The 72,089-nt window shown below is 38.8% G+C and overlaps 2 protein-coding genes across 3 annotated transcripts in view; both read left to right on the plus strand.

The window, feature by feature from the left end:
* Window positions 1-2,511, plus strand: part of NDUFAF4 (NADH:ubiquinone oxidoreductase complex assembly factor 4) — a 4,605-nt gene extending 2,094 nt beyond the window's left edge. Inside the window, exon 3 of the mRNA XM_083857790.1 lies at window positions 853-2,511. Within this exon, the coding sequence (XP_083713916.1) occupies window positions 853-1,167 (315 nt within the window). The 3' untranslated portion in view covers window positions 1,168-2,511. The remainder of the gene's footprint in view (window positions 1-852) is intronic.
* A 25,097-nt stretch (window positions 2,512-27,608) lies between these two features.
* Window positions 27,609-55,176, plus strand: GPR63 (G protein-coupled receptor 63). 2 transcript variants are annotated; one of them, XM_083857725.1, is made up of 5 exons: window positions 27,609-27,663; window positions 42,869-42,954; window positions 46,023-46,108; window positions 46,667-46,744; window positions 49,778-55,176. In XM_083857725.1, exon 5 carries the CDS (start codon window positions 49,920-49,922, stop codon window positions 51,177-51,179), a length of 1,260 nt encoding a protein of 419 aa, XP_083713851.1. In that variant the 5' UTR covers window positions 27,609-27,663; window positions 42,869-42,954; window positions 46,023-46,108; window positions 46,667-46,744; window positions 49,778-49,919; the 3' UTR covers window positions 51,180-55,176. The 2 variants fall into 2 exon arrangements, with proteins under 2 accessions (XP_083713851.1, XP_083713850.1); XM_083857724.1 differs by lacking the exon at window positions 46,023-46,108.
* Window positions 55,177-72,089: the final 16,913 nt, after the last annotated feature.

Genomic DNA, 72,089 nt, shown 5'->3' on the forward strand with positions numbered 1-72,089 from the left:
AAGAATTAAAAATTCATTCATTATCCAAGCACAGCTTTTGCAAAAAGTAGAAGATATGGAGTACAGGCCAGGCATTCCTTGTAGCTCAGAAACAGACACATCAGTTTTCTCAGCATGTGAGTTAATACAGAGTGTCTGTGTAATAATCAGTGGTTGTAGGCTCTGATTACTATATAAATACTTCCAAATTTAAGAAAGGTTTAATTGTGTCTTTTTTTTGTTTCAGTGTCATTCACTGATTAAATATTAATAAAAGGAAATATGAGGAAGTGAAAGCTGTTTTGGAGATTATTTGGAAATATGAAGGGACCTTAGAGAAGAGACTCTGTGTGTCTACATGTTGCAGTAGTCACGGCAGTTAAACTCTATATGATACTGCAAAATTGCAGGAATGCTTGTTCTCCAGACAGAGCAAAAGAAAGAATCTCTTCTAGTAACAAAACTAAAATTTGAAAACAAAAGGAAGGGGAAAGAGACTACATGAAGAAGTTTTCCATTGGTATCTGAAGCATACTGATTTGTTGTATGATTTTTTTTTGTCCCTTCCAGTGAAAAATATTAGGTTATCTGGATTTACATTTGCCTAGCAGAATCTGTAGTTTGCCTTGTATGAAGGGCTGCCAAGCCAATACAGCACTTAGAGTGCAGTGAATAGGAGCTTTTCATCATTTGGTTGGGAGTTGACAATCTATGTAGAATGCCTGTGGAAGAAGCTAGGCTGGCTAAGCTTTTAAAAAATAATGAGGAAAGCTAACAGGAAATGCCATATTTAGGAAAGCAGTTTAGCTGTTACAGTATGCATAGTGAACAGAACTGCTGTTGAGCTCTTTTTGTTTTCCTTCCCTCAATTAGGTAAAAGATGGAGGTGGTGAACGTCTTCCAAGTAAACATGAGGAAAAGAGACTTACTAAATTAGGCCACTTGGAAGCTCTAGATGTTAAGAAGGTTCCCAAAGGCAAAATTTCCCTTGTGGAGGCGCTGACACTTCTTAATAATCATAAACTTCAACCTCAAATATGGACTGCAGAGAAAATAGCAGCAGAATACAGTCTGGAACTGAAGGAGGTCAACTCCCTTCTGGAATTCTTCATTCCTTTCACTGTGTTGGAATTTCCTAGAGATACCAAAAAATCCATAACAAGCCAAAACCAAAAAAAGTTAACATAAAAATACTTGCCAAAACCTTTTGTGATCTCACTTGTGTCTTCATTTTACTCTCAAATATACTCCATTTCTGAAAATTCAGTTGATAATATGTCATCCAGCAAGGCTGCTTCCTCATGCCAGTGAGATGTATTCAAGCAATTCCATTCTACATTGGATGGCTTCAGTGAAATGCAGCAACTACAAAACAAACTACAGTTTATAAACCAGATTATGACTAATTCATGATATGTCAGCATGTCACACAGTTCTGATTATTCCATTTGAATGTTATGAGTTCAGGTAAAGCATTTTCCCTTAAAAGATTGCCTTTCTCAGCAGAGACTTTCTGGCCTGCAGCTGAAGAGGTGCTCTGTGGATGTTGGCTCTGTAATTTCATGTTGCACTGTTTTTTCAAGGACTTGCTGTCAAGGTGTGTGTATATAACAAACAGCTGTATTTCTTTTGTGTAAGAATGGAATGGTATTCATACTTCATAAAGAAGGTTAACCACAAGGGCATTTGGAAAATTCAGCTGTGTCAAACATAAAATAAAAAGAAAGTGAAAAGCAAGACCTCTTTCTGGTGCTGGAACAGTAATGGCTCGTGTTAACTCCTCTTCTACTCTATTCTGATTTAGCTTAAATACCTGCACCTCTCCAGGTGCTGTTAGTCAGGGAATTTGTAGAGTGATATCTTCTGGCATAAGTCTCTTGCAGCAGCCCATGGCATCTGCTGTATGAGGAACAATGCTTCATATTAATAGGTGGCAAAGACAGGCAACTGGATGTACTAATTGGACCCACTAGTAGGACTTCTGTGAATGTTTGCCCATCCTGTTACAACAGTCCTTTTTCCCTGTGGAAGCCTTGTGGGCTAGATCAGGTCGTGATTACTCACAGCGTAAATCTACACAGATGACACAAGGGGACATGAACTGTGAGGTAGTGGTGGATTTTAACCCAAATACTGTGACTATTCATGTCTCTGTAAGTAAGAAGTTTTGCACTGATGGTTAATCCTGTACTGAAATGTGATCAGATAAGCTGGGCAGATGGGGCAGCAGATAATCAGAATTGATATTTAAAAATGCATTACGGTTGCCTTCCTTCAAAAAACAAACCTAGAATCTTTAGTTTTATGCCTCTCACCAAAGGTGAATTTAAAGGGTAGAAGTCAGTGCCAGGCTTACAGTGTAACTTTGTTTTCAAGAACCTTTCTGCCAAGTATTTGATTTGGAGTCTGGTAAATGTCTTACTAAGCTGATGATCAGCTTTTTAATTTCACAGCAAGATTCCTTCACCTCTGAGTTGGAACACAGTATCTCCACCACAGTTTGCCACACTGTATTTGAAGGTTATGTTTGATTCATTTCTGAACTACGTAACACTGTAGGATAATGGAAGATGACACTATGCATTGCATAAAAATTCAAAATTGTTAGTCTTTGGATGTGTGGCTTGTCCTTTGTCCTCTAATACACGGAGGTACAGAGCTGCACTCTGAAACTAATGCACCTGAGTTATGTACCGCATTAAGATTGCTTTGCTTTGCACAAAATACCGTTTTATATAATGTTGTAACAGAAATACTTAATTGTTTGAGTACTGTTCATCCTAATGTAATATTTAAGGTAACATTCCAAAACCAGCTCTGGAATGCGTTTGGTATAGACACTGTTGATATTGAAGATGCTGCAATTTCCTTTAAAATTACTTTTAATTATGGTTTGAAGTTGATTAAAAACACACTACAACCAGCAGGAGACAACAGTTAAACCATGCCCTTTGACCACCTTGATATGTATCTTAGCATTTTTTGTCTGCCTTCATGAAAAGTCTTGTGATGTGGCTGCACCATGACAGTGCTTTGTTTCACTACACTGTACACTTCTGTGTTGCTTACACCCTCCGGCACGCATGTATTTTGGGATGTTTGGTGTCATAATGTTCAGTGCCTCAGCCATACCTTCAGAACAAAATCCTATCCAAATTGTGATGATTCTAAAGCTGTTCCTTGTTTCTGTGAAGCAAGGATCTTTTCCTCAATATATTATCCACAGTGGGAAAGCAGATGTCCCACTGCAGAGTTGGTGTAGGGATCCATCTCCCTGCAAGCAGGTGAACTTGCAGCTCAGAAGGCTTCTCGGGAGCAGGGTAGTTCTCTGGCAAAGTGTGTTCACCCCAGGGAAATTAGATGCAATGCAATTTGTCAGCATAGATTTTTCTGCTGGTCACCTGCCCCACCTGCTGAGCAGCATCAAAACAGCATTACAAAGGTATTGCCAGTGGTACAGGATCATGTAAAAATTTGTACCATTATCTATCCAAATTATCTGAGGTCTGATTGTTCAGATTTCACTGTGTCTTCCGACATGGACCATGTCAGTTGCCCAAAGCTCACAAGAGCCAGGAGCATGGATCTTTTCCTCTGGTGGGAAAGCCTGTTCCTGATCAGACTCTCCAAAGCAACCATCATGTCCCATGTAGGATAATGACCACAGCATGTGTGTGTGCCTACAGTGTTCCAGTGAGTTTGAAGGTAGTGCTGTCTTTAGGGTTGATATCTGGAAGAAGACCATTGTCACTGTTACATCTTTTCTAGAACTACTTATATCCTTTCTTCCAATTTCAAGGGACATTTTACTCATCAGTTATCTTGCCTGGTTGCTAGTTTCTAATTGGAAGAAGAATGGTATTTTGTTTACATTTGAAATATGGCTTTGTCTGTGTCCCTTTATGTCTATATCCCTTTCTTGTTTGGCTGTCTGCTTAAGAAAAAGGTATGCTTCAAGTAACTGTTTTAAAGAGGTAATTAAGGGGAATTTGTGGGAACCTGCAGTTCAGTTTTCAGGTACTTGTATGTGAAGAATTTTTCATGTCCCATTGCCATGCATATGGTGAAACAAATTTACCTCAGGTGGATTTGGCCACCAGATAGAAACATTACATTTGGTAGGGAACAACCTGTCTCACTCAGACTGCTTTGTTATTGTGGAATTAATGTACAATGTGTAGCAGTATTAGCTTTTTGAGCCTGAAAGGGATTTGTTTCATTTCTAGTGTGGCACATGGTTGACAAATTTCTTATATGTGACATTATTATACCAGTTCTTCAAAAGTCACTGAATAAATCCCAGGCCACTTTGGGCACTGATACAGAGTGAATACACAGGAGCAGGCTGAGCCTCATTTGAAAATGAGGCTTACATTCCTGGTGAGACATAAAATTTAAATTTTTTCAGGAGAGTTCCAGCATGTATACTGGAATTCCTGGCTTGAATTTTTTTAAAGAAAATTTCTTTAGGGGGAGTCTAGTGGCTAACTTACCCAGGTTTTCTTGGACATATTCCTGTTTCTCTAGTCTTGTTCTATCCCCCTTGTTCTATCTTGTGTCTATTCCCAGCCTTTTGCAGCCAGTCTTTGTTGCTATGAAAACTTCATGCAGTTGCATTCTTGCTCTGTTCTAGATCACATACAAATGTTGGTTGTATCCTGCTCTTTCAGTAAGAACTATTTTATTTCTGCAGAGTTCTCTTGCTTTCTAAGACTAGCACATCTGCTGAGTAAAGATGAGAAGACTGACCACATTTTGCACCGCAGAACTTACGAATAGGACACATTTTCAAAAGCAATTTAGCTTTCACATCTTCAAAAGCTACTCTTCAGGGATATGTGAACCCAAATACTCTGTCTCACCATGTATGTATTAATTGTAGCTTGGTTCCTGCTTGGTCCCTGATGGTAAGATAGCAAGACTGGAGCTCTGAGGCAGGATTGAGTTTTAACTCTGTTGCCAATGCAGTTTAGTCAGGGGGACCCTTCAGTACAAAATGTGATTTTTCTGTAGCCTCCCAGCACAGGGAACTTGTCTTTTAAGCTGCCTTTTTTTGCTCAAGGAGAAAATTATACATATTTAACTTACAAAATTGAATGCTTTATTTCTGTATTGGAAAATCAAAGCTCAAGTAGTCATACAACAGGATCAAAATGCAAAAGTTAAAAAAGGTGCTGTCTCACTTTGTTACATGTGAGCATCATGCTTGCATATTTGAGATTGCATGAAGCTTCACATTTCACAACTCTTTCTGAAGCCCCTCTCTATACAGAAGTTTCCTGGCTCTTAATCAGATGGTGCCAGTGTTGAACTGACAGGGCAGGTATGACCAGAGCAGGTAAGCTTCAGGTGAAAACATATTTTGGTACTTGAGACTGTAGCAAGTTGTACACCAACTGATGTGCTATTTGCAGTCAAAACACCCTTTTGGTGCCTGTTTTTAAGTCTGTTTCCAGCAGTCTACAAGTCTAATGAATTCTGTTAACCTTTCACAATTTAGGTACTATGTTGTTATTAGAGCTAAGTATTTTCCGCTGAAAAAAGCCACAAATCCCATGGATTAAATTCTCTTAGAAACTTAAGATTAGTTTTATTAGTCTGAAACAGAGACTTAGATGTACACAGGAGTGTAAGTAACAGCAGCCCATCATGTTTCATGCTGGAGGGAGAGCACTGTGGTGCTCTTGTGCCTCTGCAGGGTGGAGTGGGGTTTGATGTGTCTGCCACTGAAAAAAGAATTTAAAAAAATAACTCGGCCAAGGTGGTGGTTCTGTGAATGTTGTGCAAAATCTCCTTTCAGTGTGAGTTACTTCAACTGCAAAGGCTGTTTTAGGTGAGATGTTTTGTCTTCCTGAGAGGAATAGTGCTGCATTACCCTGGAGGGAAGCAACTAGGGCCAGACACACCCCACAGTTGTCGCCTATAATGCATAATGTCTTGTAAGCATGAGGTCACTGTTTTTAGTAAGCTGAGAGAAGTGATGGTGTGGTTGCATGAATCTTTGCTTTTTCAGAAGTCATTCAGTGGCACTGAATTTCGTTCTGAAATGAACCCTGGAAGCTGGGATCACACAGGGACTGAAGAATTCCACTACTGATGAGCTGCATATGGTGCTGGTGAAAACTACAGTTAGTCCTGCCAGGGCTGCCAGAACTGGAAGCCTGAGTGTAAAGTCACAGCTGGAAGCTCTGCTTACAATTATTGGGGTCTGGAGAAAGGAAGACACACAGCACTGGTAACCTAGGTGCACTGTGAGTGCAGAGCTGGTTATAACTGCCTGTGTTGGCAGAGAAAAAAAAAAACAAAAAAAAAACTGGAGTCTTTGAGATGTTTTCTCTGACCTAAAGTATGCCCTTTTGTTAATTGCACAGGGCTTTGCTCCAAAAAAATCAACACAGTTCATGACTGGTCAGCAACCTGTTGAGTATGAAGTAGAGACAGAGCAATGAAGTAGAGGCAGAGCACAGTAAGCCTGGATGGTCAGATCCTTGTTGCCATATGTATGGGAGTTGTGCATCGCATGTCACCCTTCGTTGCCCTCTGTCCCAGTCCCTGGGGTTCACAGCACTGCACTGTAGTTTAAAGGATGCCACAGGCTCGATGGTTAGGTGTCCCCTTGTAAAGTGGGGTTGTGGATTTGCATCCCCTTTAAGGTCAAGCAGAAATTAAATGTGACGTAGAGCCTATCTTATCAGTCTCCATACCCCCTAAAAGCTTGAACCTATGTATCTCAGTTGCATAATTCCTCTACACCAGGAATCTTCTTCGTGAGAACCAAGTGTAGCATGGCTCAAATCCCTCTTGGTGGGTTCCACGTGGGGCAGTGGTAGGGGCTACAGCCTGGTGGGCAGGGGAAGGGGCTCACTGCTGCTCAGGGAGCAAAGCCACCTTTGTTCCTTACCACCCCACCCCGTTCCCAGTGTTACAGCCCTCTACAGCCCACCTCCTCTCTTTGCTACCTTAGGCAATTGTCAGACCACCTTATGAACCACTTTAATTCACTAACACAGCAGAGAACAGATGAAAAGATACTTTTAAAACTGAGAAGAAGAAAGTGTTTAGCATTGTCAGCATCAGTGGCTATCCTTTGGCTGGAGCCACCATATATTCAGCTTACTTGAATTATCGGACATGTCTACAGGGGGAAACAAGTTATTTAAATTGGGTATTTTTTCTTGCACAAAATTTAGGGGCAAAAAGATGAACATGCAGATGTACCAAAATGCTACTATGAATTTTCTGAAATGCATTATCCCCAGGTTATTTATTTGAAAAGCACACATTTTAAACCTTTAAACCTTTTTTTTTTTTTTTTACAAAATAATGAGGCTCTTTTTTTCCCTTGGTCAATCTCAAAAATAAATGCTAAGACTTGTGTTAAAAAAAATTTGTCCCATTCTAGTTACTACCATTCCTGCCCTTACCTAAATCCAGTCTTCCTCATACCCCTCTACTTTGTTGACAATTATCATCTGTCAGGTTTCTAGTCTTGTTTCCTAAATAGGCAATTAATTGTGTACATTGAGTGAGGGTGATTTACTGTCTACCTAAAGCTACAGTGAAACTGGAATAAATAGAAAGCAAGTACATTCAATAGCAATGAATCAGTGTAAAACAGACTACTGAAGATGTCTGCAGGAAGAAAAAATGCCAGACTCATGGCTTTGCTTCTCTGCAGAGGAGGAAAGTGGAAATAAATTTCATACTGTGTTCTGCCTTTCTCAATTAGCTGTCACCAGTTAAAGATTTCCTTTGTGGGAACAAATTCACAGTTGTCATCACTTAACAAAGATAAATTCTATCATCTCACTTCGGCACATGCAATTCTTCAATATTAAACCCTTTTTATATTGCAAAGTTTTCATTAATGTAGCAGTTTGAGAAATGGAGCCATTTTTCTTGTGACTCTCTTAATAGGTTTGACATTTAATCATGGCTTCTTAACCCTTTTGAAATAAATGTACTGTTGAGTACATTTTGAATAAAAATTGCTTGAATTTTACCATGGACACATAGCTATGATTAAAAGCAGAGAAGATGCTACTAAAAGCAAGTCTGTTCTTTCAAGAAATAGCATAAATATGCTTGTGATGCATAAGGTCCATGACCCTATACATACATACATAATTCTCTAGCCTTCAGAAAGCAGTGAAATCGCAATGTTTTGGAGATACACTAAGGAAAAAAATATAGTTTTAGTGACAGAGAAGTATGAGAAACCCTTTTTAGATTTTTAGGCTCAAAAATTTGTGCTATCATTCTGCTGCTGTGGAACTTGTTACGGGATTCTGCCCTTGCTACAACACTGCACTCTAGCATAATGTGTTTAATGTTGCCAAAAAAGTGTAATTAGTTCTCAATCAAGAACAAAAGCTGAACTAAGTGTAAGCCATGCTTACTGAAATCCTCTTGAGTTTGCTGGAACTTAAAACATCCTTTGTGAAAAATAAACTGCTTCCCCTGTCTTAGCTGCTCAATACTTTTGAAAATGAAAGATGAAAACCTAAATGTAGTTAAAGTCAAAATTCAGGACGTATTAATATAAATTACACAGAGCTCTTGATGTGCTACTACTCCTTTCTGTCTTGAATTTGACACAGGCTCTGTGACAATTTCCCTTGTTTTTAGTTTTTAACAACATGAAATGCCTTTTCTAAAATAATCTTTTGTCCTTGGTGAAGTGACAGCATCTCCTTTGCCTTCTCCTGCACAGATTATCTTGGCTTTCTGAATGAGAGGGAAATGGTAGATGAATATTCAAATGTCAGGTTGAAGAATGTGTCATGAAGGATTTTCAAATGTTATGTCCTTTCTACACCTGGCACTAGACATGGATACGCTGCCATTTTCCAGTCTTCATCAAAGGTTTGTTTCAAACGGAAGACAACTTGAATCTGAACTAACTTCACATTCTGTTGGTTTCCAAGCTATTTTCATGGTAAGAAAAAATGGTTACTTAAGAGATAAAAATCCAGCATGCATTCCCATTGGTCAAACTGTTTCTGGAGTTGCAGAGTGGTTATCTAAAGATGCAGCTGAAAAAATGTGGCTTAAAGATGAGAAAACAGCTTATCTGTTGTATCCCTTCACTAGATACATTAGACAAAAATAGAGTTTCAGGCTGTGGAGGAGATGTAGGCAGATGGTCTTGTTGCTGAAACCTTGCAAATAACCCCTCTCTTAAAATCAAACTTTTCCCCAAAGCCCTGGCAAATCTATATATGCTGCAGGTGGCCAAAGATTTTTTTATAAGAACATCGTTAAATTTATGCAGGGACATCTCAAGAGACCTGTTTGCATCATTTGGGAAGGTGACTTCCCAGGATCAACTACTAAATGTGAACTATGAGAACAAGAATAATATTTGTTTTCTCTGTGTTTTGCAAGGATGTTTCACTCCATAGCTCTTGGGTAAGTCATTACACAAAACGTTACTTGATTTACTGCTGTATTTTTCTCTGTTTTACTTTTAGAAATAATATTACCTATTTTTTTTCTGAGGTCTGCAAGCAGCAGAGTAGGAATAAATAATTATAGGTATGAGACCTATAAGTATTAATTATAGGTATGAGAGGAATATATAATAATATATAATCATATATAATATAGACTTTTCCTAGGCATGCTTTTTTACATATGCATCTCTTTCCATGCTACAAAAATATTTCTATTTCACCTTTTAATTTTGCTTGTAAAGCTGCAGATCATTAGCAGCATCTATAAGGTCTGTAATATTTTCAAAGCTTGTTCTTGTTCCATCAAAGGAATACAAAGGCGACAGGAATAAGGAGCACTGGGGTCTTACTGACCTGCAGGACCTAGATGACAATTTTAACCATGACTGGGCAGCTTCCAAGTCAACTGCAGGTAACCACTTGGAGACTTGGGATCTAATGGCAGGAGGAATGATCTTGGAAGAAAAACTGAGCATTTCATTTGGGCACGAGGCAGACCACTTGCTACCTCAAAACATTGGGCACTGTGTTCTAAACATTTTTGAATTCACAGAATCACAGAATAATTTAGATTGTAAGGGAATAATTATTTTGTGCAGTCAAGGTTTGAATACTTCCAAGGCTGTAGATTCTACAACATGGGCAACCCATTCTAGTGCTTAACTGTCTTTGTGGGAAAAGTAATTTCTTTACAGCTGGGTAAAATTTCCTGTTGCAACTTGTGACTGTTGCCCATTGTCGTTCTGCTAGAAGACTGGAAGACGGAAGAGTGGCTCCATATTGCTTATGCCTGGCCAAATATCTTTCAGTATCACCAGAACATTAAAAATTATAGGAAAGAAATTTAGTTCCATTCTACTGTGCTTTAGTCCTTTGCTGGGAATGTCATCCTTCCAATTCCTGTTTCTACTGGGAGCTAACTCAACCACCTCATCTGTAAAATACGAATAGAGGAAAAAGGCACTATAATATAGCTTAAAAGACAAAGAAATCATTCAACAGAGTATAAACACACAATTTAAGGATTATTCTTGTAATAGTAACACCATCACTCTTCCTGTCAGCTTGTGTGTTTTCTCTATATATACTTAGTACCAGGCAACACATTTGTCTCTGGAAAGCAGAAGCCAGGGCTGTGGGTGGGTGAACAGGGAAATGACCAAAAAGCTGGGCAAAACTTATCTCTGTTTTTTCTCTGTGGTTTACCAATGGAAATAATATTGCCTTATTTTATTTAATGAACAGTAATGTAGAAAAGTTATACATAAGCTCACAGCTGCTCCTCTTCTCTTAGCAACTCCTCTGTAGCAACATTTTCTGGTAATAAGGTTACAGGATCCACATTACAGTCTGAACACTTTCTGAAAATAGTTTCCATTTATTATATGCTTAAAAGATCCACAGTTGTTATTCTAAGGCATCAAACTTAATGAAATATTTGGAAACAAATCTGTTACAGACTGTTGTGATGCCTTGATTCTATGTTTAAATGGTGTGGATAGGCACAAGTGAGGTGACATTTTACTTTCAAGTTCTCCCACATCTTCATAATGGCACCACACAAAAATATTCCACAATTTCTTAATGCCTCGGGTCTACATCAGACACATGAAGAAATGTGGTTGCTATTTTTTTGATCATTGCCTTAGGAGCATACACCAAATTGTTGTCATATCACTTAAATCACTCCAGGCAGACTCTCTGATAGTCCTGTGACATATATGCAGTTGTCTTTCTGGCAGGTGCTTAAGTTCAAATCAAAGGTAAAAGAAAGCCAAAAAATTCTGACCTGCCACAAAACGACTGTGGGAGAACTGGAGAAGTCCAGCTTGTGCCAGTGCAGAGGTGCACCATTATCCTCATCAAGTGAATGGAATGAGCTAGACTCTCCATTCCTGATCATGCAGCTTAGGTATGAGTTATTTACATAAATGGTCAGGTTTCCACCAAAAGAAATTATGCATGTGATCAAAAATATGTACAATTAGGTCTTCAGATTAACATTAAGGTGTCTATAAATTTCTCAGAGATAAGACTAGTTCAGATTCTGTTGTTGAGGGATTTTTCTGGATGATAGAAAAAAATATTGAGATATACTCTTCTGTGAAAGTGTGAAGTAGCACCCTGTGAAGATTTCTGATCAGTAAAAGGCACAATAATGTTTAAATCGTGTGCTATTGATCTGACTATTTGAGAACACAAAGTACAGATTATATTAATAAAGTCAGTTAGTCTAACACCCTAGAGTCTTTCTTTTAACACATGGTGATACAGCATATGGTTATGAAATACTCTACATCTTGAGTCAGTAAATGTCAGTGAACTTTAGAAAGAGAAAAAAGATATGTTGCTTACAGACAAATATGATTCATTTCTGCACAACAGAGAAAGACATATACACAAAAAACCCCACATGGTGTTATCAGTCTTGTATTAGATTTTGAGAGCAGTCAAGCTTACTCTAGTATGCTAAGCCACATTTGGAAAGACATAATATTCCTGTTCTTTTTTACAAGCTCCCAAGAGAGAGATTGTAAAATCTCTGGATCATCAATTTGTGCTGTGTCATATGCTGGCACTGGTGTGTGGGTTGGTTAGATCCCAGCTAAGTATAAAGGCATTTCACCTGCCTGTACTGAGGAAAATATGTGTATATGCAATGAAAAAGAAGTGTGGCCAGCAAGTAAAGGGAGGACTCCTCTACTCCAATCTAGAGAGACTCCAGCCTGGGATCCTCAGCAGATGAAGGACATGGACCTGTTAGAATGGGTCCAGAGAAGGACTGTGAAGATTATCAGAGGACTGGAGCACCTCTCCTAAGGAATACGTGCTGAGAGAGTTGGGGTTGGAGAGGCCTGGAGAGGGCTCTGGGCAAACCTTATAGGTGCCTTTTGGTACTTAATGAGGGCCTGTATAAAAGAAAGGCATAGACTTTTTACACAGGCAGATAGTGATAAAACAAGACAGAATGGCTTTAAATTAAAAGAGGGTTGATGCAGATTAGAAATAAGGATTTTTTTTTTTTTTTTTTTTTTTTTTTTTTTTTTTTTTTTTTTTTTTTAAATGACGTGAGGAGTATAAACCCTGGAACTAATTGCTCAGAGAGGTTGTGGCTGCCACATCCCTGGAAACACTGAAGGACAGTTTGGATGGGGCTCTGAGCAACCAGATCTAGTTGAAGATGTCCCTGCTCATTGTGGAGGGGTTGGACTAAATGACCTTTAAAGGTCCCTTCCAACCCAAACTATTCTGTGATTCTGTAAAGGTTAGCCTATTTCACATGTACCATCACCAACAAGAAAGTAGCAATACTTTCTCTCTTTTCACTCTTTATTATAAATAAACTGGATCTCCATCCAGATTTACCATATAGGTAGATATCAAAGATTTATGTAACAATTTTTAGTGTTTAGAAAATATTTAAGCATCACTGTGGAGTAAAATTTGCATTATTCCAATTTTTCATGTCAATGTGATTTGTAAGGTAGCCAACATATGCTAGTTAGAGAATTTCCCTAACTAATTTTTGTCAGTGTGCTGCCCTAACATGACTTTAAATGTACAGCTTAATGTATTAAATGTATTTGGATTGCTTAAACTTCCATTGTAAAATGGGGAGTAATATGCTATTAACAGCAGTTGTTTACAAGATGCACATATTCTAATTAAAATGAACATCCAACATGTTGAGCAAGGATGAGTCATACCTCACAACAGCTCTACAGGGAAGAGATCTGAGTTGTGTATTCTTCTAAAGCAATAGCCAAAAAATTAAATTACTTTCTTTTGTGTGAAATGCATTTTCTGCTGCTTACTGAATGCCTAAAGGATCAATGAACATGAAAGATTGAAGCCTGGGATACTGCATAGGACAAGGGTGGCAGCTGTAATGGAGGGCTAGAGGGAGCTATTTGAAAACCCAACCTTTTTGCTGCTAAGCACAAAACCTACTCTAGGTGCATTTTTATCACTCAGGAGCAAGGTACCAGCATTATGGCACCCTAGGTTACCATGGTTTCTGGTCAGCCACAGCGCCCTCTTGGAAAAGAAACAACTTCAGGTTTATATTCATTACGTATAACTCTTAGGTATTTTAATACCAAAATTACAGTTCAAATTATCTTAAAACCAGAATTACAACTTAACCTATCTACGGACAGATCAACATGATTTCGTGTTTGAACACAATACATACTTTCCCAGACCCAAATCATCTCCTCTCACCCCAGCAAGGTTTGAGAATAACCACACTCACAGAGACGCACCAGACCTTCTTAACATCACAGGTTTTGATGAGCCCTGATAGTGAATGCGTTTCACAATCCATCTGGCACCACCAACACCACGGTACCATCATGTCACTAGTGGGCAGTGATGGACCTAAGAGCTGGAGGAGGCTGCTGGGAACCTCTGGCAGCACCAGTGCTGCTGCTGCTCCTGCCCCTCTGCCAGGAAGGAATGCTCTGCTGCTCTGATGGTTGCAGCGAAGAAAACAGATGCACATCTGAGAGCAGAGCCCTCTCAAAGGGAGTAGTTGCTTGTTGCCTCATGAAAGAATGAAGGTGTTTTGAACAGAGTATTTATTGTAAAGGTGACAGGCTAGGTCAACAGCTTCTGATCTTTGCACATTTCAACAGCTCCAGAAAGCGCAATGTGCACTGACCTGCTCTCTAGCAAGACATCTCGCTGTCTCTAACTACATTTAAATCATACAACTTTAATTGTGATACTTCCCTAGGAGGCTGTACAGTAATTTAGTTTGGGTGATACAGCATACATGCAAAAAGAAAATTATGAAAGGGTGTAATTCTTTCTGATAGTGCTATCAGAACAATAGCTTATGTTCTCATTTTGCTCTGTTTTCACCTTTTCCATGCAGCTATGGTATTCTGAGTGAGATATGATGAACAATGGCAGCAGAAGCTGGTCTTTAGGTAGCAAATTGCATGCCAATGACATCTGAAGTATGCTAAGACAGGATAATCTCATTTTCAAATGTGGCTGTAGAAACAACCAAGAATGAAATAATTCTTAATACAAAAACTAGTTTCAGTAAGCTTCAGAGCCAGATCACAATCACTAAGCAAACTCTTTTGGTTTTCTAACCCATCATCATTTTGACTCCTACAGATCATTAAATACTTACATAATGAGGCTCCACTTGCTACTAGAAAAGTGCAAGGAAAGATACTCCCTACCCCAACTGTCCTTCTTTCCCCTGCCTCTGTAGCTGATTAGAGCTGTGGTAAATCTGTAGTAAATAACCACTGGAAAATGTTGACAAGTTAATTGGGCTCATAACTGCGAAGGCAATGAGACATTTCTGCAACTGTTTAGATCAGCTTTGTCAGATGTAAGTCAGTTACAAAGGCGACACATTTAATTGTATGAAGAGCACATGGAGAATAAATCAACTTTCAGGCTTGAATTACAGTGCAGGAGGGATAATTACCAGAGCAGAACATGTACTTAGAAACAAAAACCTTTTGTAGAACACAAACACCTGGAACAGAATTACACCGAAAATTAATGTTGAGTATCCCAAAAAAAAAAAAAAAAAAAAAAAAAAAAAAAAAAAAAAAAAAAAAAAAAAAGAATAGGAATATTGAATAAAACCATTTCACTATTTTTACTATGCAAATTCTCAGTGGGGATGGAAAAGGGCAGCTTTGAGCAGACTTCCAAAACTTATTGTGATGATGCTAATGGTTCACCAGGCATCCATATTTTCCTCAAAGTCAATGCACAATTGTGGAGCTGCTTGTATCTTACTTGCTCCACAGTTCCCATATGCCTGGTAGGTTGATTTCATGCATGTGCAGTCTGGAAGGTTTGCTTCAGTTAGAAATATATACATAAATCAGAGCCACTTATAATGGTTAAAAGTATATAAAAAGCCTGTGATGAGGTTTGAGATCTGGGCTGACAGAATTGAGTTCTTTTAAGCAACTGACCTGTACCAAATTTTGCCAATTTTGTATTGAACTAACTACAAACTGGCAATTTATTCTTCTTGCTACATATATTATCAGATATTAAAAATCTGTACCTGGTTTAATATAAGGGTACCAGGGCTGCCCACTGGCTAGCTATGCCCTGTGGTGATATGATGGAGTTCTTGGCAGGTCCAGAATTTCTGGCAGGAGCATGCTAGCAGGGGTGGAATAAAGAGAGTGGACTCTTGCTTGAGTTCCCAGGCTTTATTGGTGTTCCAGCTGGACCTCGTGGCAACAGACAAGCTCCTGGCTTTGGGTCCCCCTTTTTACCTGGCTGGGTGGTCCTTCAGAATGGGGAACCCAGAACCAACAGCAAACAAGGGAGGGTGTTCCCCAGAACAGGGGAACTTAACAGAACAAAAGAAAAAGATGTTGCCCCCTCACTCGAACCGAATCCTAGGGCTTTTAGATTCGAATCTTCCAGATCTAATAAGGTGATTGACAGTGTCCCTCAGGGAGGAGACCATCAGAGGGTAAGGGTAAGGGGTACCAGGAACAAACCATCTCCAAACAAATATAAAACATAACAAAAACCGTACAAAACTTCAGAAAACTCAATCACACACCACTACAGTTTAAAACCTAGCAATAGTATATACTGTGCTAATTAAAATGTGTATGACATTTCTATCTAGGTAAAATAAACTCAGGCAGGTGATGTGATGAATAAAGTTTTTCAAAATTTTATCTGTTACAAAACTTGGTGTCTTTGTTCAGCATACCAATGACTGTTCCCATTAATTGAGGGCACTTTGGAACAAAGGACCTACATCTGAAAATAAGCAACATCTTCACTTTGGAGTCACTTAATCTATATGAGTTTGTCGGAATGCAAAGTGAGGCTATAAAACTATCTAAGTCATTTCTCATTACAACAAATGGCTACAAAGAGGTAGGAATTACAATATTGTTCAGTCCCAAGCATAGTAAAGTCTTTTGTCCCAGTTGTCAAGAATTGTATTACTGCCCTCAAGCATCAAAGAATTTTAAAAGAAGCATGGGGTTCCTAGGGTTTATTTGGCTTACAATTACAGAACTTTGCTGCAGGTTTATAATATTTTTCCTATAATCATAAGGCTTAGAAACTTCCATTTAAAAAAGGATGGAAATAAATCTTTTCATCCAATACCAGGATGAAGGATTTAAAACTTCCTGAGTAAAAAAAAAAAAAGTAGTTTTTCTCTTTGAGAAAAAAAATCCGTGCGAATTACATTATCTAATTACATGATTATCTATGATATCTTAATCAAATACTGAAGATTGATTTGGAGGAATGCTTTTTCCACACAGGCATTTTCTTCAGCATTTGTTTCTTATTATTTTCTGAGAAGAAGAAAATGGACTGCAGCTTATATATTTTGCCTACAGATGGAATTATCCAGACATCCAGAAATCACACTGCTGATCCAAAATACAGTGTATTATTGTTGATAATTACAATTTTTCTACTCAAGAAGAGATTGCTTTTTAGAGAAGCATGAAATATTCCCATAAATCATCTGTATACTACTTTGGATTTGCCACTAAATAAATGTATTATATAAATCTGCAGTGTTGATGTTGTTGTTTGTTAGGAAAAAGCCTCAATAGGTTACTGAAGGAGTTTTTTGTTTAAGCTAGCTGATCTTTATTTATTCTGAATTATTCCAGAAGAAATAATTCTTAATTTCCTTAATTTCCCATTTCTTTGAAATATGGAAGAAGCTTAGGGAAAAAAATAAGGAACACATTCTTGATCAAGTAATTGTGAGAAACAATCTTGCATAATCCTTATAAAATTGCCACAGTGAATTAGTACCTTCATGTTTCATGACTGAGATCTACCTCTAGACTGACTGACTGTGGTAAACCATTACCAATTTGTTGCCTCTTCTTTAACCAATGTTTATGGTATGGAAAACCAACCCCATTCCCCATGGAGATACTTGCAAACTGTGGTTCATTAATACAACAATGTAATCTCTATAGTACCTATACAAGGAAATGCACACAGTGTTAGTCTAGCAACTGTTGAAGGACAGAAAATATCTTCAGAACTAAAATGGTCAGGAAAATGACAAGCTTACTCAAACTATCAACTATTCCAATGTAGATGTTCACATCAGCTCTAGCATGAATTCTGCCCTTTTTCATTCTGTTGAGGAAAAACACCCTGGGGGGCTATAGAAGTCTTTGTTTTCACACCCTGCAGACTCTGTTCTGAGACCTGCTGTATCTTTTAAGCACATTGATGTTATCATGTCAAGCTGTGACTGAAACATTTTCTATTAAGGCTGGAGCTAACACTATGATACAATAGATATTTTCCATTTCTAGTTTCCCTGTGTGTCCCTGTAGGCTGGAACTTTGCAACAAGGGCACTAAAATGGCTAAGAGGCTTTGAGGAATGTGTAGCAACAGTGCACTGCAAGTCCTGCAAACCAGTCCTTCTTTTAATATATAATTAAATTGTGGAACTCATTGCCATGAGATGTTATGGAGGTCAAAAGCATAAGTAGATCTGAAACAAAGTAGAAAAACATTCAAAAAATCAACACTGAAGTAAAAGTTCTTGTGTAGTTAAGAAACACAGCAGTTGGGATGTAACTCCTAGGAAGAACAAATGGTTTAGGAAGTTCATAAGTCACTCACTGCTGGAAAGCATATGTTATCATTTGGTACATGTTTCTTCTTACTTACTTGCCTTCTGTAAAGATCTACTGACGTTCATTGGTCAAGGTGTCAAACACCCACTGAGCAGCATTTCAGCACTTGCAAGGACTAGCAGCATAGTACGGAATCATCCAAACAGGCCAAGAAATCAAGGCAGCATGGAAGCAAGCACAAGTCTGTATTGCCCATTGATTTTTTTCCTTCCATCCATCTATCAGGCATTTTTCAGTGCACAACAGGAAAGTATCTCAGAATGCATATATCTGGAAGCACAGCATTTTCAACCTGTCCAAAAATGTTACAAGTCTGCTTGGTTCTCTCCGAGAAGGAGAGAACAATGGTTCTCTCTGCAAGAAGACTGTAATTCAGATTGAAGCAGAAAGAACTGGTTGCATGGATACAGCTACTGAGCTGTGTCAGTCACCACAGAAATGGCAGAAGCTGTTGCTGTCCTTTCATTCTGAATTCACTTGCCTCTGGAGCTCAGTGGTGGGATGGCCTTTGTGGGCATGCCTAATCTACTTCTGCACAAAGTCAGCTAGCATCACTTAACCTATTGTTAATGTATTTTGAGCTAATCTTGGCTGACCTTTTGCTGAAGAAAATAAGAAAACACTTGTATGAGCCTTTCTGCTAGCCCTACTCTGATGGCAGTGCCCTCCAGCAGAAAAACAGTCATGTCTAAAATGTCCACTGATGATTTCACAAAAGTTATGTTAAATAACTCCGCAGCTCAGGAAGAGCTCACTGTCTGCACAGCCAAGGTGTAGTGGAGAAGAAGGTGGATTTTTTCCTTTTAATCCCTAAATTAGAAATGCAGCTACGCCCCATATAAGGAGTAGGATGCTTAAACTGTGGGATTCAGGATTGGGGTTTTTATTTTTTTGGTTCTGCACAAGAAACAAAGACTGCAGGCTGTGTTACAGTCTTGTGATTAAGCTGGCAGAGCTAGAAATCACATATGTCATCTCTGTACTGAAAGATCATCCCGCCAAGACTTCTGCTGAAAAACTGTTCCAGAACCTGATTCTTCTGATTACTAGAAATGTTCTAAATTTCAACCTTAAATTTATTCATAGCTCTTCTCCCTCTTTGGTGATTACCATCTCACTGCCTGTGTACTTATAGGCATCAATCATAATATTAGCAAGGACTTTATGTAGAGCAATCTGGAGAAATATGCTTCAGCAAACATGATCTGAAAGAGAAAAAAGGATGGCTTTATCAAGTTTTTTGGTTAAAACACAATTTTGCTCTAATCATCTCCCTGCATAAGGAAAAAAAATCAGATCTGGTGTCAGCTGGTCTACTTGAAGACAAAAATGGAGAGGGCATGCTGATCATTAGGAAAAGGTTCATTCTTCAAACTTGTTTACTTTTAATAGCACAGAGTTGCTTTAAAAGGACATAATTAATATTTGTTAGTTTCATTTTAACAATCCTTTCTTCCTCAGTAATCAGCATTCATAAGAATAGAACAGTGTGAAAATATTAATTTTTAAATAGGTATTTTATGTATTCTTTGGATATTTTACAACACTTATGCCCTAAAAAACCTCAAAAGACAGCACCTTCTTTTATTTGCTATAAAATGGGATTTAAAATGTCTGGATTTTTAAAATACAAAACTAAAACAGCAAGGAACCTTATAAAAGAATCGTCTGCTGTCTGTGAAACTGCCTTTATAGGTGTCTTACTTTGTTACTTTATATGAATACTGAATTGACAAGAGCGAATGTGCCAAGAAAAATGTAATATGTAAAATGTCTGATTTTGAGAAAGCAGTTACTTCTTTAAGGCAAATACATTTAAAAAAAAATTCTTTCCTCAGTCTGTATTTCTTTGTTTGAAATCTAGTGCAAGGCCTTCAAGTCAAAGAGTGCATATGAGGGAGATCTCCACACACACACACATGAACAGCTCAATGTCATAATGTCTTTGATAAAAACCTCCTAGCTGTTCACTTTTGGAACTTATGCATCTAAAAATTGGAAATTGAATTTAAAAAAAGAACCAAAATCTTTGAAGACTTCACTGATGCTTAAGGAACACCCTTTCCTCTCCTTTTTCCATGCTCAGGATGGAGATCACCAGCCCCAAAATAAGCAGCTAGATTTTCAATCTTAAGTCTCAGGTTCTGATCCAATTTGCTCTCTCTGCTGTCTTCCTAGCTAGGATCTACAGTTTTTTCACCTCATCTACCTTATAACAAAGATAGGTTTGAGTTTATTTAAATAAGATTTCCACTTCACTCCAGGTAGAGCTGTTCCTTTGGAAGACTTACAGCACTGAGATCAATAGACATATTCATGCATTATACCAAAAATGGTAAAAGTAAATGTTCACAGGACCTAAAAAGAAATTTGTCTTAATATCTGGAATAGAACATAAAAAAGTAAGGAAGATACAAAGACATGTATAACTTCTGAAATTATTAAAGAGATTAAAGGGAGAGGCAAGGAGATCAAACTCAAAAATTTTCAACTGGGAGAAGGCAGTGGTGAGACTTGTTCAAGCTTTATGAAATCATGAAGGTGGCTGTAAGGATGAATATTTTTCATCAAATTTCAGAATTTGGCTCATTTGGTGGAATTAAATAAAAACAGATAAAAAGCACACATTACTTTACAGTAGCTAGTGTAAATTTCTGGACCTGCTGCCAAAAGAGATTGGGGAAGCAGATTCCAGCAACAGGTTCAGATAGGAATTGGATAAGTTCAGGTACAACAAGTCCAAAAAAAGGACAGTGAAAGGACTAGGCAAGGATTTACCTTTATAAGAGCCACAGAAGCTAGGGAAGTACAAAAAAAAGAGTTTGAAGAAGGTGGCCAAGGTTGTGTGCACTCTGTAAATAGTTTCTCCTACTGCTGCTGTTTCTATTTAGAAAAACAGAATTTTGTATTAGCAAAACCTTGAAGACCCCCAAGGGAGGGAGAGGAAAACAAGGACGAAAAATAGACAAAAACAACAGACAACAGAAAGGGAAGAGTTACTGCACTGAAAATACGGAGCTAGGGAACTGGAGGAGGGTATGTAGCAGAGAAACCCTGACACCATACATCACTTCTTGAAGGAGCAGGTGAATGCTGCCCACGGATGCTCTGCCAGGAGATGTGGGAGGATGATGAAATGAATATAAACAGGTTCCACAGTCACTAGGATCCCTCCATCCAGCTTCCTTCTTCTGGTAACATGAACAACCAGCAGGGTCTGGAAGCTGTTGATGAAGAGATCCTGCAACTTGAAAGGGTCTTGGTTAGGGAGTGTATAAATAAAAAGTGCAGAGGGAAAAGCACAGCTGGAACTTCAATGAGCATTTCTGGAGGAGAGATGGCATTTGATTTACACTCAAAATACCTGATGTGTGCTAGGGACTCTTGCCACCCTTTGAGAAAAAAAAAAAGATCCACAGTCCAACTCAGTGTGGCATTTGCCCCATTCATGGATGTTCTGAGGACATTTTCTTTCTCTCTGAGGGATGTGAACTGTAAAGGCCTCCACAGGTGGAAATCACTCTTGAGTTACTAGTGCTGTTCAAAAAGTGGTATGGCATACTTAGGACAAAGGGAACTTACAAAGAATTTGAAAGCACAGCTAACCCCAGGTGCAATTAAAATATGGTAGTAACTATTTTAAAGAGAGAACTAAAAATATGGTAGTAACTATTTTAAAGAGAGCAACATCTCTGTAAAATTAATACATTTTCATTAAATTGACTGAATAGAAAGTTTTGTTTTAAAGTACTATTTTGTGTTAATTCTTTGCTGAAGTTACTTACCGGTTCAGAGAGGAGAATATACACAGGTATTTCCCAGTGGTAAATAGTATACCTTACTTAATGTAATGCTCTCTTTCAATAACAATGTGTTTTTCACCATTATTTCATTTAACTAGAGGATCCGTGAAGCATTTGTTATTGGCTTTCAGTTCAAAAACCTCTTTTATTATAGAGATAACTTCATAAAATTAAGTTCATAAGGCACTGATTTTGGTCCTGAATAAAAAGAAATGAAAATGTTTCTAATAAATATCATCTATGTTGTCCATCTTCCCTTCTAGCATCTTCTAAAAGTCAAATTTGCTGATGAATGAATGGCAACAATTATAACATGATGCACAGAATTAGATTACCAAATTTGTGCCATCACAAAAGAAAGATGCTTGTGGCAGAAGTCCTACTTTGTTACTCTTTTTTTAGAGTGTAGTTGAACAAAGAACTGGACATGCTCAGACACTACATTGCAGATAGTTTCCTTCACAAAGACATTGGAAAACCATTCCAGCCAGTTTCACTAGACTGTAATACAAGGATCCCAAAGGATTTGCTGAAAAGATTGCTAATTTCAATTCCTATGTTATCAGTAAAAGTAACTGTTTTGAAACAGAGATACCAATATGCATCACAGAGATCCTACTGAAAATTATATCAAGTAAATGAAATAGATATAAATCTAGGATGAAAGTGACACAATAGAAAATTTCCCAAAACAGGCACAGATGGGACTGGAACGGGGGAAAGACTACACTTCTTTTATTACACTCTAATCATGGAAGCATGGGAAACACTGAACCAGGAAGAGGGGAGGGCAGAGAGTGGGGAAAGAAGCTTATAGTTTCTCTCTAGGAAATCCAGGAAATATTTTTTGCCCCTGGTTCCTGGATGATAGAACAAAAGGAAACAAATTAAAAAGAGTCTGTCAGTTTCAGTAACACTGGACATAGCCTCCCTGTCCAGCATACTAACTACAAGAAGTTTAGTGGCTCTATTATAGGAGAGTTCAAATGAAGAGAAGTGTAGCGAGTCTCATTCCTTTCTTAAAGCTGGGATATGGGATGAAGATACATCATTCTCAGAATTGAGCTTTAAGAGCAAAATATCACATTGGAGACTATTCTGTGCCATGTCCTCCACTTACCCAAGCTCCTTAAATTATTATAATTACTGAAGGATTTCAGTTGCAGCCCAGCCACTACAGGATCTTGTAGACTGGAAATTGAAAGCTGAATTTTCTCAAAACATTTTTTTCATGCTGATGTGGATGGTGTATAGATGCAATAGAGCTTTGGTTTATCTTGCTTCAAAGGCAAACAGTAGCAACTGAAGCAGCAAATGGCCTTTGAGAGGCAGGTGAATTTGTGAGCTCTGTTGACCATCTTTTCATCTTTGTTGTAAGAAATAAAAGAGGAATTACTTCAATAGCAGTCAGATAGCCATAAGAGGACAAGAGACACTGAACGTGTGGCAATACCTGAAGTTGTATACTAAACTATCTCATGTTTGCTTGCCAATGAGAAAAAAATTGCTGACATGCTTTCTCTTTTCCTCTCAGAGTGAAAACAAGACAGAAAACAAAGTAACGAAGCTGTGAGGAAATGATTAGTTGATATGTGCTCTACTGCAAACACACCCCTAGAGGATTTCATTTTTCTAGAGAAAAGGTGTGAAAGCGTTTTCATGCTACATTTCAAACTCAGCTCCAATTCACCAGCCTTCTGCACCAATTCTCAGGTCAGTGTCATAAATTTCCATTTCAAAATAGCAGTCTGTTTTTCCATTATAATCCTTACTCACCCAGTCTTTCTTCCTTTGCTTCAGTTACTGTGGTAAGCAGAACAAAATACTTGTGTAACTTCAAGCACATGAATAATCCACCAAGGTCAGACCTCAGTACTGTCTCCTCCTTACACTATACCAACATTATCATGGCTTCAAATTCATTCTATTACAAAGAAAAAAGCGTGCAAAAAGGATGATAAGGGTGTTTTTATGTTGCATATAGCAGAAACTACATTTTGAAGTCTCTTTTCTCCTGGGCACAGAGTTCAGAGGCAGCCTTGAAACTCAAGACTCTGTTGGGATTGTATACAACTCTCTGCTTAATAAAATAAATGCAAATACAAAGTCTCTTAACTTTTGTTCTGTTCTGCATGTTTTCTTGCTACTGTTAGAAAAAAACCCAAACCAAACTGCATTGTTCTATCATCCATATTGATTGCTTTGAAAAAGTAGACTTAATTTTGGGGACTCTTCCCTGTTACCTCTGTCCCAACATTACTCTTGGCCTGTTCAGTAAGAAAAACCAATAAATCTGTGAGGCTCAACTGGAGTAGATAGATACCCAAGACCAGTAATGTCCTCATTTCCTCTCACACAATACTAATGGTTTCACAAAAAAGTCTGGTCATTTGCTCCAAGTTTTTACCTACAATATTGAAAAGCATAATCAGAAAGAGTCTAAATAATGTCAAAATATCGTGTAGGTTTCTTTCAACTAAGGACTGTTTCAAAAATTCTGACAGTTGCCCACAAAGTGAATTAACATAAACACTATGTTACTTTCATTGTAACAATTTAATGTAATCAGTGTAGTGATGGAGTAGTGAGTCATTGCTTTAGGAAAATGATCAAGGAGTCTGGAAAAGGCTAACAAACGCTGTAGTCAGTGAAGATTGCCTGCCTTTAGTATACATCAGGAATTAATAAGACCTTTCTCCACTATTAGAATAGTAGACAGAGACACTCCACTTTCAAAGCCTTGTTTGCACTGAGGCATTAGATCAATTCTACCTTACCAGACAGCTCAGTCCCGAGCAGTAAAGCACACCAGCCTTTAGCAAATTGTTGTCCAACCCCCTCCCTGGTAAATAAACAGAAAAGACCAGTGCTTCATTCAGCACTGCTGTTCCAGACCACATCCAGACCACATGCACAGACATTACTGCTACTGCAAGAGAGGGGAGAGTTATGGGGGAAAAAATAAAGATGGAAAGAATGGAAGAGAAAGAAAGAGAAAGAAAGAAAAAGAAAGAGAAAGAAAGAGAAAGAAAGACTTCTTTGGGTCTGAATGACTAAGCTTTTCTACAGTCTTTTTTCAATAAAACCTTTTTACTTCCGCCCAAGGAACAGTTAGAATAACTGGCCCTTTGTATTTTCAGTTATTCATTAAAGTTAAATGGCTTTATCTTCAAGCTTGTCCTAGGGCAACTATTATAAGGTTAACCTTTTTATAGCAGTGAATTCAGATAAGCTTCTCAATTTTCTCTGAATCTGGTTAGACACAAATATGAATGACTATGCCTATGCTGTTGCTGTGGTTCACAGTTGTTGCCTCAATACCTATTTTGATTTCCCAAAGCAGCACTGAACATCAAGGGGAAAAAGGTCACAAGCCATGAAAGACAGTTTCAGAAAGACAGAAAGACATGAGTGAATCTCATCACTTCTTTTCCTTTTTTTTTTTTTTTTTTTTTTTTTTTTTTTTTTTGGTAAGACCATGATCCTCAATACACTGTCCAGATAAAACTGGATTATTGTACTTAATACAGGGGTAACAAAAAACCACCAAAACCACACAGACCAAACCCCAAACCCAGTAAGCTCCCTACAGAGCAATCTTGCTTAGCAGAGCCTTTGCCCCAGACACATATTCCCAATGGATCACCATCCCCAAATCTCTCTCAAATCTGGAGTGCTCCCTGGCAACCTCACCTAGAAAGCAGATTTTCTTCTTTAGTTTTGCTTTTTCAAATTAGGATCTTCAAATGCTTTCCTAAAGTTCCTTTCCAAAACAAGATGTGAAACTCATATCTAAAACCAAGGGACATTTACACAAATCCACTGGGTACAATTAGGCAAATTAAGACTTAAGCAACTTCATGTATCCATTGCTATATGTAGTTCTTTGCTTTGGCAGTATGAACCAAACATTGTTAGGTTTAATTACTCAAACCACTACAGAATCATTTTAAAACATGTTGTTGTCTCTTCCACAAGATGGAGTGCAGTGATAATATCTAAGGATTTTCAAATTGAATCAATATATCATGTCTCCTCTATGCTAGAAAACTCCTGTAAAAACTTTATCCAGCCACAGCAAGACAAATCAGAAGCCCTTGCAGGGCAGGTTAGTTGTGCCTTTTTCAGATGGGAGGAGTTCAGAGTGCATCCCAAAAAAACAAAGTCCACAGGTTCTTTTAGGTCTTTTCCTATGCATTCGAAATGAGCAGCAGAACTTGATAGTGATGAGAACTGAACTTAACTCTGACAGGAAATTGCAACGAAAAAATAGTGCTAACACCCACTTGTAAAAGAAAATTTAAGAATAAAGAAATAATTTTACTCAGTCAAGAATTTTGTAAAGACGGAAAGAATTGCTTTTTCTCTGCCTTGCAGTTCCCAGCCATAGCCTTGTGGGTGCAGAGCTGCTGAACTCAATCAAGAGTTGAAACCCTCAAAAATCAAAGCAACATCAGTTGATTAGATGGAGCTTCTAGCATTCTGCTGGCATCCCATCAGCAGTGTACTTAAGAGACCCATTTGGGAGAACAAGAAGCTTCCTTATTCTCTTCTTTAATGGTCTGAGTTCACTTTGTGCAGTTGTGATCTGACGTAAAGAGAGATGTATTTGCTGGCAATCAGGTAAATGCACTTTGAATAGGAATAGGGATCATGAAAGACTCTTCCTTTAGACACCAAGCTTTGTAAAATAATATAGGTTTTTTTATAGCCATTTAATATGATATAGTGAGTCTTGGGACTAATACATATTTATGTATTAAAACATTTACTTAAAACTACATTAGCTACCCTGAACCATGTAGACTTTGGCCTGAAATTATCATCTATGGCCTTGCCCTTCTCAGCATCAGTAGTCACCCTATCCCAGTTTGGAAGTGATATGGCTGCCAATTGCCACTATGCAACCTTAGCATCGCAACTATATCCTATTTGGGAGATCCTCCTTAGCAAGTTGGCTGTGTGGGCAGTGAGGAGACATAACCACTTGTCTTAGTCCTTAGAAATCTGCCGGAATAAGTCTATATAATAAAGTGACGCTTAGCGATATATTAATTTTCCCTTTATGTACAGTGGACTGCAGCACCACTAAGCGCACACCGCCTGGCAGGAGGCTTGGCGCTCCTTTCCATTTGTTCATCTTGCTCCTCAGCACCTTTTAACTGGATTTTTAAGGAGACGCCTCCAACTTTACAGGGGCAGCCTGCTGGGCGCTGAGCGGTGAGCAATGGCCCGGAGGTGTCGCGGATGTGCCGAGCAGAGCCCGGGGAGCGGGGCACGGGGGCGGCGCAGTCGCTCCCCCGGGGAAGCGCCCACGGTCCCCGGGAGGGGGCGGCGGGGGGCGCGGGGCCGGAGCGTGCGCGCCCCCGGGGGGCGGAGCGGCGGCGGGCGGGGCTCTGCGGCGGCGCGGGCGGGGCGGGACTGGACGGGCGGCGCGGGGCGCGCTGCCGGCGGGCGGGCGGGCAGGGACGGACTGAGGGGAGGGGAGGGAAGGGAAGGGAGGGAGGCGCTGGCTCGCCCGCCTGCTCCTCGGTCCGCCGGTTCCGCGGCGCCGCCGCCGAAGCAGATGGGGAGGCGGCGCTGAGCGGGCTGCCCCCCGCGGGATCGGCAGCCGAGCGATGCCCCTCACTGCTCTGCCCGCGCTGCCCTTCCTCCGCCTCCCGCTCCCGGCTCGGAAGCTTTTGTTTTCCCCGGCCGCCGCGATGGCAGGAAACTTCCCGGAGGGATGGGCTCAGGCCGGGCTGGTGCTGCGCCGGGCTCCGCAGGGCTCCGGGCACGCCGTGAGGTGAGGCCAGGCCGGGCCGGGCCGGGCGAGGGGCGGCAGCTCCGCGGGACCGGCCGCTGCTCTGCCCGGCCCGGGGGCGGCGGGACGGGAGCGGACAGAGAGTTGCGCCGGGGAGCGCTGGGCTGTGCCGCCTCCCGGCCGCGCTCCCACCGCCGGGAAGGCGTTCCAGCCCCGGGGAGCCGTGCCCGTGGGCCGGGACTGCTCGGGGGCCGGCGCCGCGGGGAGGCTGCGTGGGCACCGGGAGCCGGGCGCCCCTTCTCCCGGCGGGCAGCGGGGGCGGGACCGCGGGGGCGGCGGGCGGGGGCCGCGCTTCCGGCCGGGCTCTGTCCCGGGAAATGCCCCGGCTCCTCCGGCTCCCCCGGGAGCGGCTCTGGGACACCGCTCAGGGGCGGGGGAGCTGCCTCTGCTCTCACCTGCTTCTCAGGCAGCTGCCTGTGCTCTGCTCTTGAACCCGCCGCTGTCGGTGCGGTGTGCGCCTGTCGCTCCCCGAAAAAAGAAATAGAAACATCTCGCTTGTTTTTGATTTTATATTTTTTTTTTGGTCTACTTAAAGGAGTATGTAATTTTTGTTTGGGTGTGCCACATGGTTTTCCGAAGTTGTTTTGTGAAAGTCAGATGATACGGTGCAGCCTAGTGTGTGTATATATATGTGTTTAACAAAGCATGTGATAAAGTTTTTCTTGAAAATTAACAAAAACACTTTTCCAAGGAAAAAGTTCATTTACAGAAAGATACAGGTGACATAGGGATTTTCAATGGTCAGAGCTAGGTATGGCTGCAAAGTTAGATCCTTGCTCAAGAAGGCTGTTAAACAAAATTGTTTGTCCTTACTGAAATGGATAATGAATGCTTAAGCAGTGGCCAGTGGGGTTTGCATAATGCATTTTCTGTGGGACATATTGCCCATTCTAACGTTGGAGCAAAGGCGTCAGAGGCATCAGATTATGAAAAGCGCAGTTTTAAATAGACAATTTCAAGTGAACTGAAAAGGTAAAGAAATGTCAAAGAGATTTGTTTCAGGATTGGTGAGACAGAATAGCTGTGTATTGTCAGTTGTCAAATGTGGAGTTTTTCTTGTTTTTGCAAAGTTATCTGTTATGAAAATGTATTTAACAATGTTGCTGTAGCTCCAGCATAACGATATAGATCCATTAGTAATTACATTCTTAGTCTACAGAAGCAAATTTGGTAATGACTAGTAATTAGAAGAATGATTTCTTAATAACTTCCGTTTGAAATATCTACTGCCAAATGACAAGCACTCTAAAGTACGTTCTCTCAGCTATTCTGCTTACTCCTCTCTTAAAGAGTAGCCTTACTGTAAGAATACATTCTAAATGTATAAAACATTTTTTTAAGTGAGAAAATAAATGAGGCTCTGGAAATTAGTAGTTCATATGCGATGCCTGCCTACTCAGAGGAAACAGGAAGAAGGCAAGATGAATTCTACAAGTTTCTAATTTTCTACTTGTGTGCCACAATGCGTAGGTGACTTTTGTCAGGTGCTGCTGATCAGGCATTGCTTGTGTGCTTCATCATTGCATTTGCTACTTTTAAAATATTCCTCCAGGAATAATAGCAGATAAAGCTTGAAGAGGCTGTGATCGCTTCTCTGCAGTTAATGAAAATCACCCAAGACCATTTCCTGGTTCTGAAGCTAAGTGCTGCAGGTTAACCCTTGTCAATGCTCTTTAACTCTCTTGCCTTCCAGAACAGGAAATTTGCATGGGAGACCTGTAGCTGGCCTGTGCTAGAAGGATGCTGTGCTGGCGTGTGGCAGCTCAGTAGTCTGTGTGACAGTGAATTCCATTTCCAGGGAATGACTCCTGGCATTGCTTGGTTTACTGCTGCATAGTCTATCTGCAGGTAGCCTCCCTTAACTCTGTACTCAGTCGTAGTGATCTAATTTCCCTGCACTGAGAATCTCTGGCACTATAAAATGCTGCTTTTCATAGTCAGCTGCTTAGAAGTGCCAGGGCTACTTTCTTCCTTTTTTCTTTGCTTGTGCATGTGGCTGAAGAGGGAGTAGGTGAAGGCTTGGTGCTTTTCCCACTTGTCCATAAGGGAGAGGTAAAGAGGACCAGGAAGAGGCTTATGTGACTTGCTCTGGCTGCCTGGGAATGCGCTCCCAGGGTAATGCATGTCCATAAGCAGTCCTGATGGCTAGATATGGAGGTCCATGGCCTCCACTCACATGGAACTTCCATAATTATTTTCTTACAAGTAGCAGGTTGAGCGGTGCAAGTTTAGGTTTGTTTTTTTTTTTTTTTTTTTTTTTTTTTTTGTTTTTTTTTTTTTTTTTTTTTTTTATAATGCTCCAGAGGATGTGAGTCTTAATTGGTAAAAATTAGGTAAGGCAAGAAGAAGTGTAACTATCATCTAAGAAATCCTACTTGTAGTATCCAGAAGTAGAGTTTCAGGTCGTGCTGCCTCTCATGGACATATAAAATACTTTAGTGGAATGTTGTACTTCTTATCTCTGTAATTTGCTGGCAATCTTTATTTTGCTAACCTGGCTCGTAGCACAATTTGAACTTGAATAGGATTTTTTTTAACCTTATTTCCAGCTGAGGATAATGCTTATGTAAACCCGAAGTATGTGATGAGACTGGGTTAATGCTCTAAAGTATTTTCTCAAACAGGCAGCTTGGCACAGTGAAATTCCTGTTGACTTCATTAGAATGAAACCTCATAAAATACAATTCTTAATATTGAGCTATTTCTTTGTGTAGTTAAGAAGAAAGTGATCTATCTTTTTTTTTTTCTTTTTTCTTCTCCCCCCCCGCCTGTTTAAAAGCACTGGTTCAGTAAGGTGTGTTAAACATGTGTTGGAGGTATTTGAGGAGTCCCACTGGTTTGAATGGCACTTTGAGAAATCTCTTGCATAACTGTAACCTAATTTACCTCAATCTAGATGTTTATTATACACAAGCTGTGTTTAAAAGAATATTATTGAGACCACATAAGCGCAGAAGAGTTTGGAAATTTAAAGCTTTGAAGTAGTGATGATGTGGCCTGTGGGAACTGTGCCTTATACTATCTAGGACCCAATTCTTTTCAGAACGCTTTGCATCTTGAGTAGGGAAACCAAAATTAGTGCCTGGTTATGACTTTTGCATCTCTCCTCAATTTTCTCCTCCCTGTAGTTACTAAAGCAAGGCTTGAATCACGTTGATGAAATGTGACATGGTGACATACAATAATTGTGGAGAAAGCAAGGTTTTGAACACTTGTCCATCTTGGTGAGCAATGCACCTTCTGAAACAAGATGGATTCTGTGTGGATAAGTAGTACTTAGTCACGTTTTTAAAGCCTATGTCACAGGGTTTAATTGAAGTCACAGGGTTTAACTACTACTTCTCAAGTCTTCAGAACTTGGCTTTTGAATGTTAATTTTTTAACATAGTTTTTGGGTGTGCAATTTTTTAGTGCTTTTTTTTTACCTCTAAAAGAAATGGAAGCAAATGGTGTGATTTTTTCTGGGGTATCTTTGATAATTTCTGATGTCGTTAGCAGAGTGAGAATCTCTAAATGCCAGCTCAGGTTGTAACTATATAAAATGTAGTGGCAGGTCATGATCCATGGGTTGATTGACAATGAAGAGAGATTCCAGTCTTTATACATCTGTTATGAAATAACCCACATTATCTCCTATTTTTTATGTAATGTAATATAGCTGACTTGAAGCTTTGATGCACATTTTTGTTCTGTTGGCCACAGGACAATGGTGTCAGGTGACCTTACTGTTGTTTTCCCTGCAGTATTCTACTTACCTGTTTCTTCCTGGACTATCTTATTGCCCTGCTGCTTTCTACATTTTTCTGCCACATCCTTTTCTTTGATGATTTAATAAATAATTTGTAGTTGCTAGGCACTTCATTTGGCCAGTGTGACTATTTTGTCCTAACCTAGTGTGCAAGCCCTATAGTTGCATGGGTCAGGTCAGCTGGCCAAGCAGGGCAGATCTAGAAAGCAAAGGGGAAAAACTGGCTTTCAGATCCAGTGCTTGGATTTTGCAGGCTGTAGTGAGGAAATAATTGCTGTTATAACCTGGGTGAACTGAGGCTAGGGTACAGAACTATGTAATAATTGAGATTGGAAGAGACCTCTGGAGGTTATGTAGGCCACTGCTCTGCTCAGAGCTGAGTCTGGTTGAAAGTTAGATGAGGTTGCTCAGGGTCACGTCCACTTGAGTTTTGAATATCACAAAGGATGGAAATTACTCAGCCTGTGTGAGTAACCTGTTCCAGTGTTTGACCAGTGTCACTATGAAGTTTTTTTCCCTAAGGCCTAATTGAAGTTACCATACTCTAGCTTGTGTCGATTGTCCTGGTCCTTTGCTGTGAACCTCCAAGAAGAATGAGGTTCTTGTGCTCTTCAAGGCAACAGAAATTCTTCTAATGCTTAATAGCACACTTTCTGTTAGGAATAGAGATAACTTTTGCCAAGTACATAAAAAACAGTACTGTTCCAGCCATGGTTGCACACTTTATTCCATAACAGGCTGATCAAATCAGTTGGATTACTTTTTTGTTTATGGGGCAAAATAAAAGTCTTTTGCTAGCCGTGCTTTTTGAAAAAGATTAGATGTTTGAAATTTCTCCTTTCTCATACATGGTCATGCATTGTATTTTGCATTAGGTGACTGCCTCATTGTGTGTAGTGAATAGATAGATGCTGGTGGTTTAGGAGATAAATCTAAGTCTTCAAGATGGCTTTGGAAAGGCAGCTATGTCATCCTGTAATTTTATTTTTTCCACCTTGTTAGGTGTATGGACCCCTGCATGGCAAATTTAAACCCTACTACTTTTGAGGCTACTTTTGAGGGCTCTGTTAGAAATGATCTGCAGAGTACTACACTGACACTGAGGTAGTCTCAACTAGCCCTTCAGGCACAGTCAGTGGGGAGAAAAATAAGCCTATTGATAAAGTAGTTTTTTCTACCTATGGCTGTATCAGTTGCTCAGTTTCTCTCTGCTTTTTATCATTAGAGTCTCAATGGCTCTTAGTCTTTCTATCCAGCTTTCAGGACAGCTACGTTTAGGCAAGGTTAATTCTTAGTGAGCACCTTTCCAGTCCTTTATTTTCTTGTCATTGCTCAATATATGATCACATATCTAACTTGTATCCTATTCTGAATGCTTAATAATTAACTTCAATGTGTAGTTCTTTTGTGGTGATGTTCATCTCTGTATCTCAGCTCTTTAGGAAAAGTTAAATTATCTTCATAACTCTACTGTCTTGTGCAAGTTATCCTCCCTTTTAAAAAGGCAGAAAAGTGATGGGGTGAGGGCAGAAAATTTCACAAGTAAGAGGGTTTCAGTTTTGATTGCTTTGAGCACAAGGGGAAAACCATGCAACAAAGCAGAAGAAAAAGCACGTATTTTTAATGCAAATTGTGAAATAATAATCCTGTCTTTCTAAAGCTCTCTTAGAACTTCAAAACCTGATACTACTTTGCTACTAGTTTTCCACATCAGTAGTGTAATTCATGAAATTATCCCTTTCAAAGGATTGTACAAGGTTCATTTTGTATAATGATAGAAAGGGACTGGTATCTTGTGAAAAATAGAGATGACTTTCTTTTTGTCAAAGACTTGGAATGTACTTTGAAAATACATTATATATCTTGATTAAGTTCTTATTTTCAGTAGATAATGCTCCAACAAGCCTTTTGTTACTTGATCATTTTGATTTTGACTCTTCTGTCAGTTCTCACTTCTGAATTTTCTCTAGACCATTTTCTGGAGTTTTGCATGAGGCTTGTGGATGTGTTTAAAAGCAATGAACATAATATACACATGATATTTTAATATTATTAACTATATGTTCATATGCTTTTGCATATATAAGCTCCAAAGTGCGGATAATGATTTAAAATTCATATGCAAATTTCCTGTGCTTCATCCTATTACCAAAATGACGTTAGGAACCAAAGTAAATCTCCAAACAAAAATCCAAACTTCCTACATCTAGCCAAAGACACGTTATGGAACGTAGAAAAAACGTGTGTGCTGTATTTGTGCTTCCATTCCCTTAGTGCACACATGCCCACTGTGTGCACTAAGGGAATGGAAGACCTTCATATGCTTGAGTACTCTGGGAAAGTCATGTGGCCTGGAAAGGAATACCTCTTTATTTTTGAAGCAAAATCAACTGAATTGCAGTGAGGCCTCCCACCACATGCCTTATTTCTGGTTTGAAGGGTTTATGAGTTGGTAGAGCTGAGAAAAGCTAATTCTATCCTTTACATGACTGAATTCATTCAGCAGGTCTGCTCAAGCTCCAAGTGTGTCACTTATGATAAGGAGGTGACATTTAAAAGAAATTTGGCAGTATAATAATGACTCATAAAGGCATGTTGAGAGTATTTATAACAGGGAGAAGTTGTACAATGCATTGCTGATATTAGGACATCTGCATCTGCTGTCAGAAATTTCCATTGCATTTATTATCATGATAGGGATGGGGTTGAGTGCATTTGCTGACTGATGTTAGGAGTGCTTTCCCTTCATTTTGATAAGAAAGCAGTTTCCAACTGCATTCATCTTTTCTGGAGATATCAAATCAGAGCATGAAATCTCAGGTAATAGCACTTGTGCCGTTAAAACGTTAGATCCAAATGGACTGGATTAAATGTTGTTTTCAAGGCTGCCACAAATGATAGACTTGAAAAAGCGTCTTCATGGTACACTGCCAACATGGTGATATACTTCAAGCTATTATCAGCAAGGCTGAAAATAAAATAGCCATGGAATATTCTCTCTGGTTTTTTTCTGCACTGTTTGCAAAGTGTTTCTCTGTTCTTGCATATGTAGCTATTTGAATAAATCATCAGATCATTTGTTTCTTGATGCCAGTATAAATGAGTGTGAATTAGTCATTGGGTCAGAGACTGACCAGCCACTCTGGTGGTCTTCCAAGATTTCACTCTTCTGAAATGATGGGGAAGATGGGTTGTCTTGATTCTATTACAGTGTTTGTAGGATCCTGGCAAGTTCCAGAGCACACTGAAGATCCCAGCATCTTAACTCCAGGGAGAGGGGCCCTGGTGAATCACTCCTTGATTGGGGAGGCTGGTGTCAGCTGTTGACAGGGCAATTTGTGTAGTTTGCTGAAACTCCAGAATTGCAGAATGTACATATTAAGCATTATGTTGCTCTTACATAGAAGCGTGAGTCAGATTTTCAGGCAGACATGTGCAGACCATTATAGGTACCCAGAGGTGTTCATACACAGTACTGTTACAAAACAAGAAAAATAAAATAGATACATGAAATTATTTGGGTGAATTCACTTTCCAGAAATGCATGTTCTGTCTGACTGCTGAGTAAGCTTGTGTGGTTACCTCAAAGGTGTGTTGAAATTAGGTGAGATCAGTCTGAACCCCAGTAGGAAGAAAAGGAGGAAGGGGATGGTGTGTGTAAAAAAAAACAACAAAAAAACAAAACAGGTGCTGATAAGGAAATAGACTTCCCTAAGGTCTGAAGTTGGGGCTTCAGATTGATAAGCACTTACCAGTTTTACCAGACATTGCCAAAAGGCCTACCCAGTTCAGTGCTCAGCCTGCTCAAATCTCATTATTGCTGTCAGCAGGATAGCAACGTGGGCTTGTGTGCCACTGCTGTACAGCTGAGTCACACAAAGTTATGCAGAACTGAAATGGTTCACTGTATGCCAGAGGTATTCTCTGGATTAAAGACTGGCTTGCTGTTGATGAGGTGGTTCTATTCTATATGACTAGAGATGTAGAATATCTTTTGCAAGGTTGAAGTTGGCAAATTCATGCAAAGTTGTGTATGTTTAAGATACATTCGGTGATTTTAGGTTGTATCCATTCTTTCTGGTGATAGAAGGCCTGATGTTACCCAGTTTCATTGAGAAATTGCTAGTTACTCTCTAGTTCTTCACCTGGATTTCCTAAATATTTTGGATCAGTTATTTTTACACTCTTAATGTTTAAACTTACTGTTGTGGACTGGATTTTTAGTTTATTTTGTATAGATGATGTTTATAGTTGTAGATGCAGAAAGTTGAAGAGTAAGTACTTTTAGGACCATTTGCTGTACTTTGTAATGTGATCAACTTTCATCAGGGTTTTTTTGGCCACCACTAATGGCATTGCATCCTAGGTCTTGCAAATTCCTTCTCTTTGAAAAGTCTTAAGAGAACTGATTGACCATTTGTAGCTCTAAAGGGCTCTTGAACTGGACATGGTGAAACAAAAATGAAGTATTTTCATTTTTGAAACTCTTGGTGGAAGATATTCTCAGTATGGGAGCCAGCTTTTCAAACTAGAGCAGTGTGTGTTTTAAGGACATTATTGCCTTTTCAAATTCATTTATATGCTCAGTAATCACCATGACTGTTTAAACTATAAATGGTTTTGAGCCTATTTCCGGTGTATGGGAGGATATGGTTTGAGAATTTAGCTTTCTGCAGCCAGATGGATTATAGTGTTGCTAAGGAAACAGACTATAAATGAAGTGACAACTGGGTGTCCCTAGAATGTCAGACTGCTTGAAGCTGATATTTTAAACTCATTTGGGTGGATAGCTAGATGATGTGATGAGAAGTTAATTTCCTGTATTTTATGGTTTGTTAATTTTCATTGCTTTATTAGTATTTACAAAAGATACCTTAACTTCCCACTCAAACTACCTGGCATGTGGGTCGCTGAACAAAAAATTGCTATGGAAATTAGAAAATGGACAGAAGCTGTACAGTGAAACAGGTTCTAAAATAATCATTCAAACTACTGACTAGTAGATAGATAACAGTGTATAAAGACCTGGCAGTAGTATGGTCTAACTGAAAAACTGATATGACAAAGTGAGCTGAAAAGGAAATGAACAGAATTTCTACAGACCTGGTGAAGTCACAGGTTTCGAACTTCATGTATAAACATCCATATTACAGCTTTTTGATAGACATACATGAAGTTGCTCAGAGCAAGGGAATTAATGAATTGTAGTTTTGGTACTTGCTCTGCCCAAGAAGATAACTGGCTCTTTTTTTCCTAGTGCTTTTGCTGAAAATGTATCAGGTTTGCAGACCAGGGTTAATGACTTATACAGCAGAGCTGGTGTTTTTATGTTTTTTTTTTTTCCTTATCAATGAAAAGAGCAAGAATACCTGAGCCATTCTAGCTAAGCATGCAGCTAATAGAGAGAAAGACTTTAGTAAGCTGAGCCTGCAGGACAGACAGCAACTTCTCCTATTGTAAGGTGGTCTGGGAGGAGGACAGGCGATGGTTCAGTCTGTGGAGCTTCAGAAATTTGCCTTAGCTATTTCTGTAACAAAAAGGTCTGGAGAGCTCTTGGTATGACTGAAAATGGTAAGAATTTGGCAAGCAAAGATAGTTTTTGAGTTAAATATGAAGTGGAAGGCTAAGGAAGGTTTTCAAGTATGTGCAGGTGGTTGGTAGAATTTCCATCCTGTGTGTTGTGAATTGAAATTAAACTGTTTCCAGTGAAACACATTCTGGAAAATGTGTCATTGTTCCAGCACTGTTAAACCCTCTCAACATGCAGTATTTGAACTTATTTAGAGTATGTTTGAGAGAACTGTTTCTGGTCTTTTCTGCCAGGTGGGCAACAGAGGTCTTTGTGGAGATGGCATTAAGGCACTATAACTTTTCCCTCCGTGTTTATCAAATGGCTGGATTTATTGTATTTATATGAGTGCTGTCAGTTTCCATACGGATCAGGATCTGCCACTTTTCACAGGAACAGCGAAACACTGTTGCTAGGCACAGACTAGAACTTCATGGCATGTAAAACAACTTTTTCCTCTATAATTGCTCCCTTGCTGAGGGGCTTTGGAACTGAACAAGTTTACTTGTCATGGTGGCTGGGTGCTCCTGATGCCTTGAATCTTTCCTATAAGTCACTCCTTGTGTGCACATTGTGTGGTGGACCCATGAGAAAGCTGTTGATAAAGAGCTTTTTTTGTTTCTGATGAGTTGGAAATACCGGAGAAGCATCACTTCTGATTTTATGTGTGTTGGTTTTTGATGTCTTATGCTGAATGCTGTTGATTTCAGCAGTATGACTGTGGTCTATAAAGAGATATACAGAGAGCATAGAGGCAAGGGTTTAATTTTCTGATCTTGTGGCAGATGTCATTCCACTTGTTTTCCTATAAATCATGCCCATAACTTTGAGTTGTTTCTTACTTTTGTGTGTTTTTATGTTTTAAAAGGTTGATACGAGTCTCTTGATCTGAATTTTTCAGCTGTTACTGAGTAGTTGTAATTGAATTAGAAGTTAGTTATATATTACATTTATGCTATTTAGAGTTATCCTGGGTGCAGGATGATAAATTCCATACAGTATTTTCTCAGATTGAATTTCGTATCTAAATAGAGACTAAATAAAGTTCCCCATAACTGAAGAAACTGTTAATATTTGCAAAATTCATACTTAAAGCATGAGCATATTTAAACGGCCTTTGGTTGAGTAGGGAAATACAATCTTTAGCTACCAAAGTGGAAGACAACAGGAAATAATGGATTACACATTTCTGGTAAGGTAAACTTCTCTTTGTAGGTTTGAGGGAATTTTTTTTTTTTTTTTTCCTTGATTGGTTTGTTTTTCTTTTTGGGGGTGTATGGTTTTTTGGATTTTTGGTTTTTTATTTCTCTACTTTTTAAAAATAGTGTGAAGATCCCTGACTTATTATGGAAGGAGCTTTTCCCTGGAAATAAACCTTTCTTAAATATGAAGTTTGTGAATTCAGAACTGTTGTAACTATCTGTGGAAGGCATTTAATTTGGTCTTCTGTTTGTTTAAAAGGTCCTAAGTAGCACAGAACTAATCAGTAGTACAAAATCCCTTTGATTAACTGTTTATTTAAGGTACTTTAAAAAGTTGTTTCTAAAAAGGATTTGAATTCTTCACTTGATGCACATATTTGTTTGCTTTGCATTTTAGTAATTAAAAAGCCCAGAAAAAAATTGAAATACTGATCTCTTGTATTACGTGAAGAAAAGTATACCTTAAAAATCATCAGACTAGCTCATTTAAATGTTTTTGGCTTGCAAATGTAATCAATTCTTTTATCTCTTTGGGATGCATGTTACAAGCCCTGCTTGTTGGGTCTGTACAGAAATTGTAGTGCTTGTATTGCATAGGGTCTGAATGTCTGTAATACATCATCTCACCCTGAGACTTGTCCAGATGGGAACTCTTAATTTAACTGTTTTTTAATCTGTAGCGTGAATAGATTTCTCACTAGGATTGTTTCTCAAAAATAGTTGCTGTCTTAAAAGTTTTATTCCAGTTGGCTGACAAGACCAAAATATAATTCTGAAGCTATCAAATCAATTAGATGACACAGATAACTATCAAGGATTTGATAGTTTTTTTATTCTCTGTTTCTGTATTAGGAAAAATAAGTTACTGTTGTAACATGTAGCTGATTTTTTAGTAGACTTATTTAGACTAAAAGCAGAATGTAGGGTAAATCTAGGGAAAAAAATCAAAGGAACCTTACAGCTTAGATTATTATCTTGTATTAAACATTTTATGTTTCTCTTTGGATGAATAGAGATGGTAATAAGTATTGGAAATATGTGCATGTGTGTATATGTATGAGAAGAAAGATTATACTATAAATAGACATGTAAAGTAAATCTTTACTCAGTTCTCAGCTAAATATTACCATTGCAGCCTTTGAGCACTCTCAGAGCAGGATGTTGTGAGCAGGAGTGGCCTCGTTTAACTTGCTACCAGCACCTCTTCCATGTGAGCCAAGTGGCAGGAAGTGAGATCGTAACACCTGTATTGCCACAGCAAGACTCCTGGGCAGGCACAGAACTTGGCTCTAGCATGGCCTGAATCCCTGAGGGAAAAACAGAAGCAGGGCTGATGGCTTTGCTCTGGGAGCTAAATCAAATCCCAGGAACTTGTGGGCAGCACACTGTGTGAAGAGTGTACACATCTGGTCATTCTAATCACCTTTTCATTAGCATCCCTGCATCTTTTTATAGAGATGAATTTTTGTTTAAATAAATTTTGTTTCAAGAAACAGGTATGCTTCTGTGGGAGAGACAGCTTAAATTCCACCAGTGTAGAGTGCTGCTACTGGCATTACCATTTTTATAAGTTGAATTTTTGAAGCCCTTGCTTACAAAAGAAGACAGTATGCAACAGCTGTTGTGCAAGCTACTGACAAAAAAATTAATCTTCTCCTGTTCTTAGTAGAAGGCAGTGCAATAGTGTATGTTGAGTGTACCAGGGCACTGTAGAGGAAGTAAAAATGTAATGCAAGGAGCCTTTTGATCTTTACCTTAAGGTATATGAAGGTGGAACATTTTCACAGAACTCAGTCTTCCATTTAGAGAATATAGTGAAGAAGTTTCTGTAATTGAAAAGCCAAAATAGCCTTAGGACAACTCTCTTAAAGCTTTTTGACTTGAGGCAGACTTTTTTACTTGCTTATTATCTTCTGATGGACTGCCTCTTTTGTGAAGGAGGTAAGCTTTTGGTATTTTAGTTCATTGTTGCCTGCAGTTTGACTTAGTATCCCAAGAAAATTATAGGAAAACTTGATGAAATATGGCTATAGACCAGGCATGAGGGGACGCAGAGAGTTGTCAGTAAAGTACGTAACAAAATTACAACTTATTTGAAAAGTAATTTCATTATATTTCTGATCTTCTCTAGGCTTTTTCTAAGTCTTTAATGTAATCTGAATACTTGTGGGAAAGACCTTTAAGTTTAATTATGTTTAAGATTTTTGTGATTTTAGTTCCACTATTTCAGTTCTTTGGAAATGACAGGTCCTGGTTTGGGGAATCAAAGATACAAATTTTTCTATGATCATCAGTAAGTACAGATTTTGCACCATTTTTGCTTGTGGCACAGGACTGATCACTTGAATTAAAATACCTCTTAGTATGTAGAAGCTAGATCTACATCTTCAGCCTTTATCTGTGTTCCCCAGAATCTCACAGCTTCAGGCCAGAAATGCGAAGCTTGTAAATTTGTTTGCCAGGGTCTGTTTTAGTCCAGTTTATTCCTTCTGATTTGGGACTGGGGAGCTGGGTTCAGGAATGAGTGAATGAAGGAGGAGAAGGTCAGGACTATTCTTTCAGTAGCTCTGCCAGGTCTAAATACTGATATCATCAAGGTTGTAATTCCATAAGGAGAGCTCTTTGCAGGATCAGGAGTCCTTGCACTCAAATTTCATGAAGGGTTACAAAACATTTCCCCTCTGTTCTTACAAAAAAGCCTGACTAATCATTTATAGTGGAGTGGAAAAAAAGGAATTTCATTATGAAACAGTGTTAGCCCCTAACTGTCAACAGAAAACTACCCAAAGCAATCTTGCCCAGCAAGCTCTGCTGGAACTCCAATTTAATAAAATTTTCTGGATTTACTTTGAAAAAGTACTTCTGTTTTTTTCCCTATTGGAGGCTTGAGTGGAAGAATTTACTAATTCATTGTCATGTTTCAGATGCTTGTCTAAATTGATTTTAAAGATATTTTTATTTTAGTGAGAGTTAGGAATATTTTCTATGATCATGTAAGTAGAGATTGAAAACGGCTCTTGTGTCAGAGGTTGCACTTGTCTGTTGGGAGGATCTTACAGGCTTTTGAGGTATTTAATCTTGTCCAGGCTCCTTCTAGTTTTCTGCCTCCTTGCAAACCTTTTCCCTTCTTTGACACTTCAGAAAGCAGTACAGGGAAGATTACCAAATTATATTACTTACCTCACTAAAGAGGGAGCTAGCCAAATAGAGAAAGTCTGTAATAATCCAATGGCTTCATTTTATCTCTTTTATACCTGGTATATCTGAGAATTGTTTTCCTTCCCTCTTTGTTCTGTGGAATAAATGCAAAGACAAAATTTTTGTGCTCGTGGAAAACAACTTGTACTAATAGATTATCAGAAAAGTCTTTCAGACACCAGCTTCCCTTGTGGCTAGATAATGTGTTCTGCAGAAGGCAGATGTCTCAGCAGGTTCAATCTGGCAAATCAAGCCTTATGTTTTGAAGTCTGTGTTGAGTTGGCTGCAGATACAGAAACTCAGCACTGAATGATTAGAGGGGTCAGTACGTTATGGGCAGTCTTAGAGTCCAGTTGTCGTTAGTGCTTCCCTTGCTGAAGCCCATTGTAAACTCATTGCCTGCTTTGTCCTTCAGCCCCTCTGTGCATCATTTATTTGGAAACCTGTTCCTGAAGGATCCTGGTATCTTTTGTTCCAGTGTGGAGATGACTTAGGGATGTTCCTAAAACTTTTTCTTGCAGAAATTAAATTATGTAGCTGTTTAAAAACAAGCATGTAAATTTCTCATTTATTCGTCCTCCTGATATATATTAAAACAGTATTTATAAATTAATTAGGTCACTTAAAACTATTAGTGTGACATAAACTCAGTTCCCTGGGCTCACTGAAATTTTATGCCTTCCTTCTTAGATTATAAGGAAAAGCTACCTTGAAAATTGACATTCTCAGTTAAGAACTGATAATATTTGATGATAACTGATTCTATCATGAACTTATAATAGAATATGCAGCTTTTTAGCTACGTTAGACCCAGTTTGCAGAAGTAATTTAGCTATCTGAGGTATATTAGCAGTGTGATGATTGATTGGTACAAGCACATGTAAAGGAATTGCTGAGATCCTGCATTGAAACGTCAATGATTTCTTCTTCCTCTCTAGACCTGTTTTCTTGTCCTTTGTTTTTCCAGTGCTATTATCTTTGCTGTTTGGGGAAAAATTATTTATCTTCTTTATGATGCTCAGTAGTAGATTTAAATGTTATTGTTTTGAGCATCTTTAGGGATATAAAAATCGGGATCCTGATGGTTAAGGGGAAGAATTTATTTTGATAGATCCAGTAAGACTTAGGGCAGCTGGCTGCTGTGTGCTTGTCTACCAGTGAAATAAATATAGCTGAATGAGGCCTGAAATGAGGTGTTACTCCAGTCCTGACACATACTAATATGAAATGGTGAGATTCTTACGATCCACAGGTGACATAGCTGAGGATCTCTTTGGTTTGATGAAACTTTGATGCCTTAGTCCTGCCTTAGTCCTTTCTTAGTCCTGCCAGAAAGGAGGCATGCAATCTGCCTTCTGTCAGGAGACACAGCATATTCTTTTTCTCCCAAAACTAAAGTTTTATTTCAGGGAAGATTTTGCTCTTGTCCTGCCTTGAATGTAAATATGTCACATTTTATTTTTTTGGCAGGTTATTTGAGAAGAGAATAATTAGCTGAACTAAACAGCACAAGATGACTTATGATTCCTGTTCTTCATGGGAACCTGTCTGGATTGGTATGTTTAGGTTTTGTTTGTTGGGTTTTGGTTTGGGTTTTTTTTTTTTTTTTTGCTACACTAGCATACAGTGATTGCATGTATAATTCAAAGATCAACTTAAAATTTAGGCATCCAATCTTTTAGGAAGCTTTCAACTTGTTAATTGCATGTTAATAACTAGGCATTTTAATAATTATGTTTTCAATAATGTTCAATGTTTACTGCTGTTCAAGGTACTGCAATGTTCACTCAGCTCTTCATTGTGATTGTGGTTAATGTGACCATTGAACTAGTGGGAAAGTTAGAACTCAGGGGAAATAAGGCAGAACTATAAATGACCTAGAACTGCCCAAGTCCTTTCACATGATCTGCAAATTGAGAAAATGATTTTTCCCAAGAGCTAAGAAAACAAAATTACTTTTTACATTTTGAATATTAGTGGGTTTAGTAGTGATAATGATTACCATGAGTGACGTTTCTTGACAGTTAATGGCTCTCTGAATTAAGGTCATAAGGAAATATCATCGAGAGGGCAATTAGTTGTACCAAATGACCCAAAGCAGAGGTGACTGTTTCCCACAGTACTTTCCTATGAAAATTGCCACAGCAGTGTTTATAGAGTGGAAAAAAGAACAATTTCCTAAATGAAAGCAATGCCTCTTGTGAATAGTTTTATGGGTCATCTACTCATGCAGTGTGGTTGATTAGTTTCAATTTAGGTTATATGTAAATAGGTATTAAAACTGAAAACTGCTGGTTCTTTTTAGGTGAGTAAGAACATTGTCCCTGCTGCTTTGTGCTCTGACTCACTCTTTTCACTGGTGTTAGCAGAAAGGATTCCATTGTAACATGTTCCTGCCTGTGCTTAATTGCATAGGAAACAATGCTTGATTCGTATTTAGAGGGGTGTATGTCCTGGGCTGCTTTGTACAACCATGTGGTGTCAGAGAGCACATACTTCAGTATTTTCTTGTGGCATATAAATTCTTTTGAAAACAAAATAAATCCATGTCCTTCGTGCTTCTTTTTATTGGTTTATCCCTAAGAATATTTTGCTTTTTAAGTGTTTTTTATGTTGCAAAAAATATTTTTTTGCTGAAGTTTGCCTGTAAAACAAAACCATTGATAGTAGCTATAAAGCATGCAGAAGCTTCTGGGACCACTTAAAATATCCCAAAGAAATAGGATCACTGTACCAGGCAGTGCTGCCTTCAGATTTCTGAATAAGAATGATTTTTATATGCTGGATGAAATCTTGGTCCTGGTCAGTGTTGCCAATATATGCTTGCTTTTAGCAGACAAATTTATTAAGTCACTGAATATTTGGCAGCTGTTCATAGTGTGTTCTGACTGATCTGTGTTAAACTTAACTGTTATTATGGCAGTGTTATTTTCCCTCTTTTGTCTTTTTTGGAGTTCCTGGCTTTGATTGATGTCAGCTTTGCATATAACATAAAATCTTTTATTTCCAGTTGAGCATGCCATCCAAATTTTAAAACAGGAACCTTTTAGCTTCTAACGCTGTTAAAAACAGACACCATAGTTCTAGCAATAATTATATTTGATGAATGGAATTTGTGTGTTATTTAGCTTTAAGTATGTACTTCATTGAAATAATTGTGTCTATTATGTTCCATAAAAAGAAAGTTGTATATGAGTGAGAACCTTGCTTGAGAGAAAATGTGCATACACAGTGAATTTCGGCACTGAAATTGAAAAAAGTGATTGTATGAAGCTTTGCATCTGAAAAGAATCTATGAGAGTGTATGTTTCAAAAGTGAGAATGCTGTGACACAAAGGTACCTATCTGCCTCTTGCTTGAGTACCTGACCATTTACCCATTTAAACTATCAAAGCATGGTTGTCTTTTACAAGCTGTGTGATTACATTCAGCCAGGACTGGGTCTTTGAAATTAGAGGATCTGCCTTTGAAATACTGAGTGACGACTGAAATGCTGTTGCTGTGAAATTATCTTACTGGTTTCTTTCATCTCGTGTTTCTATCTTTTCATAATTTTGGAAAAGTTGGAAAGGTAGGATGAAGGGTGGAGGCACATGTTTAATAATCATGGAAGAAAGCATGCTCATGGAAGAAGGTATTTAAGTAGGAAGGAAAAAAGGAGAAAAATTTTTATATGGTGGCAACAGAAAGGAACCTCTTTAGTTTATTGGCTGAATTGGTCAATCACTTCCATAAAGGATGATAGCCAAGAAAAAGCATTGGCTGCAGGTTAAATAAGTGTAAATCCAAAACAATTTCTGAGCATGCAGATTCTCCGTGCACTGCACACAGATATTTCATGCTCAGAGTGATTAACAAAGCACCAAGAAAGGGCATCAGGGCACCTGATGGTACCCTGTGTACCATCAGGGTACACAGGAGCAACATGTGATCCAAAGCCTGCCATCTTACTGGGTTAGGTGTCTTTGCAGAAGCTGATCACTGCACTCTCTCATCCTTCTTGAAAAGATATGGCTGATGACTTATGCAGCAGCCAAATGGCTGGTGCTCCTTTTCCACTTTTAGCTCTAGGCTGGGTCCAGGCAACAGCTTGGATGAGTTTGTTCTCCTCCTCTTCTCTTAATGCTCCACAGAGAAACATGTGAACATCACACAGAGAGAACAAAGAACAGAAGGGGATGTAGCTATTTGCATAGAGAGCTGGAATGGTGAGAGAACATATGTGAGGACAGAGCCAGAATTTTTTCAGTAGTCCCAGGTGATAGAGGTAGTGGGCAGAAACTGAAACAGAAAATTCTCCTGAGCATCAGGAGACAATTTTTCTCTACTGTGGCCCTTTTCTCTAGGTGGGCCTTGCTTGAGCAGAGAGGTTGGAGAATATGATCTCCAGAGGTGTTTTGTGATTTCTTTGACTTTTCCTATTCTTATGTTATGAGAGAAGCAATCATTCACGTTCCCTGTGTCACTAAAAACTTGGTAGACCTCTTTGATACCTCTTTTCAGTTGCTTTCTAGTAGAGATCAGAACTGAACATAGTACTGAAGAGGTGCCATAGATGTGTATTGTAGCAGATGGTGTATCTAAATATATAGTGTATATAGCTACCTCCTGTTTTTCTTCTCAGTGCCTTTGCTAACAATTCTGAACACATGGCTGATATTTTCATAGAGCAGACTATGAAAATTTGAAGATCTGCTTTTCTTCTGGATGGTAATTATTGGTTTAGCATCTGTTACTGCGTAGATAACTTTTTTCCAGTACAGGCATAGCTTTATCTCGAGCACTGAATTTTATGGGGTAGACTGTTAGCTTGCCACTAACTCTTAAGAGATCCCGCTGTACCTTTTTATAGTTGACCTTTGTTTTTATTAAATTGACCTGAAAAACAGTTCATGTTCCTCATCAGCAGCCGTCGTGATTTTGCATTTCCCTCTTCTTTCTAGATTAAAAAGCTTGAACCTCAATAAAGATTTTATTTGTAGGATCATTCTGGTGGCCTCTTTTCTCTGCAAAACTAACCACTCCTATTTTGTTTCGTATTTGCAACTGATTATTATCTGTAGGAGGGTTTTACATTTATCTAATGGCAGATTAGTTTCTTTTAGAGCCTTGGTGGAAAGACCTATACAAAGCCAATCAGAAATGCAGAAGTTACCTTTGCTGACTTATTGCTTACACAGCTCTAAAAGATACTACCCTGGGGATCTAATTTTCTTGCTCCAAGATTTTAAATCCAGAATTATTTGTTGAATTTATGTTCTTTTGCAGTCCCTGCAGAATGCTACAGCTTCCTTTCTTTCATAGTGTTCTCAGCTTGTGGAGTCATAAACCTCAGTGGAACTTTGGGTGAGATTTTCTTGTTCATTGCTGAAATATTTCTTATTTATTCTGGAAAGTTCTGTTAACCTTTCTCCTGCTGGTTGCATATTTTATTCTAAAAGATGTTAAAGAAGACTAGTAGAGGAAAAGTTTATATAGATCAAAGAAACAAGGGCTTTGGCTAGTGTATATGCTTTAGCCTCTAATTAACATTGAAGTTTTCTCTAAAGGAGTTAGTGTAATAATAAAATTTAAAAAGAAAGAATGGAGAGAAAGAAAAATCTATAATAAAGTTAATGGAATTGGTAATTTTTGAAAAATGTCAGTATACATAGTTATATATATTTTTGCTGAGTTCTACAATCTTTGAAATACAATAGGACAAAATAGAAAATTATAACTTTCATTCAAGCAGTAAGGCCTCTAGAAAGTGGAATTTTTATGACTCTCTATTGTTTCTGTGTGACAAGGTTTTGGTTGCAGGGAGGCTACAAGGGGGGCTTCTGTGAGAAGCTGCCAGAAGCTCCCTCTATGACCAGTAGAGCCAATGTCAGTGAAAGGGACCCATACATGAATATTCAAGAAAAATTGCAGCCTCTGGGAAGGACTTGTATTGCAGAAGTTCATGGCAGACTGTCTCCCATGGGAGGAGGGGAAGAGTTTGAGTCTTCCCCTGATGAGGAAGGAGCAGAGAGACAATGTGTGATGAACTGACTCCCAGCCCCTGTTTCCTGTCCCTCTGCGTTGCTGGTGGGGAGGAGATAGAGGTAATTAGGCAGAAGGCTAAACTCAGGAAGAAGGTGGGGGTAGGGTGAAAGTGTTTTTAAGATGTAGCTCTATTTTCTCATTACCCTACTGTGATTTAATTGGTAATAATTTAATCTAATTTCCCCAAGTTGATATTTTGCCTGTCACAGTAACAGGTGAGTAATCTCTCCCTGTTCTTGCTTCAACATACAAGCCTTTTGTAATACTTCTCCCCTGGACCGTTGAGGAGGGGAGTGAAAGAACAGCTCTCGTGAGCACATGGTGTCCAGCCAGGATCAGCCCACCACAAGAGGCAATTAAATTAGGATGCTTGTAATAATATCTTTTTGTGATACCATTGAAAATTAAAGGACACAGAGAGGTTAATCACTTACCTGAAATTAAAATGCTAATGGTGGTCTGGCCCTGGAAATCATCTAGTGATAGAGCTTGCAGATAGGGAATGAAAGGAGCAGGTCATAGTGCTGATGTTGTTTGATGAATTCTTGATAGCAGCCCAAGTAGGCTTGCTTTCAGATTGCTAGAAGTCCGAGCTGGGGGCATAGATCAGACATGGTTATCTTGCAGTTAATTTCTTTGTTTGTGAAGTATTATCTAGCAAAGGGTAAACTTTTTATCCTATACAAAGCATGTGGTCCTTGTGTAAATTAATTAAAAACATTCCTTCCTCCCTTTATTTTTTCTTGACATTGATACTAAACAGAACGTGCATGAATACTGCAGGCAGGGTTTGTGCTACCATAAGCTGCTTGTGTTAGTAGCACAAGCTTGTCATCGTGTGCAGAGATGGAGGAGAGAGATTGCCCTCTGAAGATGCATTTATCCCTTTTCTAATGATAAACATGAAAACAGCCAGAAGGGACTACTGCAGTCATCCAGAATGAATGAGGTGAAGCCCACTTCATGTTTCTGGCTGTGGTGATCATTTTTTGAAAAGGGCATAGAATCCTTCTGGTTTCCAGCTTGATCAAATGCCAGTGTCCCCTGAGTGTGTTTAATTTAATAGTCCAAGATAGAGGGGAGGAGCTAGCACTGAAAAAGTGAAAGAGCTCTCAACTCCTTTGCATTTTATTTGTTAAGATATGTACATACAAATATATATAATAATACAATACTAGTAGTAATAGTGCAACAGGACAGTGCTTGTAAACTATAAAAGGAAATGTTGCATTGTGTCAATACCTATAGGGAGCCTGCAGGAGGGCTGGAGAGGGACTTTCTACAAGGTCAGGGCAATGGTCTTAAGCTGAAGAATGAGAGATTCACACTAGATACTGGGAAGAAATTATTTACTGTGACACTGATGAGGTACGAGTACAGGTTCCCCACAGATTCTGTGGATGGCCTATCCCTGGAAGTATTCATGGCCAGGTTGGATGGGGCTCTGAGCAACCTGATCTAGTGGAAAGTGTCACTGCTAGAGCAGGAGGGTCAGTACTAGAAGATATTTACAATCCCTTCCAGCCCAAACAATTCTATGAATATAATGACAAGGGAAAGAGTTCAGCAGGATGGCTAAGGATTAGATTTACAAGGAAAGAGAGCACACATGGTTAAATTACATGGGATGCTAAGATGAATTATCAGAAATATGCCCAGACCAGTGGAAGCAGGACGGCTTACTGCCAAGGGAAGAGTTATAGTCACCAAAGAAGTTGTCGTTTCCTGCACCTCAATGTGAGTCAGCCCCTAAATGAAACAAACTATTTTATCCTGTGGACAAGTTATTTCATAATAACAGGTTAGAAGGTTTTGCATGTTTTTCCTGACACATCTGATGTGGATGACTGACATGGAATCAAGAATTCTGTATTATGTGCAATAACTTGGATAAATAGGCTTTCAGTGCTTACCAAACAGACAAATATGCAATATACTGATACTATTTAAGCTATTTAGAAATGTTATTAAAGTTTCCACCTGTAGGCAATTTCAAAACAAAATGACGAAGTTAATTCAAAAATTACGAGATTTAAATAAGAACACTTGCTTGATTTATTCACTCTTAATCAGTAAAGTTTGTTTTCAAACACAAAAGTTCTCCAGCCTTGGGTATGGTAGAAAAAAGCATGGTGAGTTGAGAGTATTGTACAGTATCAGGAGCAGGACCTATGAGAGAATGGCCAAATGTTATGAGACTCCAGTGTCTGGTGCTTAAGTAAATTGTGTCAACCTGAAGTGTAAACATATATTAAGGAAATTCCTCATTAAGGAAACCTGAGCAACCATTAGGTTCCCACTGGTTTCAGAGAGTTTTACTTTGTGTATTCACATTTCTTTCTTCTTTTTCAGATGGAAATACTGAGATGAACTTAAAAACTTTGATGCTTTCAAACCTTGAATTTTGATTGTTAAATGACCAGTTCAAAATACTGCCTGAACAAGATGAAATGCCTTGAAGACCTTTGGTTCTGCTTTCATTTTTCCTGAAGCAATGGTTTTCTCAGCAATGTTGACGCTGGCCCACTCTGGGACCTCAAATGCTACTTTCATTGTTTATGAAAATGCCTATACGAATTTTACCACTCCCCAGTTCTTGCTTCATAGTGGCACAACACAGCCATTGAGATATAATTCAGGTGCTGTGCTCACCACTGAGAGAAGTACTTTCCTGGTAAACACCACAACTATCCTGCCATCACAAGAAGTTTTCAGGAGCTTGAGTTTGCCACTCCAGATCATTCTTTCTGCTGCTATGATATTTATCCTCTTGGTTTCTTTCCTTGGAAACTTTGTTGTCTGCCTGATGGTCTACCAGAAGGCAGCTATGCGATCTGCAATTAATATCCTCTTAGCAAGCCTGGCTTTTGCAGACCTGCTGCTGGCAGTGCTGAACATGCCATTTGCTCTGATAACAATCATTACCACTCAGTGGATTTTTGGGGATGTGTTTTGCAGAGTTTCTGCCATGTTCTTCTGGCTTTTTGTCATAGAGGGGGTAGCCATTCTTCTTATTATTAGTATTGACCGATTTCTTATCATAGTTCAGAGGCAAGATAAGCTGAACCCTTACCGTGCAAAGATTCTTATTGTGATTTCCTGGGCAGCATCCTTTGTTGTTGCTTTTCCGTTATCAGTAGGGAATCCTAACCTGCAGATACCCTCGAGAGCACCTCAGTGTGTTTTTGGCTACTCTACAAGCCCAGGTTACCAAGCCTACGTGATAATTATCTTGCTAATTTCTTTTTTTATTCCATTCCTGGTAATGCTGTATTCTTTTATGGGCATACTCAACACCGTCCGCCACAACGCAGTTCGTATCCATAGCCACCCTGATAGCATATGTCTCAGCCAGGCCAGCAAACTTGGTCTCATGAGCTTACAGAGACCTTTTCAGATGAATATTGATATGAGCTTTAAAACTCGTGCCTTCACAACCATTTTGATTTTGTTCCTTGTCTTCATAGTCTGTTGGGCACCGTTCACCACTTACAGCCTTATTGCCACGTTCAACAGCCACTTCTACTACAAGCACAACTTTTTTGAGATAAGCACTTGGCTCCTTTGGCTCTGCTACCTCAAGTCTGCACTGAACCCACTGATTTACTACTGGAGGATTAAGAAGTTTCATGATGCATGCTTAGACTTGATGCCCAGATTCTTCAAGTTTTTGCCACAGCTCCCTGGCCATACAAGGCGGCGCATCCGTCCCAGCGCCATCTACGTGTGTGGGGAGCATCGGTCGGTAGTTTGAAACTGCGGTTGTTTGACAATGATTGTTGTTTGCTGGGGTCGTTTCTTTTTAGGCTTTAGGTTGAACTTTGTTTTGTTTCATATGGCTTTTTCAGTGTGGCCATATCTTATAACTTGATTAAATTTTCAGTGCTCTGTGCAATTTTGGGAAGATAGAGGGAGGGAATGTGATTTGCTATAGTTGGGTTTACTACCAGAATACAATGTAAACAGAATAACAAATGTTACCTCTAGGATTCCATAAAAATCCATTCTTTATATAAAAACTATATTTGGAACATCTTGTCAGGTTTATGCTTACTAGGCCTGCAATTTTATCTAATTGTAGGGACCTTTTTTATGCTGCTATGATACAGTGTATTTAGTTGGTGTAATTTTTTTGAAAATTGTTGCTGCTGTCTGCCAATATATTAGAGCCAAAAAGTCTCATTAGATTATTTCTATCTAATTTAACAATATTTCAAAATTTTCATGGTAACATTAAAAACCTTTTTTTAATATTTCCATTAATATTTTTGTGCACTTTACAAAATTTACTATATACTTTGTTCATTTGAATATTTTGTTCTGTACTGAAGGTGTATTATTATTGCTCTTATTATTATTTGTTATATTGGTGAATTTCAGTGAAAGACCCATGTAAGCTCTAGGAGGGCGATTTATGTTGGTGTAGCCACATGTACAGTCATAGATTTTCTGGTTTTCTAACAATCGATCAAAATTACCTGCTCGGTTCTCAGGAGAGTTGGAAGGAGACAACAGGGGAATGAAAGTGAAAGCAACAAAAATACCATGACCTGAGATTTAGGCCAGCACATGGTTTAGAAGAATAGTGTTCATGTTAAAATTGTTACAGGATAAAGGGTGACTGTAGTTGTTACTTGAGGCTGTTACAAGTTATCCAAACCTGATGATATGCCTGAAACCTATCTGAAATAGTGATTTTTGGGCCTGCAATTTATCCTGTGTAGGTGTAATGTTGTTTCTGCTTGGAGCTCATATATGGCTAGGTGTGCTCTACTCTGCTGAAATCATGCTGTCAGGCATTTGTTAGGATAGAATTAGAGATAGTTGGGTAAATCAGCACACAGATAGCAAATGAACCATAGCTGAGGTTAGGATTTAGTCTACATAGTAATTGCAGGGAGAAAAAGAATCCTGAACTTGCTTGTTTTACAATTTAAGTATTGGATCAAAACCATTAACAGTCACAGAATCATAAAATTGGTTTGGTTTGGAAGGAACCATAAATCCTGCTCCAGCCCCCCTGCCATGGGCCAGGGACACCTTCCATTAGACCAGGCTACTTAGAGCTCCATTCAGCTTGGCCTTGAACTCTTCCAGGGGTGGAACATCCACAGCTTCCTCGGGAAACCTGTTCCAGTGCTTCACCACCCTCACATGGAAGAATTTCTTCCTATATCTTTTCTAAATCTACTCTCTTTCAGCAATTACCCCTTATAACAGTCAGTCAGCAGAGTTTGCTGGGGATGTAAGTTAAATTCCCCTTTTCCCTCTGATACTACTTCATATTGATTTTTTTTTTCATTACCTCTTTGTCTCTATAGTGGCTACTGCCTCAAGGGTTTACTCACTGTTCTCATCTGTTAGGCATCAGCTTCTCTCCTTAAAATGCCAAACTACCTTTCTGATTAATGTCAGGCTGTGTTGGTATCCTCCTGGGAGGTAGAGGGACAAAGATTTTCCTTGATGATAGCAAACCAAACTCAGATACTTTTTTTTCAATTAGCTAAATAAATATTTATTGTGAAACAAGTAGAATTAAGACTCAAGCTTGAGCCTTGGAGCCAGGTCCCCAGTTGCTCTGAGGCTGGGAAGAATGCCTGCAGAATCAGCTTTTTGGTGCTTTGAGTGAGAACAGAGGGATTGATGTACAACAAACAACCAGAGCTAAGGTTTGGGCTTATCTTGCTTCCATCTGTCTTTCAGTGCCCCAAAGCATGGAGACCTCTCTGTTGCTCTTGTACCAGAGGAGCAAAAAACAATAGCAATTTTATCTACTTCTATGTATCCACACTTGTATATGAAGGAAATGCCTTGTTCTATGTGGGCGTCCAGGGACTGCTTGCTTCCTGAGGGCAACAAAATGTTCATGCCCCAGATTTTTTTTTAAGGTCTTCAATAAAAACAAATTTAAGTTAGCTCTGTTCTTCTCATTGGCAGCTATTGGTAAAACAGTTATTGTTATTTAAATTTTAGGAGCATAAAAGGAACTATTTTGAATTCAGTACTTTATTAAAAAAAAAAACCCAAAAAAAACAAAACACCAAAAAGCTACCAGTTGAGACTATGGGTTACATGTTAAGACACACCTGGCAGTGGTGATGTTATTAATGTCCATGCTTTCCCTTTCTTGTCAGTTTTACTGATGATGGTATAGATTTTTCTGATCTCAAGGAGTTCCACTATAAAGCAGAGTGTTTAGTGTGTCTTTGCAGTAAGGGTTTTATTCTTTAATTACATTTACATTGATAGCACAAGTTTATGACCTGGTTAGTATGGATTTTCTGTTTCAAAGCTGTCATACCTGTTTACCTCTGAAAGCAGCAAAATTGTGCTTAGAATTAATGTAACAGTGAACATTGTCTAAATGGCAGGAACAGGTATTTTTGCTGTCTTCCCAGCTCTACGATGCGAGAGATTTGAATGTTGTAAAACGCAGTAATTCAAGAAGGAAAGAAGATGAACAATACAGGAAAATTAGTGATATTACATTCCTGAAGGAAAAGGGTAAAACATTTTGTGGGATTTTTGTGATCTCTGATATGTACTGGATGTGAAGTATAAATTGCAAACATCAAAGACAGTTAATTTGTCTTGATAATTAAGCATTTGTTTACACTGACTGTAACAAGGTTTCTGGTCAAAGCTGCATCTGCTGATCCTCGGAGAAAAGAAACCCAAATTGTGTGGCCCATTTCAGAGGTGATTTCCATAGTGATACAGTATTCACACTCACCAGGTTTTTTGAGGTGATCAAAGCATGTAGTGAACAAAAGGGTGTTCAAAAAAAGGAACAAGGTGGTGTAGAAGTATCCCCAGGGTAATTATGTGTTTACAGAATCATTTGTGCTATTGTGTCTATGTACTGTCTTGAGAGCAGTGCCTTGATAATTACAGCTGAAGTCCTAGGACCAAGTTGAAGACCTCTGAACTGCTCAGTCTTGCTGTCTGTGATCCTGCCAAGAATCCTCCACAACTTTGCTGAGATTTGTAATGTTAAAACACATGTATTGCCAGAAGTGGGTCTCCTGAGGCAATTTAATGGTCTTGACCAAGACCAAGGATTTTAAAAACTCAGACTGATCCTTCTTGACTTTACTGGGAAATTATAATTTTCTTCTCTCCAGAAATGATAGTCATTACTAATCTGTATTCCCTCATGTTTTATTTTCAGACATCTTTAGTATGGAGGATTTAAATGAATGTATTTTAAAGTATGTTGCAGTTTAATTAATTCAGTCAAAGCATGCTGCTTACACAGTTCTCAATTGTACAAATCTATTGCTGAAATGATTCTTTTGTACTCAAAATTGTGTATTTTTGACATTTCTTGTTAGTTATGTAAAAATATTTCTGTATATAGAGAAAAAAATGTTCTGCCTGTTATTGCTTTCTGTCACTATTTTTTTCACTTGTATGCTTAATGCTTTCATATTTTATTTTGGGCATATACATAAATAGTTGTAAGATTTCAGTCATCTTTCTGAAACCATCTGAGATTTTTTAAATTCTTAAATCATTTAACAATGCCCTCCTTGAAAGAGATTTATTTTAGTGTGAAAACTAAAAATTCAGAGCACAAGTTTGTTGTGGTTGGAATTGTGAGGAATATCATAAGTCCAGTTTTCCAGGTGCCACTATTTTGCCACTAGTTTGAACTGGGTTTTTTTGTTGTTGTGGATGGGGGTTTTTTGGGTTTTTGTGGGTTTTTTTGTTTGGTGTGTTTTTTTTTTTTTTTTTTTTTTTTTTTTTTTTTTTTTTTTTTTTTTGAGGACTAGTCTTTTTCTGATGTGGAGAAACCTTGAATTATTGTTTTAAAACAAGCTGTTAAGTAGAATGGCATTGTCTTTTCTGTACATAATAGACCCATGAAAATACCTGAGAAACAACAACAAAAAAGAGAAAATAAACATAAACATTCTCCAGAAATATAGCAAAAATCTTTAGAGTTGATTCTCTTGTTTGTACATGCACTTGTTTCTTGTATTTAATGCCCACCTCTGTAGTTTCAAACACTAATTTTATCTGTCTATGACATAATCAGGATTTCCTGATTGAGGTGGTTTTGTCTAAGTCAAAATGTTTCTTGTAGAAAGCATTTGCAGAATGGTCTTTTCTGAGACACTGGGGTAGAGACATGTCAAAATATCTAGAACAATTGGCATAATATCCAGCAAGCAAAGAGAGAGCCTAATAAGAAAGTAATTTTCCTAAAATACTACCTGAACTGGGTGTCCTACCTTTTAGCTTGCACTAAGTAATTAAGATCATCTTTCTGTGCCATAAATAAAGCAGGCAGTAGTACTGCAGGGTATGATTCATCTCAACACAGGGCAGTGACCTTTATGATTCAAGTGCTGCATGTTTGTATGTGATGGATTATTCCCCATATTGGTAGAGTGGAAAAAGTTCAGCATCTCGGCTGTTTTGGGGAAAACTTTCAGCTTTATAATGATTTAGCAGAAATTCTTCTGGAGTAATTTCTCTAAGTAATAAAGACATGTCCCCAGAGAGTGTCCGAGAGGTGATAGATGTTTCTGGTTGCTTGAAAATGGCTGTGCTCAGCTGCTGAAGCGCCTCATTCTGAGACTCCATACCCCTGCAACAGCCACTTTTTCCTCCCTCATCCTCTCCAGGTGCACCCCCCATCCCCCCAAGACAGCTCCTTCTGCACCACTATGTTGCAGCAGGTGCAGTGGTGGCAGGAGGAGGTGTAGGTCCCTGGGCAAGCTGTGAAGGCAGCAAACCTCTCACCCTGTGCCACTCTTTCCTGTCTTGAGTTCAGGTTGACCATCAATGACAGGCTGAGGATGAGTTTTACCACCTCTGCACATATGTTTGCCTCTAATGCTAGTGCGGGATCTTTGTTTTACCCCCAGTAATGCTACAAGTTTTATTCTACCTCATCTTTCAGTGAATGAGCTTCATCCATCTGCAGCCAGTTCATGACTGAATGAGAATCCCTAAGCTGACCTGTGTCTATGAGTGTTCTGGGCACACGATCCACCAGTGAGCTTCCAGCATAACAGAAGTTCCTACAGCTTGCTCTCAAAACAAAATGGCATACATGGAGACAACCATGTAATCAGATGTAAGTGGTAAAACAGCCATAATTCAGTGGCTGCACTGTGTGATGGAGGAAAATCTGAGTTGTAATGGGACTTCTTAAGTGCCCCTTACAGAGACAGTGTTCATTTTTAAAACTGGATATTTTAAAATGGATATTTATGCACAGACTGTTGGGTTGTGTTGTTCTGCCTTACTGTGTGACAGTGAATTTGATACCAAATCATTACAGTACTGCTGATAAGTAACATAGTGTTCATAAATACCAAAGTAGGACTTGTTCCTGGTTTATATTATTATGCTGTCTACATAACCAGCTTTGCCAATTTGCAGGTACAGAACATAGCAATAATGAGATATACTTCTCATTTAATCAGTGCTCTGCCTTCAATAGGTTACTGCAATCCAAACCTCTGTGGTTGACCTGAAATAAAATTAAGACTTTTTGCCATCGTGAGTAGAAATTCCACTAACATTTCCCTGTCTTTTGAAGGAGAAGGTCTAGTGAAATAAATGACAGGTTGCTCCAAGACCCAGTTAATCTGATCTCCAGAGGAGATGTAATCACAGTGTAAAAAATTTAACAATATCTTCCTTTGATTTACTGGGCATAGGCTCTGTGTCAAAGACAGAGAGAAGTTTTGGTGGTTGAGGGTATTTTCTGAACACCCTGGATGGCAAGAGGGAGCCACTGAAGCCTGTGTAAAAATCTCAGTGCTATAGTTTGAGCCCCATTGTTCTTTTGGGTGTCAGTGCTGCCTTTTTCTGTAAAAGTAATTCAAAGGAGGAGAGATAAAATGAAATCTCTTCCATCATCTCTTGTTTCTTTATTGACACTTTAACTGTGAGAATAGTAATTCTGAATTTGGTTCCCTGCACTTGGTTTTCTTTCCCTTCCTCACTGAAGGGGAATTGAAGCTGTCATTTATCAGCCTTGTTCTACATCTGATCTAGAGGAGATGAGCAGTACCATCAACCCCTCCTGTGAACTCTGTCACACTTAACACTCCTTGGGCTGGAGAGAAAGGGTGAGTGTGGGGAGAAAGTGGGAGGATGTGCTTCAAGCCACTGTTTAGTACCAGATGACATAGAGTTTCACAGCTTCGCTGTCGGGAGAGTAGCAGTGGAAGCCAGGCTCTCTCCACCAGTGCAGTAACTACCCCAGCCCAGGTGTGTCCCTTCTGCTGCACATTTAATTAGTCTTCAGATGTAAAACAGCTTTTACAGAGGCAAAGGAGGGTGCCCCTTCTGTTCCTAACTGAGATTAGGTAATCCACCGATACAAGAAGTGAGGAAAGACTGTGGAACATCCCCTGGTGTCCTGAGAACTGAAACCACATCTCCTTCCTAATGTTTTCACTACTGAATTATTAGGTTAAGGGAGTGGTCTACAAGACTTTGTTTGTGGGCCTTTTTTGCAGCCTAAGGTGTTGGTTAAGCTCTGAAAATGCCTATGGCTGGGTCTTCTCTGTGGCATAGATAATGTAAAGCCTGTTTTGTAAATTCTGAACTGGGACAGGCATGGCTTACTGCCATCAGTGCTGCAGCACTTCTGGACATATGCAGAAGCAGGTGTATGTGATGAGATACATCTCTGATACATTAGCTATCTATAGCATAGACAACCCCCCTGATCACTTGAGGCTCTTTTGCAGCCAGTGGAGATGAGTGGATGTTTTCAAGTTTTTAGGAGCTCCTCTGGAAGGTTACCTTCCAAAAGGAGTGAGAGAAACAGCATGAAAAAGCCCTAAACAGTTATTTTTATTTCTGGTGATAACTCCACTGGAAAAAAGATTGGACATTGTAGAACCTGCACTTCTAACCATGATGTGGATTTTCTCCTGAAAAATTAGATTGGGCTCAGTTTGGTCCGATTTTTCAGAAGGAATTAGAGGCCTTTGCTTATATGTGAGAACACCTACAATGAGAGTTAGTATTGTTAAACTAGAATGCATTGCCCTTGTACCTTTAATTACTTGGTCTTTAATTTCTCATCTTCCAATGTAGACAAGACGTTTTAAAGTCACTTCTATAATTACCCAGCGTTCTAGTATGAGTTTTTAAAGTTCTGTTAATTATTCCATTTCTGTTATGTCAGATTAAGAAATCCAGAAGACACCACTGCGTAGGCTGAGCTGCTCTCATATCTGTTTTGTTAGACTTAGATAGGGGGAGCAATGGAAGATTTGTAAGACTAAATCTAAGTAAGAACAAAGCCAAAGGACTCAAATCTTGAGGGGACCTGACTTTGGGCAAGTCAGAATTCTTGAAGACAGCCCTAACTGCCTGTTTGATTTCATATTTTGTTTGGGTATTACCTGATGTGAAATGCTGGAGCAATCCTGCCCTGCATGCGTCCTTACAAGTCCTGATCTCCAGGCACCAGCGTCTCATTCGTTCCTGCTTCCCTCATTCTGTCCCCACAAAACTTTGTGGCCTCTTGCATTGTGCTGTGCTTCCCAGGTAAGTGGTGGGAGAGGCACTCAGGTCTTTCTTTGCCTCTTCAGCAGCACATGCTGAACCATCCTGCTGAGAGAGAAATTCTTTTCCATGTGTCTGTGTTTTAAAGAAGATGAGTTCTTTATTGTTACATCCCTACCTTCCTCCACATGAACTGGAAATGTAGGATTTCAGGTAGGTGCTGTGGGGAATGGAAACCAGGACTTCAGCAGGAAGGTGTCAGTCCTGCCAAGCATTTCTACTGAACAGCTGCTTTTCTGTCACCTGGACAACCTGAAACAGCCTGCAGAGGTGGCTGACTTCTTCATTCACAGGGCAGCAGGTGTAGGTCCCTACCTCTGACCCTCTCAATAGGAGTCTGTAGCAATTCTGGTGTACTTCTGGTCCATAATGCCTTCTCTTTATCACACAACAGGAGATTTTTTTTTTTTTTAAATTAAAGCAGGTCTTCAAGAAAAATGAAAATTTCTAAAAGTATTTTATTTCTAAAAGTATTTTATATTTAATTTGAGAGGTGCTTTTGTTAGCACAATTCATGTGATTTATATTACACAGGAGGCCAGACTACATGACGGTAGTAAGTTTTTCTGGCTATATTCTGTATGACATCCTGACTTCACTTACATGAAACTTAATTTTATTAGTGCCAATTGCCAAGGTAGGCCTGACTATTGGTAGAAACAATCTCAAACATAATTTAAAGAGGACAAAGAAATGGCACTTTCAAGAGAGTAATTCATCCTAGGTCAACTTTGGTGGCACTTGATTCTGGAAAGTTTGCTTTTCTAATCAACTTTCTCAGAGGAATTCATTAACTGAAAACCTGTGACTAATGAAAGATATTTTTTCTTTTGAAATTCAAGCTAATTTCCATGAAGGTTACTATTACTAAGCAACAGATTCTGCAGAATGTCTCCTGGGGGGCTGAAACTGTAATATGTACAAAGAGTAAAGCAAAACACAGCACAAAAAAATGATGAAATACTATCCCCAGACATAGAGGCCACAAATAATACCATGGCCAGGGCCTGTTTTGGAGTCTCCTTCCTTGAAAGCTTTTTTTTTACCAATGGGAAAACTCCTACAGGAGCAAAATATTGACACAGACCATCCATGGTGAATGTAATGCAAGGTTCAGCCTCTACTCAAATGTAGAGGTACACCAGAGCATGAGCAAGGGGGAAAAAAACTGCCAAAAAAACCCGGTCCCAAATATATTTCAGCATCTGTAATTCTTCAGAGAAAAAGGAATCACCTGTAATATACTTTAGTGACATTAAAAGAAGAATGGTTATCCAGCTGTAAGAGCAGAGAGAAATTAAATACAGGAGTGCTTTCTTGAGTCACAAAAGATAGTGTCATCTTTTATGCAGCTTTGTATTAGAGTAGAAATATGTATTTGCACCTTGCTTGTCTAAAAAAGCACACCTGGATATTCAGCTTTTTGAGGATAGAGATTTCATTCTGTCGTCTTAATTTGCCTTTGTCCATGGGCCCAGCTAAATACAAGGTACAAATGATAAAAGGGGGGAACCCCAAGCCCCTCAATTCCAATAACCTTTTAAATGTTTGAGTGAGCTCCTTTGGTCTTGTTGTTTTCTTTCTTGTGTTCATTTGGGGTGACTTTGTAAGTGGTTTAGTTTTCTAGTGTAGAATTTGCGTGAGGTGAATTTCAATATTTGTTCAATAGAACTCATAACTTTACAATGTGCAACTTAACCCATAGATCATGGTACATGTATGATATGTACAATCTGGAAATAAGTAAAATATTCTAAATATTTGAGTTAAAAATATCTCCCCAAAGGTAAGAACAGAATATACAAAGCAGTTGTTAGCAGAGAAATCCAAATATTTTCTAACTGCTCTGATAATTACATTCATAGGTTCTTTTAAAAATATACCTTGTGGCACCATGAAAAAAGATTTATTATTATCTAAAGTTTTATGCAGTGACCAGTGAGGCATGAAAGACACTAATTTTTAGAGAAATGAAGTAGACAGAACCTCTAGTTAGATGCTTTCTTGTGGAGGTACTAAGGGTCAGCAGGTGTCTACACTTCTAAGCTATGTGAAGTAAGTTCTTTGGACATGTCCAGGAGCAGCTGTGTTCTCATCTGGCTGTGATGGAGGTGCTTAAGTCACATCAAAGCCCTGCCAATGTCCAGGCATTTAATACAATTCCTGCCTACAGAGGTGATACAGTTATCTCATGCCCATGGTTTTCCTCAAGAACCCAGGACTTTAATAAAACCCATATATTCATTACACAAGGACTTAATTTCAGGTCTCTCTTCTTCCACAGAAAGCCCTTGCAGCCATCACACCTTGTAGCAGTAACTGGTTTTGGGTTTAATTAGTATCACAACTCAGTCTAGTATTGTCCCAGGAATACTCTGCAGCTCATGTTTGGCTGGCTGTTCTGGGAGATACCTTACCACATGAGAATGATGATACCACCACGAAGCATTATCTGAATACTCAAATGGTAAATAAATTGAAAATAGAATTGGACTGACCCTAAGCTGCAGATAAGGGTTATGCTCAGCTTCAGGTCTACTCTCATATAAGACTTGAAATGGCTCACACCTTTTCCAGAACGTTTTATACCTTGTATATAACTTTGCGTGATGGATTTTTCCAGATGGCTGATTCTGAATGGTAAGCCTTACCCAATTTAAAGGGATTGAGATTTTAGAAAGGGCAATCTGTTTCCCCATGATTTCTCTGTGAGAATATATGAAGTAAAAATAATCAGAGACAAAATGCCTGGGAATCTGAACCCATTATATTTCTCCCACCCTGATCTATGTAGAAATTTTGCAGCTCAGTTTAAAGAGCTGTCTTTGCTTCTATTATGTGTATCAAGTGACTGGATGGCTTTTAAAAATGAATGTGTAATTAGAAATAGGTTCTCTTCTTTACCTGTATCTTCATTTTATGTGGTAGGCTATAAATCATTTAAGCAAGGGTTTGGAATAAATAAGTTACAGGAAGTCTGATTAATTGATTATAGCTTTCAGTCTTACAGCAGTAAAGATTTTGTAGTGTTGCATTTCTGGAATGATACTTCTATTTTATAAAAATGTTGAGAAAATTAGTGGTTTTCAAAATTTTGATACTAGCACTACTTTAAAATTGGTGTTAGAGTGACATAGATCAGTTATTGTTTGTACTGGCTTCAGTACATTTTGTTATATTCAAAACTACAGGGAACAAAGAGAAATATGTAGTTAATGCAGGGGAAAGTGCATAAGTATCCATAATCTGGAAACTGAGAAACCAGAATTCCTTACTTCTGCTGCTGATAGTTAACTATTCTCAAGAACAATTTGGCATGGAAAATTTTGGGTTATGTTTCTGCAGTACACCCTAGTTTTCTGAACTTAGGGAGATGCCAGTGTAAAAGGTATGACACTCTCCAGAACAAAATAATTTTTTGGAGGAGTGTACTTAGAGCATGGTGCTAATAACACCAAGATTGTGGGCTCAATCCTCTTATCAGCCATTCGCTTAAGAGTTGGACTTGATGATCCTTGCAGATCCCTTTCATATCAGAATGTTCTGTGATCTGTGATTGTGTGTGATTGTGTACTTTACTTACATATTGTTGTCATCAATGTCATCACTGCCGTTTATGTTTTAAATGAATCCTATAATTTAGAATTGGTCTTCAAAGATAGATACAGCCACAATGGAAAAGGGAAGGCTCTACTGCTACACATTTCTTACTGCATTTTGAATATGTAAAAATAATGAGATTACTATAGTCCTTTGTACTGGCCTTCTTCTCAGTTGGAGTGGGAAATTACAAAGCTGTCATTCATGGTGATGTAAAATGCAGATCTTGCCCAAGGAAGGTGGTACCATTTTCAAAGGACCTGGTTTGCAAAACTCAAGTTATTTTGGGGTGGAAGGTAAAGAGCCTGAACCATCATATTGTATCAATCACTATCCCATAATATTATGATACAGGCACTGCTCTTTGACCCCTAGAGCCAATCTTCTGATTGAGGCCTGCCTTAGACAGAGAGACTAAAAGCAAGCATGCTGTAAATATAAACCTGAGTAACTATTTCTGGCATGGAAGTATAATGGCTCTTGTAGTGAAAAAAAAAAAAAAAAAAAGTATTTGTAATTCATTTATGACCTATATATAACTTTTCTTATCCAGACTTCATAAAAATTTCTTAGTGAACATGTCTCAAGACATCAAAATTTGACATTTTTTTTCAATGAACTTATCTAGCCATGGATATTTTAATGTGACTCATTTCCAGTCAGGGATATTTAATCATAGGCTTCTATATGAACTGTGCCTCAAACAATAAGATACCCTGCTGAGCTCAGAGTGCAGTAGAAAATTTTGGTTCACAAGTGTGTAAATTAGTAAAATATGCATGGTAAAATCTGTGCTTTTATTGCTTTTCTCACCCTTTCATTCAATACCAATAATACAACCGTTACCATTCCTGACAAATGCAGAGGAAGTGCTATTATGGGTTACATAGTAATCTGCTTAAACTTCTGGAAAATGAAACTTTTTTCTAAATATGCCTGTCAGAAAATGCTATTGCCCAGAGTTTCCTGCTATTCCCTGATATTCCCCTTCATCTGAGGAATTAGTTTAGACATGTTTGCCAGAAATTTGGATTATTGTCTTTCAAGGGAATATTAAAAATAACAAATGCATGACTTATTAATGTCTCTGATCTTTCCTTGGCACCAGGACTAGTATAACATGAGGGCTGTGGCAGGATCTCAGTGCCAGTTCACTCCTGTCCCATCGAAAAAGTCGCATGTGGAATGAAACCTCTTCCTGTTGAAGAACTAATTCAAGACATACATTGCTATGAAATATCCTCATGTGAAACTAATACAGAGGATGCTTCATTTTGAGAATAAGGGCGTATTACTTCCAGTTTCTATATCCTATATGCTGAGATATTTTATTTTAAAAAAGAGCCTTCTAACTCCATTGGGGATTTGGAGCTGGGAAACATCGACCATTTTTAAACCTGCAGGGGGTATATATCCAGTTCTACCACTTTGAAACATTCATTTGACAAGGCAGTGAGTTGAACTTGGATTATTTTTTTTTTTTTTCCTTCAGTCAGGGTAGACTGGTGGGTTTTAGAGACAGGCTGGATGTTTCTTAAAGTTCTTGGTGTGCCAGTGTCTTGGACAAGCAGGCTTTTGTGCTGGTTTCTATGTCTTACAGTGAAATGCACATTGCTTTAAGAGGTTTCTATTTGAAAGTTAATAATGGGACTCATTATGGTTTCCTGAACTGTGTGTCTCCTTTCCATAATAACAATGTGAGAAATAAACAGTAAAATGTCACTTTGTTACTGCATTTTCTGGCTGGGTACATGTCTTTTAATGGCATTTGCTTTGAATTTTTCAAGAATAAACTATTTGCCAGCTCTGAAAGACAGTGTAAGTCTACGGGATTGAGGCAAAATAATGCATCTTCTTTTGTGTAGGTTTGGTTTTTGTGAGGTTTTCTAATTTTTTGGGGGGATTTTTTTTTTTTTTAATTTCTGGATTCTGGGAAATATCAATAGTTACTGTATTATGGATTCATTTTATCTAACCTTCAGCACTAAAAGATTAGGCATCTAATCTAAACTACTCCCATGTGCTCTCTAGGTATCTTCAGGTGGTGAATCATCCCTTCTCTCCAAGAAACTTATTTTAGGAGGATGAGTTATTATTCAGAAATGCCCACCTGCTTCTAGTGACTCTTGAGGAGGGTAAGCTTAAACTGAGGGAGTTAACTTTTGCATCTCCAAAGTGTGGTAAGATGAAGTTAAAAGTTTGCTTGTCTTCATCTGTGACTTATTTATGACCATGTTTGCATTTGTTTCAAAAAGAGAGAAGCACAGAATTACACTGTGATTATCCTATGGTAGTTATTTAATAGTTTTACTGAATCAAGTCTTATGTGAGCAGGCAAATGAGGTACCTGATATGGCATTCCCACTGTCTTTTGCATATTTACAATACTCCACTCTACTCAGAGGTATAAAGAGGCAGTAGATTGCTTCAGTTCAAATTTTGAGTGTCCAGTGGTATCTCACCATTGTTTTTTCCTGCTTCTGTCAGCAGCAGAAATAATGAGCACCTTGTTTTTCTTCTGTATGACATTACTTAAAGCTTGCAAATGATCGCTCAAATTTTTAGGTGCGAGTTCTCAGACTCTTCAGTATGATTCTTATGACAGGCCTTGCACTCACCCTCACCCTTTTTTCAGGGCTTGTCATATTTTACTTTCTTTAAGTTTCTCTCTTAGCTCCAAACTATGTCCAGAAGTATTTCTTATCCAACCTCTCTCATGATATTTTTAGTATCTTCAGCAAATCAGTCTTTCAATTCCACCTGCAGACAATTGTCCTCACAATGCAGGACCTAAATATAGCTGCAACACAGCTTGTGATGTACTATGGTACAAGAGTACCATAATAGTTACTGTAATGTACTCTAGGACTGTGGTGCACAGTCCAGGTTGCTTTAGCCTAGTGCTGTTTCAAATAGGAACAAGAAAGAGTGTCCAGTGTCATAGCAGACAGTGTTATCCCCAGCAATAGTGTGGGGTAAGCAAGATGAGTTTCCAAGGACTCTTTCTAAACTTCAACAAGCTGCTATCAACATGTTTGCAGACACATCAAAAGGGTTTCCTGCAAGGTGTGTCCAGGGCACTGAATAGTTCTTTATCTGCTGCTAGAGGTCAAAATGGGGCTCAGTAACTAGGCAGGAACTTCTTCCTTGCTAGAGATGCTACATTTATTTGAAAAGTGTGGGAGCTGCAAAAAGTCAGTTTTTTGGTTACCTACTTCTGCACAAGGAGGCAGTTTCTGATGTCAATATAGCTTTACTGTCTGAGCAAAGGTAAATGTGAAAATGGACAGAAATATAGATTATATTATGGTTATCCTGCTATATGGGAGAATCATAATAAAATAGTTAGGATAATCGATATTTCTGTGGGCACAATCCTATTAATGAATGCCAGCCATGGGAATGTGCAGACAAACCCATTTGCCAGATATTGCAGCATGACTCCCACTAAAGCCAGCAAAGTCACACAGCTAAATTCATACCCTCACTGCAGGAATGCAGTGAGGAAAGTTTCTAAATTCCAGACATTGCCATTTTTACCTCACTTCTTGCACTGTTTCATGGCATATATTTGCATTGGTTATAGTCTCATCAGAAAATGGTGACTGTGCTTCTAATACTCAGGCTGAAGAGTGTTTAATAAATTTTTAATGATTTGGATTGGATGTTTCATAGTTTCAAAATAGATTTCTGAAGCTGTCAAATAACATGTGGTCCTTCCAAACATAACATCAATTTAATATTAATTTCATATATAGATTCTGTAGCCAAGTAGAAAGTACAGCAGTGAACTTGAGATGCACTCATTTGCTACAAACACAGTAATTTTATTTTTTAACATTTAGAAATGCCATTGCCTTTGATAGAGCTTGAAAGTTGCAGAAGTGAAACAAAACTAATTAGGATTATAGATTTGAACTCATATGAATGATTTAGATTAGAGGCATCAAAGACCAAGATTAGGAGGGCTTTCAGCAACCACTGGTGTTCTCAGAAACTGATAGTGAATCCAACTACTCTTACCAGAAAAAAATCCTAAAATGGAATTTTCATAGGGCAACAGAATCAACTCATCTTTTTTCCACCCTTCAATATGTTTCTACTAAAAACATACTTATCAGAGACTTTTGCTGCAGAGTGAGAATGATCACAGATTCTTTAGCTGCACTGTAAGGTCTCTCAACTTTATTTCACTTGTGATGTCCATTGCAAAGAGTCTGATGTAAGATTTCATATGCTTATGAAGCGACTTGAGACACTGAGTGGATTGATTTGAAGATTGTTGTAACCTTAACCCTCTGTCACTTTGCTCCATGCAGGGTGAAACTGGATGTTTGAAGAACATTCAGAAATTCCTATAATATCCCACAGATATCTTATTTTCTAATTACAGAACCTGATATTGGAGAAAGACTGTTGTTTGGAGGGCTTTTCCTACATATTCAATATCCTGTGACATTATATGATGCTTTTATAAAATATGATGCCTTAAAGCAGATTACCCAGCATTTAAACAATGGGCAGAGTGTTTACACTGATCTGACAAAGAATGACTTAAACACTATTGCAGATAAGCATTATTTTTTTCCAGAAGTATTAGGTAGGTCTCTAGGGAGATTTTTTTCAGAAGAAATATTAGGTAGGGCGGGCTCCAAGGCGATTTTCTAGTCTTTAGAGAGCTGCCAAACAGGAAACAAATTTTATTCTATATTAAACCTGAATACATTACTGTCAAAGTGGTTATTACTGGTTTACCTCAGTGTACTTCTGAGTAGAAATTGGCACCATAGATTCTGTCTGGGTGGGTGCTAAAGATGAACAGATGGATGCTTTTGGCCACATTTTATCTTAAGCAGTGAATGAAATGGTAATGACGTATTTAAGTACGACAATTTCTGTAACCGAAAGTCTAAGAAGCAAAAAAAATGTTAAATCAGTGCATCTGTCTTCCTAATTTATAAGCTATTCTGGTCTGCCTCAGGATGACTGAACTCTCCTGCTTTACATGCTAGTCTAAATTTATTTGTTTTTAATATCTCCACCTAGGTTACAATTGGAAACCAATAATTCTTCCTCTGCTTGAAACCACAAGCAGTGTTTGGCATTATGCTGGAGTGATTTATCTCCCTTAGGTAAACCTGAATATTTTGGATGAATGCTGGATTATCCAAATCAAATAAGAAGCAGTCACATTGACCTGAAATTTGGTGGGCGGGTAGTGCTGCTTTTTGCTTGTTTAGTTGGTTGGTTGACTTTCCATTTTTCTGTTTGTTGGGGTTTTTTTTTAAACAGCAAGTGAGAGTACAGGACTTCCCAATGCAGGAATAAGAAATGCAAATGCTGCTTTGGAAGGGAAACACTAAGTAAAATTTGCAGAATGGCTGTGCAGCTTTAAAGTGGAAGGAACTTTTCTCTGTTAAGATTAAGTACAAAAGATTTTCAATGCCTCATTGGTTTATTTAATTTTAGAGTTGTATTTTAATAAAGCAAATTAATGATAAAATAAAACTACGAATTTACAGTCTGTTATACTTGTTCCTTAAAATTGAGTTAATTGTCAAGTATGGCTGCCATTAGTTTCTCAATATGTCTATTAATATATTTTTTACAGTCATATTCATGGAATAGCCTTTAATGGTGTCCTGGATTGCCAGTAGAGACTCTGTGTGTAACTGTTTGTCAAAGTGTCATACAGATGATATAGATGATGCAAATTGTGAAAAAAAAAAAAGTGAGGTTGCTAAATTGACTAATCTCTGCTTTTGATATTTTTATCTCCCATGTGTTTCAATTCTTAAAGAGGTTATTAGTTTCGTTGGAATTGGCAATGACAGGGTGACACCATCACCAAAATAGTGGTGGTGAAAAATATCTCCTTATTTTAGCCATCTGACTATGTGGGTTTTTTTTTTTTTTTTCTTGAGGTCCATCTGCTAGCACTGGCTCAGAAATCTTATTTAGATGCATCACAATGCCCTTCCATTCCAGAAACTGCATAAATGCAGTACTGAATCACAGTCTTAAATCTAAGTGGGTGGAAAGTGCATTTCATTACACTAGAGCTTGAATTCTTCAACTTCCTTTATCTTCTGGAAAGCCTGAGTGCTTTGCTATTCTAGTAGTGGAATTAGACATAAAAAGCCTTCTTTCCTTGAAGGGAGCACTACAGGTTGCCTGACTTTTGCTCTGGTCTCCACTTGCTTTAGACACAGTCATTTGTCTCCAGTTTGCTTCAGTTGCATGCAAAGCTTGGCAGAAGTAAATCCCATCTCGCTGTTTCATGGACTCCTCATGTCTCCTCAATGCTGATTTCTCTACCAACACTTCTCCCTCAGCTTGTCTGCATCAACTCTCCAGCATCACTTGTATTAACTCTGCCAACTCTTAATGGCAAGGGTTCAAGGGTTGCAGAATTCTCTCTTCTTTGACTCACTGCTCATTCCATCTGCAATGGGAAAAGGCTGTGCCTAAACTTGGGACATCCATTCAAACTTTGAGCAGCCTGTCCTCATTGTCTGGAGCTCAGTGTCTATCCCCTCAGGGCAAGAGAAAGAGTTGTTCAGGGTTTCGGTAGAGCACCAAGAATCATGAACCAGTCTCCTCCAGTGGATGGATGCCTCAGTTAGGCAAGCAGAAACATCAGGATCAGCATGTTTATGAGCACTAACATCCCTTGGCCAAACACGAGTCTCATCTTTGCAGTTTCAGTGCCAGACCCACAACCTCTTCCTTTTAGTGGAGTAACACTGATGAAGCCAGGCTATCAGCCTCTGATGTGGCAAATGACACATACTACTTTGTCTTTTTTCCCTGGTTTCTTGTTGTAACAATAGAGCCTCTCCATCTTCTCTGTCTGGAATAGAACATGCATTTGGATGCTTACCTGACATTTGATGGATTTTCCTAAATGTCCTAGATTCCTGGATGGCTTGAACATTACATTGAACACCACAGAACCAGCACCTATGGGGCCACTGCCACTATCCCATGAGTGTCCATTGTCTGTATCACCCAAGGGCAAGGTGAAGGCAAGAATCCTGTCCTTGCCTCTAGAATCAATAATGGCTGTTATCACTGCTGGTGTCGTCCTGGGGCAGAGCCAGCCTCTGCACTTCTTTGCTCCCTGGCTGCCTCATACAGCCACAGAAATGTCTTTTCAGGACCCATAGTTTGGGCCACAGCAGAAGTCTGTCCGTGCAGGAGGCTGGTGGAAACAAGCATCAAAATATCTCTTGCTGTTGCCTTTTATCAGTTCCAGGTCTTGTTAGGAGAGGGAGCTTTGGGGGTGTCCAGAAGGGCTACAGTGACCAAAACTTGACTCTATAGTTAAAATTTTACACGGACCTTAAAAAAAAACAAAAACAAAACAAACCCTTGACATAGGCTAGCATTGTGAGCTTGCAGTGCAAAAAGTCAACTGAATCCTGGGCTGCATCCAAAAAAGTGTGGCCAGCAGCACAAGGGAGATGATTCTCCCCCTCCACTCTGCTCTCATGAGATCCCACCTGGAATACTGTGTACAGTTCTAGTGTCCTCAGTACAAGAAGGACATGGAACAGTTGGAGCGAGTCCAAAAGCAGCCACAAAATTGCTAAGAGGACTGGAGTGCCTTCCCTACAAAGACAGGCTGAGAAAGTTGGGGCTGTTAAGCCTGGAGAAGTGAAGGTTGTTTGGAGACCTCATGGCAACCTTCCAGTGTCTGAAGGAGGCCTACAGGGAAGCCAGAGAGGGACTCTGCATCAGGAACTGTAGGGATAGGATAGGGAGTAATGGGTACAAACTGAAAGAGGGGAAATTTAAGTTAGATATTAGGAAGAAAAGTTTGAGGGTGGAACAGGTTGCTTGAGGAGCTTGTGGATGTTCCATACCTGGCAGTGTTCAAGGCTAGGCTGGATAAGATCTTCGTGTTCTAATGGGGGTTTGAACAAGGACCTTTAATATCCCTTGCAGTCTTTAACATTCCATGATCTTGTAACTTAGACAAGCAGATTTCCTGTCACATTTCTCAAGTGGTTTCATTGGGAGAGTAGGATACGGTGTCCAAAGTCAGAATGGGAAATGTGATCCTAGCCCTTGAGATCGGAGCTACTGTTTTTTTACTACTTAAATCTCCTTTGTCACTCTGTCCTAGTGTGCCCTACTTCAATTTATCCAAGATGTGACTTCATACTCCTTTCCAGATACTGAGTAGGGAAAAAAAAAATGTTCTTGATGGGTTTCTTCTTGCCAACTGGTATAGCACTGGAGAAGAAAGGGCTCTCCCCAAGTAGCAGGGAGCTGAAACCGAGCATATATAGAGCTAGGAAGCTTGCTGGAGCCAGGACAAGCTATTTGGGTGCTGAAGTCTCCCCTTAGGGTCTAAATGACAGCCAGAACAGACCTTGAGTAACCAGAGCTGTGCATGTGCTGTTGGGGCAGGTGGCTACTACCAGCCCAAATAACACACCACATCAGACCTCTTCTCATTCTCTTTTCAGTGGGATTTTTTTTTTTTAATTATTTTTTTTTTTTTTTTTTTTTTTTTTTTTTTTTTTTTGGGTTTCTCACTAGCATATCTCATTGCTTTGCAATATTTCCAAGTCTAATTTGAGTGCTTCTTCCTAAAAAAACCTAAAGGAGTGAATGTAATGTGACAGATCATGTAACAGAATTTCTGAAATAAGGCAGCCTAATACTTTCCAGTGCAAGTATTATTGAAAAGGTTTACCTCCAAAAAAGAGTTCTTGCCAAGCTGCTCTTTCAGTCCAGGCAGTTAACTGGTTTCATTAGAAGCCAAAGGATCTCAGGTCTTCCCAAAACCATTTAGAAACACTCGACTAAGACCTTTGTGATTGAAAATAAAAACTAACACTCCATCTTCATGGAAGAAGTCTGGTAGACAGACAGACACACAGACGGATAGATAGATAGATAGATGACCTGTCTAAAGGGTTAGTCAGTTAAAGTTTGAAAGCAATTAGGAAAAACTCTTAAATATGTGCCTCAGTTCATCGAGTTTCTCAGGGAAGCAGAAGACAGTGGTTGTGACAAAAGATCACCAAAGTAGTTATATGAATTTCCCCTGGGTGCTCCTGAAAGTCAGACATGTGTCCATGGTCTTCAGCTCATCTCCAGCCCTGTCTTTTTTTCTGCTACTTGTCTTCCTGCAAAATGAGAACAGGTGAAATTACAGATGCTGTACAGTAAATCCAAAGATAAAATGAGAATTGGCCTCTGTTCTAAGTGTAATTCTGGCTGCTGCATCTTCATCCAATCAACAAATGATTACCCCTTTTCTTGTTGTTCTTTTTAAAAAATATTTTCCATCTAAAATTTCCAGGTAGACTGGAGCTGTGGCCAGAGGTACATTTTTTTCTTAGAAAGTTTCAGCATAATTAGACAATGCCTATTTTGCAGAAAAGGGCTTATTAAAAAAGCCTAGATGTTTCATTTTTTGAAATGCCTTGTGATATATTCTATTAAAAATCTTATCTCAGAACCAGCTTGACCTAGAAATGTCAGCATATTGGAGACCCTTACT

The sequence above is a fragment of the Zosterops lateralis genome, assembly GCF_965231275.1.
Source record: "Zosterops lateralis genome assembly, chromosome: 3".
Taxonomy (NCBI): Eukaryota; Metazoa; Chordata; class Aves; order Passeriformes; family Zosteropidae; genus Zosterops; species Zosterops lateralis.

Coding starts and splice junctions, on each gene's coding strand:
- GPR63 (XM_083857725.1), top strand. CDS start 49,920: ATGGTTTTCTCAGCAATGTTGACGCTGGCCCACTCTGGGACCTCAAAT.